The sequence below is a fragment of the Lepeophtheirus salmonis genome, chromosome 2, assembly GCF_016086655.4.
Source record: "Lepeophtheirus salmonis chromosome 2, UVic_Lsal_1.4, whole genome shotgun sequence".
Lineage (NCBI taxonomy): Eukaryota > Metazoa > Arthropoda > Copepoda > Siphonostomatoida > Caligidae > Lepeophtheirus > Lepeophtheirus salmonis.
In genome coordinates this window covers 12,428,623-12,500,711 of record NC_052132.2, presented here as the reverse complement: position 1 = coordinate 12,500,711, position 72,089 = coordinate 12,428,623, and positions in this window count along the sequence as shown.

Here is a 72,089-nt window from a genome sequence, read left to right as displayed (position 1 = left end):
GCTCCCAATTCAGTAATACGGTAAGTCTAAGTCCCTTTCTCCTATCATTCTCCTAAAATCCCATCCCTAATTATGTTTAATCCATAATCACTCTATTTAGGCCTTCATTAAAAAAAAACCTCCTAATAAAAAGCTATGAATAATGAAAGACTAAATATCTGATTTATATACTACCTGATCCCTTTGATAAACAATGATATTTGAATTAAATCAAAGTGATATCGACTGAAGATAAAAAAAAACTGATTTGATTTGTACAATTAATTTTTAATTTATTCAAAAGTAGGATAAATAGAGAAAAATATCTTATTGTTGCTCTAATATATAGTTAATTATCATTTGGGTAAAACACGAAAATAATATTGAATAACAAAGTAATAACATATTTTTAATATATTTGAAGGGCATATCTTCTGTATTAATCAAACAAAGTTTCACTCTTGTGTATTCATAATAACATCAAATCTTGCAACGAAGTTAGACTCTTGTGTATTTATAATAACATCAACTCTTGTTTCCTTCAATCTAAAAGGTCCCATTGCGGAAATTAGGACATATCATTAAGTGACTATAAGATACCATTTGAGTATTCAGTGAGTTAATAAAAGATGACTGAATTGAGTATTTTTGTAAAAATTTTTGGTAATTTATTGTCGTGAAAAAGTCATTGAAAGGAAGTGCAAGGAACTCAACGGAGTCCCTAATAAACTAAAAAATTCCAGAGATTGTACCAAGCCAGATGTTTTAAGCCCCGACAGAAATTCGTTTATGAACTGCTAAGGTTAATCCCATTGTTCGAGATACAATCAAGATACACTTTTAAATACCCCTCAAAACAAAATGAATGAGTCGTTGGAATGTTCTGGCCACATTTGTAAGCCCAAATCTCATTCACAATACTCATACAATTCAAATGGCATAATGATAACTGTTCTACTGATGGAGTCTTCAGTTATTGGTATTTGATGGTAAGTTATTTACGACTCCATTTTACTAAAAAAATTATTTCCTCATAGGTTGGCCACGAAATCCGTTAATTGTGGAAGAGGATATTGATCTTTACCTGTCAATTTATTTAATTGACGATAATCACCGCACATTGGTGAGTCTCCTATGGCTACATAGGTACTACATGAATCGATGATGAAAAATTTGAAGAATATGGACGAATGATTCCCTTCTACAGAAGTCAATCAATTTTGTTTTAATAAAATCGAGTTTCACACCCTCCAGCATTCGGTATTTTGTAAAGCAGGGAGGGCCCTTAGCCTTGATTAAAATGCATTTTCTTGTTGAACAGGTCAATATTAATCTTGTAGAAATAAAGAATATATGCCTCTAAAATAGTGTGGCCTCTGGATAGACAATAAATTACTATTGGAAAGTTCCAAGATTTTCTATTTGTACCGTGGAAGAAAAAAAGGGTCCTCGACAGTAAAAATGGAATTTTATATGATTTCCTTCGCTGCTATACACATATATTCTATACTCTTAGTCGTAAGTGTTGATTGTGCTTTCAAATATCAGTAATGTTCCTTAGGAGCATTCCTTATTAGTGCCTCTTTAGTCAAACTTTCACGTAAATTCTTTAATATTCCTCATCTAGAAGACGTTCAGCCTCATCTTCGACCTCTATGATTTAGGGCCCGGAAATAATAACCATCATGTCGACCTTTTCCTTTGTTTTTTATGATATCGACCATCCATATCAGACGACATCAGGCGACATCCACATCAGACTGATATGGATGTTGTCACACTCTTTTTAAGTGAGGGTCTCCTCAATAGTAGGACAAATATTGAAAACATCCCCTTACAATGCTGACACCACAAGGCAGTATTTAACTTTCGTATGACAAATTCCTGTCAACTCAAAATGATGTTTAATCCTCTGAAACCAGTTCTAAACATTAGGACATAACTGAAGAAAGCAGAGTTCAGCGACAGCCATTGCTAAATTTACATCTTCTGTTTTGATCTACCTTGTTTTGTTTATGAGAGACACAGGTGGTAAAGTTTGCTTCCGGGGCATTTTTCAAATTAAGTCGGGGTCACCAAAATAAAGTATTTGAAGTTCAACTATCTAGTGGTTTTATTCCAGATTAATAATAATAACAAGAAGAAGAAAATGTTGAAGGGATCAACTTCATCAAATCAAACTTCAACATAGTGCTCCCTGATTCAAATATCAAGGCAGTATCAAAGAAAAAAAATTAGTATAATATACAAGGAGCACTATAAAACATAAATAAAGTCATACAAGAGTTTAGCTCAACTAATATTAGAAAAGAAAGAACGAAAAGAAGTTACTTTATATACTGGGTCGTTTAGATAAATCCAGACCATCTTTAACTCCATCCTGATCAATAAGGAAAGCAAGCATATGTGAACACATCCGAAGGGGAGGCTTTGTCCCAATACTTTATGATGGATCCCATCAAAGAGTCGATGCTCTTGTGTTAATTGGTAGAGGCCTTATTCTCTAACTCCCCCTAAAATAATTAATCCATGGGATTCACATCGGGGGAGTTAATGGGCAGGTCTGTGGTCCCAAAATGGGACCTTTTTTCTTTTTACTATTTTGGAGAAGGTGAAGTTTCGATTACCTTTTGGAACTTCAAATTGTTCATCAATTTCCTTCAGTAGGAAGCCTGGGGGACTTCATTTTGTCGGTATGAATATATCTTTAGTAGAGGTGGCAGGACTTCATCCTCAGGTCAGCATTAATGGCCTTGGACAATGTTGCACGGCTTACTTGGCAATTTTTGTTCAGAACGTTAATCAGAGTACCAGGCATGCCTTCACAGACTATTTTAAATAAACGAGGAATCTGGGAGTGCGTTTTTATCAGATGATGGAGTTCTCCGGGTCTCTTCCAATGTAAAGACTTTTGTTTTGCAATGTCCCGCGCAAGCCAAATCAATGATGGTGTTCCTCCGGGTCTCTTCCAATGTAAAGACTTGTTTTGAATTAAAAGTTGCGCAGCTAACTTAAAGTTAAAGCTCAACCTCTCTTTTAAAAATTGAAATAACCAAGTTTAATTGCTTTCCTTTTTTTTGAGGATGTACTTGAAAATGGTTTGGATTTATCTGAACAGCCCTGTAAAATTAAAAAAAATGATTGTGACTTTTGATGAGGTCTAAAAATCAGCTAAAGTACTCCCTGGTTCATCAAATCATTAATCTATTTTTTTCTCTATCTGTTATTATTATAGTACTCATGAACAATGGTGTGTAATACCGAGGATTTCTTGGTGTGTGTACGTTCATTAAGGCCAAATAACTCCAGGCAATACCAATTACTGATACTAGTATAAGATATAGGGTTTTCCAATAAGATGTGTTATTTTGAATTGGCTGCTATTTTGGTATTTGTCACTTTTGAAGCCCTAATTTATTCACATTTGACAGGTAATAACAACGCCAGTAATCAAAATGGAACGATACACGCATCAAAAACGCATTGAAATTATTAAAACTCACTATAAAAATAGGGAAACCCAGGCAGAGACGGTTTGTACAACTAAAAGACTTTTGGATCGTTGTGAAGCACCTTATCAGACCGCAATACAGAAATTGGTGGAAAAATTAGAGCTGATGGGACATGGACGGGCTATGTGAAGATTAAAACCAGTGCACATCACTCAAGAACAACAGAGAATATTGCTGCTGTAGTCAAAAGTGATGAAGTGTGAAAGGATTGCGCTAAATAGTAGAGATGATGAATGATTTTTTTATGGCCGGAATTGGATAGTATTCATCTGGACAAAGTTTACTTTCAACAAGATGGTGCTACGTGCCATACAAGCAACGAAACCATCTTTCTTTTACAGGAAAGGTCTCCAGACAGTGTTATCTCTAGAAGAGGTGATCACAATAGGCCACCGAGATCTTGTGATTTAATACCTTGCAACTTTTTCTTTTGGGGCCACGTGAAAGATAAGGTCTACGCCAACAGCCCAGCGTCGATTCAGGATCTCAAAAATGGAGTTCGTGAATCTATTAATGGCATACAACAGCCACTTTGCAATTTGGTGATGGAAAATTTCCTAAAAAGGATACGGTACTAAAAGCGTTGCTGTGGCGGTCATTTGTCTGATATTTTTTTCCATGATTGATGGCATATCTTTTTATTTACATTGAAATAGACATCCGAAATTGTATATCAAAATATACCAATTTTCTTTGAATATCAAAATAACACCTTCTATTGGAAAAACCTTTTAAACAAGACAATTAAGCAATGAAATTTGTATAGACAGCAAGGGTTAAGTCCATCTATTTATTGGAACCATTTTGACACACAACAGATTACTATTTTCCATAATATTAATTAGAAAGTGTTCTAATTCCTTTGAAACCTATTTGTTTATTCCCCTGAAATGGACAACATCAAAATTGTGAAGTAACATGAAAACGCTCTATCGGTTTTGTAAGATATCACAGGCACAGAGTTGTCTACAATTTCTATAGTTGCCTTTTTTGCTCCTTTCAGCAAAAAAAAATGACATATTTCATCATGGCAATATTATCATAAACTTATAAAAACGTCTCAAAGCATTCAAATTCACGCCATATAGACATTAAAAAAATTAATATATATTTTGTTAAATCCTGTTAATGTAAAAAAGTAATTTGCAACAACACACATTTTACAAATACACTACATTATCAAACGCACACAAGTTGTTACTGCTGAGTTGAAGGGTGGAAATAACCTTTTTTTTTTTTTTCAATTTATATCTGGCTGTCAAGATATAATCAAACACAGTTGTGTTACAATTATATAGAAAGAATAATTTGATGAGTCAACAGATGCATATATATATAAAGAGCGGGGATCAAATTGTCGCTCAAATATTTTTCTACAAAAAACAACACAAAATATACATTTTTTAACTTTTTTATTGAAAATCAAAACTATGACGTGCATATAGGTTTAAAGTAGCCATTCATTTGATATAATCACCGTTGGCATCAATAACGGCCTCAATACAGCCTCTGATCCGGCCGCAGGCTCTTCTGACCATCTCATTGTCCATGTTGCCGAATATCTCCTTGACGGAGTCCATCAGGCTGGCCTTGGTACTATGGGGATGTCTGTTGGTATGTGTCTCGACATAGCCCCAGACAAAATAGTCCAAAGAATTAAGGTCGGGAGAGTTAGGAGGCCACAAATCCTTGGTTACGACGTCATAACAGTTCTCGGTTAACCACTGCAAGGAGATTTTGGACACATGGCAGGGTGCTGAGTCCTGTTGCCACACCCAGGGCCTGTCTTTGGCCACCCCTTGGCCTTTATGGACCTGGTAGGGTCATCCTCAACCATCTTCTTCACCTTGTCGACAAAGTCGGCGTCCCTGACCTTCCTGTCGGCGCCCTCCTCCTTGGGTGCCCTCCTTATGGTGGCATTAACATCCCAGGTGTCCTCTAGCTTCTTACGGATACGCTGAACAGTCCGTAAATTCACTCCTAAGGTTGAAGCAATCGTTGAATTGGAGATTTCACCTCCATTATTAACCAATGCCATGACTACAGCGGACCTTGAAAGCTCCTCGTTCCACTTATAGCTCTTTATCTCCTCATATGATGACGGCATGATGCTAACTGAACTACATATTGTCAGCTGACAAGAATAGCTTTCCTATTTGGTAACCAGTTTTTTATTTGATAATGTCGTCTTCAAGTTATCAAGGTTTAAAGTAGGCGACAATCTGATCCCCGCTCCCTGTATATATATATATATGTATTAAATGAAAATATATGGGTGTATTTGGGTGAGGGGGGGGTTGTCCGGGAATCATGCCTACGCTACAATTTTTCATGTATCTTCTCAAGGCTACAGAAACTGTTCTGATAACTTAGTCTATAAGACCATGCCAACCTTTAAATAGCATATTTCTAAAAACCCTTTTTAGACTAACAAACGACTATTTCATACAGAACAAAAAATAAAGAAAGTAAAATTTTAAAAATTATACTTACTGCATGTTGGTATGTATTATTGCACACTTTCTAAAGGAAATTTTAAGATTTAGAGAAGAAAAAGGAGAAGAGAGAATAAGACCATTGATTTTTGATGAAATATGAGCGCCAAAGATAGTTTAGCTTGAATATTTTTCTTCTTTAAACCTTATACTCTCTGTTAAACATGTAGCGACTATAATTCTTAATATTTACCAGTCCTAGTTTCTCAATGTCTCGGGCAATGCCAGGCAAACCAATTCTAATTATTATCATGCTTGTTGATCTGAGTTTTTTCTGATCGGTGATCAATTGCGATAAGGTGATATTATATCCTTGATCGAAGTATTGCAATTGGTCTAGATCTTTATGTTTCTATTTCGCAACAGAAATAGCAAAAACAAAATTACAATCCGATCAATTGGTACAAAATTATATATATTAGCTAATCTCCCTAAATTAAATGTACCCTTTCTTACTGAGGAGACTTAAGCAAAAACAAAAACGTGCCTTCTTGAGTCTTAATCTCAAAACTACAGAGCTGAAATATAAATGACTAATGTAGATATTTTATTATTCACCCGTAAGCTATATTTTATTTTTTTAACACATATATAGTTATATTATTTTTTTATTAAAATACCATAAAAAAATACATTTGAAAAACGTATTAAAATCGATTTTTTAAGTTAAAAAGATTTTTACATATATAAGTTTAAAGAAACTGTTGCTGATTGCAAATGGTCTTAATAGTTATATAGCTACGTCCAAGTGAATTTATTATCACAATTTTCTTCCTTACCACTCACAAACCAGGTTGTTATTATGTAGGAAGGTAAGTTACCAAAGGGGGAGTTTGATATTTCTGGAAGAAGGAAAAGCAGAGACAATAAACCCTATAGTGGTTAGTTCACATTTAGAGTTACAGTCCTACCTAGGATTAAAAAATAGAAAACCCATGAAAATACTAGAGGTCCCTTCATAATGCAGTTTCAAATACTGTGGATTTTGCATCATGTTGTATTTGTAAACATTTGTTCCAGAGTCTGTTGTAATGGTTGTTTTCGTATCTTTGTAAAGAACCAACAGTGTGTAAATATTATTTCCTAATATCCACACTATTACTCGTAATTGCAAATAATATTGATTAACTGTTAAAAAGTTGTTATTGATATTAAATCATAAACAAAAGTAATTCCTTTTAAAAGCTACATCCAGGTGTTAATAGAGTATTCAAACAATCATTCTAGGTATATATATAATATTGACATACATAAATATAAATAAAGCTTTATTTCTTTGTGTTATTTGCTTTCCTAATCATGTTAAGATATTATTGTATGGTATAATATCATTCAAACACTGGAATAAATAAGTGTTGAATGGAATGGGATATCATAATTACCTTATTTAGTAATGGGATATATATTTTTTTATTGAGTGTGCTACAAATGCAGGAGTGATACTAATGGGCACTGATGCTAATCGGATGCGCTTGGGGGATGTTCAAAATAAAAAAAATAAAAATCAATATAATATTATGAACAATTTGAAGAATGTTTTGGTGGAGAGGCGAATAGCATCATGATGTTTCATTAGATCAGCTACAATAAGCAATGACAAAGGAGGAGGGGAGAAATAACTCGTAATAACTAGAATGGGTACTGAGTAGAGTGTAAAAACCCCTGCTTAAAATCAATGGTAGTTAGTATATCAAATTGTTCTAAAGTTAAAGTCGATAATTCATTTTTACGTATCTATTTTCATCAACAGTAAGGTTTTTACTTATAATTATTGGTGTATAAAAATAAATACATTATGGGATAATTATGTTTGCATAAAAACAAAATTCGACATTAAGGTTAAAAATTAATTCCCTTCTAAAGATCTAAAATTAAAAAAATAATCAAACTATCACAAACTAATAAACAAAATCTTCTTATACTCACTACAAGAAACTAAAAGCCGACTAAGAAATGGATAAAGAAACTTTTTCGGAAAGGTATAAGACATGAAAAAAAGGTATTACAAATAAGAATGATAAAAACCACACAATCATTTTACAACAGGTATCATACACTCAGACTAAATAAAAAATTTAATATTTTCTATAGTGTCTCATGATACTACTTAAAGTCTTGAAATGTCTGGGACATACTTATGGATAAAATTTCACTGAATTTGTAGCAAACCCCAAACTTTTTCGGATCATCTGTACAGTTATGATTGAAAACATGGCCAGGAAGATGAACAAGTCTTCATCAGTGGTGTCTAGGGCTCTAAAGAAGGCAGGATATAAGTCTTTGCGGCCTCTGTTGACAGAACAGCAGATAAAAGTCCGTGTTCGCATGCAAAAAGATTCTGAAGCACCTCAAGAGAACCTGTAGACTCATTTTGATCTTTTTTTCTGATGAGAAGACTTTTACTGTTAACCCTGTCTTCAACAGGTAGAATGATCCTGTAGTGATATTTGGGGCTGTAACATAGGAGAACCGATATTTATCCAGCACTGATATTTATCCATAACCAAACATCCTGCTTCAGTGATGAAGTTAGGCCTGGTTGCATCCAATAGAAAGGACATAAATCCAATGTGGTTTCCTTAAGGATACCAGCTGAAGGCTGGAGAGTATGTCAAAATTCTGGACACCAAAGGTTTCCTATGTTTGAAAATTCTCCCAGGCTGTTTTAACAATATGGAGCACCTACCTACACCGCAATTAAAACCCAAGAGTAGCTCCAGTCAAACATGCATTTCAAGGCAAAAAAAAATATTGCCACAGCAGAGCCTAGACCTCAACTTCTATACTATTCAATCTGTCACAAGGGAAGTCTACGGCCTGTAGGAGACACCACAGCAGCACCTCCGCCCTGAATACCTCTGTCAAAAATCTCTGGGCGTCCATCAGCGTAGAGTACATTTAGAGAGTCTGCAGCAGCTTCTGTCCCCCAGCTGGAGCTCACCATCAATTCTGAGGGCGATAAATTGACTAACACATATTCTTTGAGTTTCAATTATTAATTAATAGCTTATAAGCTAATTCATCCATGATCGTGCCATGGACTTCAATACTTTGTGTTTTAAAATTGTTAAGTAATAACCGTGGGCCGGTATATTATAATTATATTATACATGTTTCAAACAATTTGCACCAAAGGTAGGGGAAAATCCTTCTTTTAGATAAACATGTTAAGACCACGAAAATCCATTAATAAATGAATAAAGCTGACAATAAGGTTGGATTATATAAAATATACACGTCATACATTCTCTATCTATCCCAAAATTGAAGACAACGAGAGCGGATGGTTGAAACACAATTATTACAGCCTTTTAAGAATAAAAAAATGTCATTGCAATGAGAAAAGCATATGATTGGATTAAGAGGAGAGGGATCGTGACTTTTTTGAGAAATTCAGATAATCTGCACTTTGGAGGATCATGAAACAAGGTTCTTCTATTTTCTAGTGAGTTCTTAGGTGTTGTTCTAAAACACTTTTGCGGAATAACCACCTATTACCATAAAAATTCAAGTTTTGGAGAAAGCCCACCGCCTTAATTAATTGATCAAGATCATATATTGTGATGTGCTCGCTTTGACCTTCACTTGTGCTTCCCTCCCTCTTCCTCGGGAGTAAATTTCGTTCAATCTTGTGTGCTTATATATTATGCGTATTTAGTAATTCTATGATTAAACCAGCTGGTGTCTTTGTGATAATTAACCATCTTCCTATTACCGCGAGTATTTTGTATCCTAACGAATTTGAAAGATTCTATTATCAAATCAATTTTTAGTAAGATATATATAATTATCTTTTGTTAACACTGATTGTTATATCCCGAACGAAAGAGTAATAAATGTTTTTGTTTTGTTTTTCAAGTATTAACGACTATTACAGTTCTAAATGAATTTAATAAGGAGTTATTTTTGTATAATTTTTTATTTTTTTTAAATGGGTTTAAATATTTCAGCCATTGTCGTCAGCAGTCTTCATTACCCTGCAACAGGATTCACCAAAATACGGCCGTTGGCCGTATTCGGCCCTTGACATCAGTTCATCTGGCACGCCGACGGTAATAGAAGACAAAACTTTGTGATAAAATTTAAATTTGAATATGTTGTTGGGGAAACTAAAAGATATTGGTTGTTATGTGCTTTACATATACTATTTTTTATGCGTAATATCCTTAAACAACTATAGAATATCTTTGTCTTGTTCTATGCATTTTAAGAAATATATATTCAGTGCACATGTAGCACCAGCAGGAGCAGCTTCATTCATTTTCTCCGTGTCCGTTCGGGTATCCCACAATTATGTACCTTCCCTTTCTAGATCCCGTTTCCTTCATTCTTCATTATGGCTCTTAAAAAAGAGAAGTGGACACCAAGTGTCATGTTTTAAATTAAAAGTGGGGAACGTTACACTCTGAAAACTATGAGTCCATAAAATGTAGGTTAGAAACTTAAAGAAACTTCTTTACGATAAAGTTTGCTGAAAATGATTATTACAAGTTACAAAACATAATGATTATGCGGACTTCGCTCGTGATTCTTTCATTTATCAGGCCCGCAATAAAAATCAGTTTGGTCACACCTGCCCTACATGATCTAAAAATAACTTATAACGAAATGAAAAAGTTATTCATACTTCTAATTTTTATGACAACAAAAGATTGACAAGAAATAATATGATATGAAGCACCTTGCCCTTACTTAGTAAGCAATTGATAAACTAAAAATTTCAAATACAAATGGGAAATATATTTATTTCACTAATGATATACTCCTATATATTTAATCAATGATCTAATGGGAAATATGATTTGAAATAACTAAAATATATAATTAATGAATTTCAGTACTTTAAAGCAAAAAAAAAACATCTAGCTTGATACGTAAATCATTAATAAGGTTTTCAGGGATATATATGCAATTCATCTAAAAAAAAAAATCAAAAGCTAAAGAACATATAAAAAATTTTCTAATTATTATTACTTCATTACAGATTTTCGTTATGTTTTTAGTTACGCCTCTTTATTTGAAGAAACTTAGTGAGACAGCTAAAAAGATCGAAATGTAAGGGGATGATGTCCAGTACAAGTTTATAAATTTTTACCTATCAGAAATATCTTCGATTCTGGTATCCTGCAGAGAAGATTCTCTGGAGGTCTTAAAAAAGTCTTCACGGCCTTTTGAGGAGGATATAAACTGCATATGTATGTCAATTACATTGCCCAACAGCAAAAATGGTACAAAACAGTATATGTTCAACTTAGTACAATTTGATCCCCTAATTCCAAATATGGCATTATTTTTTTTCTCATGGCCTAGTGGCCTTCAGAAAAAGGCCATACATTTTTTCTTATTTTTGCCTATTTATAATGTTCAAAGTTTGTTATTAGAGTTTTAACAATTATGCTTAGCTTGTTTACCTTTTTGATTCTAATATATCAAACCTGTAACAAAATGGTAAAAATTTTACCAACAAACTTATATAGCTAAGAGTAGGTTGTTATTTATTTATTATTATATGAAGCAATAACCCAGATCTAGTAACATAAATAAACTAGAAACAACGGCATTTTTATGGAATCCAGAAAACACAACTCAACGCGGATTTGTGGTATTTTTTTGATATTATATTTAGCTTTATATTTTATTCCTTAAATCCTCCTTCACAAAACATAACAGCCTCGATACGCTGGAGAGCAAATTAGTTGCTCATGCCAATGAATACCGTGATGAATCAATTTTGTAGGGAGTCCAAAAGGAGATACCAAAGGTATCTCCAGTCTTATCGGCTCTGACACGGGTACGGTGGTGAAGGCACACCCTTTGTCTCCTTTTTTCTTGTCCCAACATTATTACAGTAAGAGCATTGGATAATTATAAAACTTGTTTATCATTGTATCATCGGTCGTTTGGTTATGTAATTAAACATTACAAATAAAAATAACGGGATTAAAATTGTAATGCAATGCTACTCTAAGTTTATAGGTCCCCACTCTGTACATTATCTCAATCAAAGGTTAATCAAAACTTGAAATTTTGTTTTATAGTGTGAATTCTCTTTGTGAAAAAAAATTTGCTGAATGAATAAATCTTGAAAGGTCTTATAAATCGTAATGATTTAAAAAAATTGTTTAATAAAAAAAAAAAACTTTTTAGGTGACAAAACCAGACGTATTGGGTTATGAAGTCCATTTCCATGTTTTTGGTTAAAAACAATCAAGGATTATAGAATTAGGACCCAAAACATAAATTACAAAATACGAGAATTTTTATGAAATCAAGAAAGGACAACTCAAAACTAATTTGTGAACTGTTTATATACAATATTTAACTATATTTTAATTCAATATGTCTTCCTTCAAAAACAATAATAGTGTTGACATCTTGGTGAATAGATTGGCATCTCTTAACGATAAAATCAATATCCATGACATACCACACGTTCATAATTGAAGCTCGTAGTGAAACTAAATTTGGATGAGTAGGTCGGCATATTTACTTCTCCAAGACACTCTAAAGATTTAAAGCAGCAAGGCCAGAAGTCTGTTAAAGATTTGAGGTCAGAGCTGGAAAGGGCAACAAAACAATTTGTGAAATGAAAGGCCAGAAGTAAAAATATGACAATCCATAGAATAAAAGTATTACAATATAAACTCATGAGAGCTAAATATATTTAAAATATCAGAATGTAATAACTAATTGATGAAATCAAATATCACACAAACAGGGGGAGCGTTAACAGGATTACTTTGGCTTATTTTTTGGAAAAATTATAATATTTTTTACTCTGCTCCATAAATTGTTTGAATGAACATTTTTCAAAAGAAAATAAATTCTTAAAAAAAAAAAAATTCAAAACAAAAAATATTCTAGTACAAAGCAAATTTCTTCTTTTGGGGGATTGGGGGGCCTCATATCGAAAATGGCGTCATCGATTAATTTTAGAGGCATTATTTGACATTAAAAATAAATGTCGGGTGTGTTTACAAACAAAATTCTTCTTGGGGGGCCTAGTTTGGAATGGAACCTTTTTAAAAGCAGGAGAGTATCTACAAGAATTATAATTGGCTTATTTACAGGGCAAATTCCCATATGGAAGCGAATAAAGAACATGGAAACGGTGGAAGAGGCATCATTCAAACTATGTGGCGATACAAAAGAGACTCTTATTCATTTATGGCCAGAGAGGGATGGCTTGGAGAGTATAAGGGGGGGGGATATGGAGAACTCGAGTGAATAAAAAAGATATCTTACTCTTCATTGAAGACGTTAAGAAGGTTGGTTATTTTTATGATGTTTTTTTTTTAAATCGGTGCTATTCATTTAAAAGAACATTTAAGTGGCTTGCTTTGGTTTTATAAATTATTGTTGTAACAAATGTGATTTTATTAGATGAAAATATATCACAGTCTTAAGGGTATATTTTACATGGGTTGCTACATTTAATTGGGGGTTTTGGGGCTTTTAGGGGTAGGTGGCTGTCCCGTGTAGGTACCATTAAGACGTGTATTGTAAAAAAATGGTAGGATGGAAAATTTGGGCTTTTATGGCTTGGAAAAGGGATGTTCAGGAGGAGATCTTTCGAACTCAGGCCTAGACCCAATCCACTTCTAGAACAGTAGTTTGTCCTGTTATTCCTTCCTTTCTCTATCTCTCTCTCCACAATTAATTATAAACTCTCAAGATAATTTATGATGAAAAATGAAATATTGTAACGATTTTTATGATATAAAATACCAATTTTGTATGTATATCTATATATACACACAACTATAGTTATAAGATTTATTGTCCTAGAGTAATTTATTGAGAATTCATATTTAGTTTTATTATACGCAGAAGAAAATAATTAGATAAATAAAAAATTATTATCACGAAGAGAGGGAATATCCAAGAAAGATGCAAGTAACCCTACAGGTTCATTTGTTCATTTTGTAGTTCAATTAATGGTCAGTTATTGTTTGAGAAGTTGATTGATGCACTTATATAAAATAAAATACAATGCGGTACATTAAAATCTAAACACTTTGAATATTAAACTTGAACAAGATTTTTTTTTTCTTTAATCACAGAATTATTTAACTCTCTTTACATTATTTTCATGTATCTATACATTCCAAAAAACATATAGCAACTTCATTACAAAGTAATATAAATCAATTAATATGATAAAAGTGACAATCATCTTTTATGCAAGGTTCAAACAAAAAAATAAGCATAGGTAAATGAAAAAATATAATAACATCTAAACAAAAAACTAATGAATAATTAAATTTAAAACAAAACTATAACATAATTCTATTTTTATCATATGGAATGTCTACAGTCCTTTGTGGGATCTTAAGAAGAGTATGTCCATACCTGTAGGTATGCAAGAGTTCTTAATTCTTGCTACGTAAAGAATAAATAGTACTGAAGTGATTAAGTATTATATTTTGAAGTGAAATCTATGTGTAGGCGGTGACATTACAAGCCAATTCCCAATCTTAACTGCTCATTTTTAGTTTTTCCTGAAAACTTAGTGGGCATATGTACAATGTTAACCACTTTTGGACAATCCCAAAACAGATGTCTTGAAGCTTCTAGACTGGACTTACAGAATGTGCATTCTCTCTATGTATATTCGTCTCTTGATTTATTTGTAAAAAAAAAAAGTTGATAGCCATCCTGCTGCAGAACAAGTCCATGAAAGGGTTGCAAAAGATTTTTTTTTGTGTTTTTCAATTCATCTTCCGACGGTTTACAAAAGTTCTTCTATTGAAGATAAGACTTTTGTTTTCCTCATGTTGACCACTAGACTACAGGGCTCAGATTCCACAGTTCCAAACACTGCTCTCAAATACAGAACTAACTTCGCAGAAGACAGCAGTAAACAGTTCAGTCATCTGCATAAAATGGATCCATAGTTGGCATTTCATTTTTAGAGATAGAACGTAGGGTTTTATGTAAATTGTCCAATGCTACAAGGAAAAGGGTTGAATACAAGGGATATCCTTACATACATCCCTGAGATATCCCAAAATAATCTTCCCTGCACAAATAGTTAAGCTTAGAATATAAGTATCTTAATATAGGTGTCACCATGTAAATCACTTTGTTGGAGAATCCTAATCTTTTTAGATGCGACACTAAATATTTATTGGAGGTGGAGTCGAAGGTCTTCTGAAAGTCCACGAGTATCACTGAAAAGTCCTTAAACATTATTTAATTTATTAATTAACTATAGAATTTCAGCAAAATTGATACTTACTTAAAATTGATAATTGTGTCTTAGCTATCCTAATTATTAATGAGGCCACCCTTCACCCTTTAATGCCTTTCAGGTAACAGCAGTGGGTCTGGCACCCACTGTAGATGTAGTCCTCTGTCATGACATCCAGTGCTCGCTGAAAGTGGCTTTGAAGAGCCTCAGTTTTTGGATGTTGGTCACTGCAGATCCCTGGACATCCTCCTAAAAAGTGTAGTCGAGGGGGTTGGCACAAAGGCTATAGGGGGCCAAAAGAGTCTTGCAACAAAGGAGAGGTGTTTCTTTTATTGATAGTGCCAAAAGTGGCCTCTCCACCCTCACAAGACTCTTCCCCCCCCCACTTTTTTGATAGCTCTCTGGATAGTCCGCTGTGAAACCTAGAGATCTTTCGATTGGGCCTCGTGGACTTAAACTCCTCCAGGTCCGGTTTGGCCTTTTTGAAAGAGCCCTTTTTCATCTGAAACGTTTTTGACTTACTGACGGGGTAGAAGGTTGTCTTGGGTACGCCCAACGGCTTGGAGTACGTGCATGGAAAGTCGTAGATCATGCAAGTGATATTTTTGTTTGTAACTAATTGCTTATGCTTTATAATAGCGAAATGTTAATTCATTTCAATCTTTCAAACTTCATTAATTATTGAATTAGTAAGAGCACAGATTTCAGTGGCCTGTTTTTTGGAATTGATAATCAGAAGAATGAATTTTCTTTTCCTTAGTAGGTGTTATTTTATTTTTTTTTACGTTTATTAATAATAATATAATATTAATAATCTGTAATAGTGATGAGTTGTTGCAAAAAAACAAAAAAATTCGTGTGGGCTCATAAAAGACGGAGAGTAACACTAAGGATTTGTAGCTAAGTTATAATTGAAAGTCCTTCTTGGACTCATAGTAGAATTGGGGATCGACATCCGAGTAATTCTTGCCAATATCCTTGTTTATTTCCTTCCCCTCCTCTTCCCCTTCCGCAGCCAATACCATTTTGATTTTCGTTTGTCGTTTTTTTTTTAAATGTCTGTTATTCACACTATTTTAATCACTACATGTAAAGCTAGAAACCTGCTGGTGAAGCCTCATTGCGCCCGATACAAATGGAGTAGAAGAACTGAGAAGTTATTACAATGCCATAATATATTTTCCAATGCCCATTTGATCCACCATTTTTTATATATTTATGGAAAAAAAGTATTTATTAGATTTAAAACATCAGGTCTGTGAAATTCATAAATTTTTCAAAAAAAAAAAATCTCTGAGAACAACTGGAGACTTTTGAAATTTTTTTTTTTTTAATTAAGATTTGATTTTTTTTTTTTTTTTCAAATAATTTTATTTTTTAGGAGCAACTGTGGATTTTGAAATATTTTTATGAATAACCTTCCATTTTTGTTTTGTTTTTGTAATCGTCTTATCACTACTTTCTAGTAATTTTCCAGTTATTCAACACAATTTGTAGAGGGTGGAATTCTGCTCTCACTTACAGGTTTCTAGTATTATATGACTGAGGCCTACAACGGAAACTACAAAGTTATAAAATTATAGCTATAATTTTATGTAATATACCTCATCAAAAACTAATATGAATAAAGTATTGATTATTTCCTTTAAAAAATTATCAAAATAACAAATCATATCTTGTTAAACCCCCAACCAAACTCATGTTATCAAGATTACTTTAAATAAGAGTTTTTTTGTTGTTGTTTTTTTTCAGCATTTTAAATTAATACAAGTATTTTTAGCATTTTAATTGATATTTACGACTGCAAAATGGATGGAATAGTTAGAAAAAAGATGCAAAATTTTCTTAGTTATATAATTTATTGCTGTTTGCCATACCCATGCACTATAATAAAATAATATAAACATGAAGCAATGAACACGACCACACAAATGGGAATATGTGCTACTCTGGCAGATCCTCAAACCTATTTGAAGCTAAGGTAAGGACTCAAAAATTATAATCCTCAAGTCTGTCTAGCCTCAGTTCTAAAAGCTTGACAATTTTGTACTTGGCGCCATTCAAAAGAGCTGACAAAAAGCTACTATTTGATGCTGTTTTTTTGTTTTTTTTTTGCAAAAACTTATGCTTGGAACACCGATGTCACCTTGATTGATAGCCCAATATAATTTTAGCCGGACAGTTGGTAGCAAAAGCATACAGAAGGATAACTAACATAGGATATTTTTCTTCAAATGCTTGCTTTCCCTTTTCTTAGACGAAATTAAATAGCTTGACTTGATAATAATTGAGTATATGATTTTTCGATCGTCAGGGCAATCTTGTCGAATGCCTGAAATAAAGCAACTTATACATTGGAAAATTGTTCAATATTTTCCATTTCTTTTACAAAGCATTAAGGTAAAACATTATGTCTAGACTTTGCTCATCCCTATAACAGACGTTGACATTTTTGAAAGGGAAAAAGAGAGGGCGAGGAAAAGACGAGAGCGATACATATGAAACTACTGAATTAAGATTTTTGTAACTATCAGCTGTTTTTTATGAGACTTTGATAAATTAAACCTATAAAAACGATAACTTTTTAGGGAAAATATAATAACTATATTTAAATTTATATACATATATTATTATACATTTTTAAAACAATTTACACCAAAGATAGGCTAGAATGATTACTCCAAAGGGAGAATTTAACAGCACAACAACTTATTCCATAATGAACAAAAAAGGGGGGAAACAGCACACGCAACAACTGTTTTTTTTTCTTTTCTAATTTTTGAACTTAGTTATTCCCTTACAAAAATATAAACTCCACTTATAAAATCAACTACGTTAATACCTAATAACAATTTTTTGTTTGTTCTTTTTTTGGTTTTTTTAAATTAAAGTCATTGTCCAATTCTATAAACCAATTTTTTTGTCTGTGTATTTGAAAATTGGACAAAATCCAAGATTTTAATTAACTAGTAAACCCCCAGCTTATGTTTAGAAATTGAGCTTTTTTAGAGATTCAAAGTATCTGACGGACTCTTTTTAATAAAAAAAAAAATTTTTTTTTCTCCATTTAACGCCTCTAAAATAAGATTTGTAATTTAAAAACAACAACACTTGATTTGAAAACATTTACAATGAGATATTTTGTTGCAACACTGGTACGTCATGGGTAGAGATTTTTTTCGGCTAATATGAGCACTAAAAATATCAAAATTTAGCTATTTGTATTCAAAGAAAAACACAGTGTTGTTTTTAGTGTTAGTTTTCTTTTATATTGTCCATAATTTATTGATAAATTTTGCTATATTACAAGGGTGATCCGAAAAGATTCCAACCTCCACATGAAGATAGTAGCACTCGTAAATAAAAGTTAGGCATATTCATGAAATTTTTCTGAATTATTACATTGAATTTTAGAATATAATCTCCGAGTAACTTTACTTAATTATCTCATCTCTGTAACCCGTAACGTCGGTAATTTGGCTTTCAGAAAAAGTTACAAGGACACTATGTTCAAAAATAAATTCTTTTTTTTTTCTACAAAAACACACACATCAACTCAATTAGTAGTTGGAAGAAATTTGAAGTTGGCGAGATCTTCAGGAGTCTTTTTAGACGGATGCGTCTAATCATTGCGGTCACTGACTTTACGTCCAACCTTTTGCATAAATGGAAGGCAAGGATTTTGGTGAATTAATGAAGTTATTTCTCCTTTAAGTATTTTCAAAGTACAAAGGGTATTTGTGCTGTGGCAACCTGTACAAATCCATCAAATGTCCACTATTTTTGTTTCCCAATGCAAGATTTGAGGCTCCATCATGTGTAAGAGTTAGGACAAAGTCAATATAAAAAAATGCACGGGTTTGTGAAAGACACTTTACTCCTGAAGTTTTTGAAAGAAATCTCCAGTGGAACTCTTAAAATTGAAATGTAAGAAAAAATTAAAAAAGGAGGCAAAGCCATCGAGCATTATTCTAGGGAGTAAATGCATTCTTGCTGAAATAAAATGTGACAGAGATCGATGTAGAAAAAAAAGTGAAAGAAAGGTTTTGGTGGAAGAAATATTAAAATCAAGATTGTTTTGTGAATATTTTCTCTCGAATTCGTGCTCTCATAGGAAGTAAGGAGTACTCATCTCCGGTCGAGGCCCTAAGAAGATTAAAAGTTATCGAGATTTGCAAAAATCATAACTTAATCCTGAGAAACCCAGCAATTGAGGAAGATGTTATTGAAAATGATCAAACAGCTTTGAGACAGGAGATCCAAATTGTAACAAAATCTTTGAATTATGGCTTCTCTGATGTGTAAAATTAATCAGCCTAGTGAATCATATCAAGAACTATTCGATGTAATTGAATGTTAGGAAGTTTGGGATAATTCTGAAAATTGAAAGACTTTTGGCATTCACAAAGTCATCAATATAAATTAATGGTTCTTGCGCGATTGTTTCAAAAGCTTCCAGACTTCAATATGATTACTCAGACAAGGGGTTTTAATAGGATTTTTAGCCAAAAAAATCAAAACTCTTTATCCACATGTTAGACAGAAAACAAGAGAAAAAGTACCTAACGCGCAACCATCTAGTTTTTGGACTATCCTCGTTTCTGGGGAGGCCTTACCATTCCTTCTGATCTTGCCAACAATTACAATTTTAATAATTTCACAGTATTCATCAGGACGGCAAAACGTTTTGAATAGGCTGTCTGATCCGCTTGTTGAACTTCATCCTAGTTGGCCGAAGAAATTGAGTGTCTCTTTTATGTAAACTAGGATCAAAATATGAGTCAAATACCTATTTATCAACTAAAATATGCAAATGTGAATTTGAGAATATTGAAAGAAATTGGCCAATTTACAAATTAGTAATTACAAATATATTTAGTTTATGAATAGTACCAAAAATATGAGTGAAGATTTGGTTATAAATATTATTGATTATTTATATTTATTTTTAAAATTATGTTCGGACCTATTTTTCATTAAAAACAACTTATTTTTTTAAAATAATTTTACTACCGTAATCGTCGAAGGGTAAAAATTTGCACTAATAGTATTGTCTGATGAGTAAATATAATACCATATTATATATTAATACAATTTGTTTTATCGAATTTCCTCATGAATTGGCTACTCACCAAAATAGACAGTACAATTGCAAAAAAATGAAAAGAAATCTCTTATCCACACACCTTATAAAGTCACCTTGTTTTGAACATTGGACAATGTGGTTTTTACTTCCAGTAAAAAAAAATCATGTTGCACCAAGCTATTCTTTAAACTAAAGAATAGTTATAGAGACTGAATGCAATGGTACTAAAGTTCCAAACCTAATTACGGACCGATAAAACACAACTCATACCCCATTTAAAACCATGTTTGTGCACCTTTCAGCCATTAATTTAAAAGATATTCTATTAAAACTACAAAGGTATTCCAAGTTATTATGATTAAGAAACGTTTAGTTGTTAATTTGCTCCCCCCCTAGGCCTAAGATCCGTGACTAATAGACTGAGAGTTGCAAAAATGAATTTAACTTTATATCCAATATTATTCTAACAATTAAATTTTAAATCTAAAATTAGATCTAACAAAGGCGATTTTTTAAAAATTGAAATGTAAAGTCTATTCTATAACTTCTGCTAAGATATAAAACGCAAGAAGAAAAAATAAAAAAGGTATTATCATCTATGTAAAGACCTTCATTTTACTCGATTTTTAGTAGTTATATACATTTTTATTAATTATAATCAAGATGAAGAACAGAATAATTCATTTTTCAAATGTTGAAATGTTTGTATCAATTTGTTATTTTCTATTATTTTCATATATAAAGTTCTTTCATGCCGAAATATGGCATGTATACTCTAAAAACTTGATTTTTTTAAAAAGGCTTAGAATACCAAATTGATATCCGTTGAAAGTTTTAATGGTCATATTGGTGTTTTATGGCTTAAATAACAATAATAAATGTGGGGTTCAGCCTACCAACCAAAATGCTTTTGCGGGGTGTTATTGAAGTTTGTGGTAGACTCAAAGCAGTAAAATGTGTTTAAAAAGATAATGAGGTAGCGAGATACATTTGAGGTAACAGAGGTGGAAGAAGTGAAAGTCCTTGTCGGACATTGGACTAATTCTTCTCTATGTTTTTGCTTCATATGGAGTAGGACTTGTATTTGTTCCATTTTTAATTGCTGCTTATAGCTATTCTAATGAAACGTCGTAAGAGCTTAACAGCTCTCCCCTTATGCGTTACAACAAATAATAGAGAAACAAAAGTCCCGTGATCAATATTTGTCCGATTATAATTGGTTATGCAATAACCTATTCTGTGCAAGAGTGGTGCCAAACTACTTTCGAGCACTTGAGGACATGTGTCCCCTTTCTTTCCCATGTATCAACCTAATGGACTTCTCCATATAGACCATTCTGGAAAAGGAAGTTCGTGTGACTTCCTACCACAGCGTTGACAACTTTAAGGGCGCCATAGTATCTGCATGGGACGACTTGTCCTATTAAACTATCCTTACAGCGTCCAAACACTTCCGTAGCGTCTGAGAGCTGTAGTTACCGCAAATTGTGGCCATGTGGAATGAACTGCCCCACATTTTGTAGAAAATTTTGCAATGATTGTAATGGTGTAAAAATATGTTTCGACAATTATATATTTGTATACTGTCTTGTCTGTTGAAGTTTTCCTAATACTTATGGGGGTCCCCCTTGATAAAGAATGCTCGACTATTTTTCTTATAATAATTGACTGGCCTCTCAAAAATGAAAATAGAAAGAAAAAAAACAATTCATTCTCAATCAACGTGTCTATCTAGAGATGTTAGAGTACCAAGTAATTCCCTGGATCCAGGAACAGCACTAGGAAGGGGCTTACTGATTGTAATGCTGTAAAAAGATATTAAGAGAAATAAATATTTTTGTACTTGGGCTGTTGAAGTTGTCCTTAAACTTATGTGCTACCCGGTATATTAAGAAAATTTGCATCCGAGTATTGCTCACCTTTGGGGGTTACTTAACAACCTCAAAAAATCGTAGCTAATAAACCACTAATGGATGGTTATTCCACGGAAATGATCAAAGAAAGTAAAGCATCAGGTGAAGCAAATATAGATTCTTTTTCCTTGACTAATTATTATTATTATAAAACTACGTCAATTTACAATAAGCCATAAAATAATATATATATATATATTGTCCTTAAATTTAAATGACAGTATATTATTCTACATTGTAAGTATGTATGTACTTTCTCAACACCTGGGACATGTAAAAAGTTTTGTAAGAGATATCATTTAAAATCATCCGTACATTTGGATGGATTTGTAAGCCCTGTATTCATCCTTACTACATTCTGTAGGGCTAGTCAAATATGTATATTATGAATAGTGATGGGACGATTAATCGGAATCGGAGAATCAGATGATTTTTCTAAAATCAGAATAGGTAACGGGATAATAATGTTACTTTTTCTATTCATATACTTTTAGATTATTATTTATAAGATATTTAACTATTTATTACTTTTCAAAGTTATGAAAAAAAAATATGAATTATATCCGACAGGTTACAAAATATAAACATGTGAATTTATTACTTGGGTCTTATAATTTAATTTTATATCGTAGTAAAATAATTTATTATTTTTAATACTCGAAAACGGAGAAAAAAACAAATTGAGCTCAAACTGAACTTGAACTAACGTGTTCTAAACACATGAAGCCAGTGAAGAAAGTGTTATTTTAGGGGAATAAGCTTTGATGTAAATTACTATAGAACAAAATAAATAAATTTATTGGTTTTCTTCAATTTAAATCAATGCTCTTTAAACATTTGAGTAAGTCAAAGAGATTCGTATACAGTAATCTTTTGAGAAATAAAATTTATGTGTTTTTCATTTTTTTTTTTTTTTTCATTGAGAGTTATATACATATATCTTATTCATGTAGAATTTGATTGCAGACTGATTTTATGTATGGTTGAATGTATTTACATACAAAAATAGAAAGGCTTATATTCAATACTTAAATATCTTTATAATTATGTGTATATGTACTACTATAAAGGCTCGAAATAAATTCTTAAATCCAATTTATGAGGTTATTCATGTTTTATTCATTCCCCCATTTTCTTTAGAGAAAGTTAATTAACATTAAAATTTCAAATTTTGTTGGTCATTTGATTGAGATAATGTAAAGGGTGATTCAAAACGAGCGGTTTTTAGATTGTAGAAATAAAGCACATAAAATATTATATTATGGTCAAAACTTTATTATGAACCGAAAAAACAATCCCCTTCATATGTTGGCCTTAACTGGCATTTAAATGGTCCATTCTTTTGCGCCAATTTTCGATGACCCATTCGAGCATTGTGACCGGAATCTCACAAATAACTCGCTCAATATTTGCTTCCAATGCTTCAATCGTCGCTGGTTTATCAACATAGACTTTTGCTTTTACGTAGCCCCAAACAAAAAAGTCCAAATGTGTGATTCACCGGGACAAAACGTGGAAATAATAGCTCACCAAAATGATGTCCCAATAGGTCCATTGTTACGCGCGCTGTGTGGCAAGTAGCACCGTCTCGTTGGAACAAATATCGTGGAGACCATGTGCTTCAATTTGAGGTACCAAAAAGTATGTTACCATGGTGCGATAACGTGTTGGCTACACTCTCGGCTACGCCCGCAATATTTTCTAAGCTGCAAGCTGTACGTGGCCTACCAGAAATCCTACGGGACATCCCAGCAAGTTGCTGCCCCTTCAAATTTTTCGATTATTCTTCGAATTGTGGATTCCGAAGATAGATTATGTGGACCATAAGTTGGGCGTAATTTGGGAAAAACTACTTTCACAAAACGCTGATTTTCATAGTACAATTGAACAATTTGTACACGTGTTTGTGGCGTATATCTTTCCATGAAGAATTGTTAAGCAATACTGAATAAAAATGACGTATGAATTTGACAGAACTCGCGCGCGCATATCAAAAAATCCCTAGTGGAAAAAAACCACTCGTTTTGCATCACCCTTTACAGACTTGAGACTCAAAACTTGTAGTAGCATAGAATTACGGTTTTATCTCCATTATTTTTAATTATGAAGTTTCATTACGCAACCAAACGACAGCTGGAAAAAAAAAAAATTTATCCTATATCTCTATGTGTGAAAATGTTGAAACAACAACAATAAAGGCATGACGGGTGCTTTTTCCTCCACACCCGTGTCAGTACAGAGAGGGCTGCAGATACTGTTGGCATTTCCATCCGGACTGCTTACAACATCCGGAAGTCCATTACAGACACACAGCAAAGAAAAAACAAAACTTATGCTGCAACAATATAACCGAACTCTAGCACGCCCTCCAGGTGACTCTTCTCTACCCCTGACCTCAACTCTTTGGAGTTTGGGGCTTCTTGGAAGAGAATGTCTGCCACACCACTTATGCAAGTTTAGATTCACTCCAAGCTGTAATCATGACAACGTAGTACATAATATACTCTGCCTTCATTGTCAAGAGCTGTCATACTGTTTCCCAGTGTGTCAGAAATTTACAACGATCCAGAAGAAAACCAAAAACTTAATAATGTTTTATTAGAAATATTATCCTGTAAAATGTCTTTGAAAACCCTTTACCAATCCATCTTGGCAAGAATGATTTAATATAGCCCCCTCCAGCCTCTATCACAGCCTCCCCGAGATGTCGGAACTTGGCGTTACCAAAATATAATCGGTGGTCACGTTGACCAATTGCTTTTTTGATACTGGCCTTAAGCTCCTCCACATTTCTGTGTGATGTCTTTCCAACCTTGTTCTCTAAGAACGTCCACGCACTGAAGTCGAGGGGATTGAGATTAGGACCAGAAAAGGGCTGGAACATTTTGTCTCTGAAGTCAGCATTGTGTTCCTTGCAGAAGTTATGTGTCTTCAAGAATATATGGAGGGGGCACCGTCTTGGGTCCACTCATAGTTGTTCTCAGGATAGTTAGCCGTCTGTCGGGGGAAGATTTTCTACCTCAGGACCTCATAGTATGTCTAAGCACCGATTTTATCATTGGGCTTGAAGAAGAAAGGACTCCATTTTCTACCCCATCAGAGGATACGACTCCTAAACACATTGTTTGGGCGGATGTTTTGTCACGAAATTATCCGGGACTTCTCAGATGATGCTGCTATAAATATGTCGTTCCTGCAGTTTAAAACCTGGTTGACTTTGAAGATTTTCTTGTCTGAGAAGATCTTCACAGTCCACGGATGACTCTTCAAGTAATTAAGAACATTTTTCCATCTCTTAAGAATTAAGGCCTTCCTCCTGTCAGTGAGGAGATACTTCGAGTCCTGAAAATGTCTTAAGGCCGAGGTAAGTATGAACTACCCTCCTGATGGTGATCTCGTCCACGTTGAACTCGTCAGCCAAGCGATGCATTGATGCTATTAGATCTTCCTCGATCTTGGCCTACAAGATGTTTCCTCTCACTTCAAACCATTTCCTCCACTTCATACCTTCTTTTTGACTGTTTTCCCATTCTCCTTGGCCACCTTGTCCTCATGGTTACGCTGACAATGTAGGAAATTATTTATGGATCAACATCCGTGTCGAGAAGATTTGAAACCCTTTGCCTCTTTTATTCCTGTTCACTAATTTTTTGTACGATTTTGATCAATTCTATAATGTAGAAGAAAAACAAAACATGTATCGGAATATTGCTTAAGATATCACCTAAAACCTTAGTTAAAGCAAAAAAATAATTTGAATTACAAGGAAAATTTCCATTTTGCACTTTGTAGTAATTAAAAGTATACCGAATAGGTTTTGTTTTACCTTTTCTTGATTCTACAAAAATAACGTTTTTCGTAATTTATTCAAGCTTTTTAGGTTCTACAATTTATAAGAGCATTCAAATTTGATCCATTTTGCCAATGCTAATTATCAGAGGTCAACAAAGTTTTCAAATTTGACTGAGATAATGTACAGAGTGGATACCCAAAACTTTAAGTAACATTTAATAACAGCTTTATAAACGTTATTTTTAATTCCTAGGCTTCATTACTCAACCAAGCGACAACTGAAACAAAATTAAACATTTTTAATTTTTATTCACCTTGGTGGTCATAGCAAGAAATTCATAACTTTTAATTAAAATGTTCGATAAGACTGCAGATACCGTTGGCATGTCCTTCTGGACTGCCTACAATATTAATTCATCACAGCATTCATTGTTATGAACAGCTTATTTGCTCACAAGCGTGTCGAGGCTGTTATAGTTTGTGAAGGAGGATTTAAGGAATAAAATATCACAAATTGGCGTTGGCTTGTGTTTTCTGGATTCAATAAAAATCACGTTGTTTATAATTTAGCTAGTTTTGGGTCTTCACTCTGTAATCCCTGATTGTTTGTACAATGGGAAACATGAAAATACGCCTTAAAACACAAAACTTCTGGTTTTGTCCCCCAAAAGATTGTTTTTTAGTAAACTATTTTTTTTTTCAATATCAATAAGATTTACTGTTATTTTTCTCCTTGCGACGTTTTCGCCTTGTAAGCCTTTTGTCTTCTGACATTTTCGCCTTCTGTAATTTAAATTTTTACCATTGTACTACAGCTTTGATAAATTAGAATCAAAAAGGAAAACAAGCTAAGTATAATTGTTCAAATTGTAATCCGTTGGAAAGAATGACAGAATTTATATTACTACGGTCCATTGAGAAGAATAATTGGCATTCATATGCAGTCCATTTCTTCATCAAAAGGCCATGAAAAATATTGAAAGCTCATTCTACATCAATGATTGTACTAGAGTTATAGATCCAGATGGGTTACTCGACCCAAGTTCATTAACGTCAAGGATTCTACTCTTCTCTTCTGCGGAATAAACTAGGATTAATTAGAATGTTGATAAACATAAGATATTTATTCATGAAGGTATTTCTTATTTTACATTTTGTTGAAATGTCTGTTTTGATGGGAAAAATACGTTAATATTGATAATAAATTACAGTTGCCAATTTCAGCGAAATTGAAAAATATTTAGTGGCCTCAAAGTTTTAAAAATTGTCAATTTTTACAAAAAAAAACAACAACTTATTTTTTCAATTATCCTATTACAGCTTTCTATATTCTAGATGTTATATATGGAGAAAAATATTTTTTATTTGAATTATAATGAAAATAATTTATATTAATATTTTTTGTTGGCTACAAATTTAACAAAATGTTTTTTCCCGACATTTACAAAGGTAATTTACTGTTATTTTTCGCCTTGAACAATTTAAATAAAAGAAAAAGCATAAAATATACTTTATAATACATAGGTACATGTTTGAAGATTTCAAAAAGTCATAGAAGAAAAATTTGAGCAAAAAATTATCCTTCCTTTTGAAGTCTAATAAATTCTTCATTTTTTATAACAAATATTATAATCTGTCGTAAAGTGAAGACATTTGTACAAATTTATAATAATAAAAAAAGAACACCTTAAAATATTAATACCTTCAAAATTAGGTATGGTTTGATGCTTGAAAAAATAAATATCTATATTCAATGATGAAAATCCAATGTAAAATAGGAATGTTAAAAAAATACTGAAAATCAAAATGGTAACCCTCACAATTCGAAGAATATTTTGAATGAGAGAAAGAATTGTGCCCCATGAAGTTTCATTAGATCAGCTACAATCAGCTGAGACAAGTGAGGAAGGAGAAAAGGTTTTAAACAAGGACATCTTCTAGAATTACTCCAATGTCGATCCCAAATTGTATTCTGAGTCCGACAAGGACTTACAATTATAACTCCACAACAAATCTTCAGGGTTACGCTCCGTCTTTTATGAGTACACACGAACGTTTAATAAGGTTTATTAAAGTAAAAGTAATCTGGAACACAGCATATCAATCAATGGGAAAAAATTTGTAAACTAGTTTAATATACAAGAGTATGAACAAAAATGGGACGATTGCATTGTGTACATGGGTTGATCGTATTGTGTACCACATGTGGCAAACAATAACTATTTCAAACTGAAAATGTATGTCACAGTAAATACACCGTTGGGTTTGGTCATTATGATAAATATCAAAAATACATTTGGACCTGTTTGGAAATGTACAGGGGGATCCAGATAAATAAAATATTGAGACATATCGTCATGGTAGCAGTTGTAACATCCCCAGGAGCTGAACATCGATTAGCTCACTGTTTTGTATCATTTATAAAAGTCTAGATACAAAAAGAAACTTGAAAAGGAAAGGAAATGTGTTTCATCAAGACAACACCAGATTGCATACATCTTATATGATATGCCACAAGCTCCGGGAGCTTGGATGGGAAGTTCTTATGTATTCCACTTACAGTACAGACATGTACTATGTGATCACCCCCTGTTCTTGTTTATGGCCAACGCACTCGGAGGTAAAAATTTGGCCTTAATAGAGGCTTATGAAAAGTAGGGATTCTACTAGAGGGGCATTATGAAGTTGGATTCTCGTTGGAAACAGGTTATCGAACAGAACAAGGAATACGTGGCTTAAATTTAGTCCAAGGAAGAAACTGAAAAGAGGAGAATCAAGCAGAATGGGAGATGTCTTATTTTGTCAAATATTAACGGCAAATAAAGTTTGTTATTGTTAAAATAGACATCTTAATGCTTGGGAAGCTAAACACCTCCTACAAATTACTCATGTTTAGATTGAAAAGGAAGTAACGAATGTCAAGAACGTTCAGTACGGCTTTGTTTTTTCAAAATGGCATTTGAAACTATGTCTTAAGTTAATAAATTTGTAACAACATTATTTTGCTTAAATGACGACACTGGCATAAATATGATGAAGATGAAAATATAATCAACGGATTTTATTTTAAGAGGGTTTATTTTCTAAATAAAAATCTAGTTTTATAAACCTATGTTTACATATTTAAACTCAAGGAAGCAATATCAATTAATTAAAAGTTTGGGAACATTTAAAAATATTCTTTTAAAAATCAATCTATTTTTTTTTTACTGTGAGCCATTATTACTTACAAACACTTTATTAAATAATAGTTATTTATTTGTCGAAGTCCCTTATTATTTAACTGGTTTATTTAATTGATAGTAATATTTTAGCACATTTCAAACGACTCCAAGGAAAGTCAAAAGCATTGGAATTGTCTTTGCTCACTCCAAGGGGCAATAATCGAAAATATAAAATAAACTGTACGTTTTGGGTTTAAGACCCTAGATTGCATCATCAAAATTATTTTAAAAGAAATAAAAACCACCCTACTGTATGTATAATGAATTTTATCATATTATGAATGAATGTTGAGGTAAAGACTTTTGAGCGATTTGATGTAGAATGACCAAATTATATTTATGGGAATATATACCGGGTTGATCTGATAATGTTTCATATTTCATTATTTTCAATCCGGAATGATATTGTTGCAAAATTACGGAGGAGGAGGACATATAGAAATCTTATCTCTGAACAAAGGAAGCTGAGACGGTTGGAAAGATTAAAGGATATTCTAAATTTTTCAAAGCCAACCAAAATTGGGGCAAAGCTTGGAAAAAAATTTCACCGTTGATGCCACTGTGAATAAGTAGAGCACCTGCTTTAACGTAATTCATAATATCTTCAGAGTGCGACATGCCCTCAGAACAAATCCAGTGGACAGCACAGGGGGAAGTTTGCCCTCGCATTTTTGTGGAGAGGAAGGACTGGCTCAATGCAGATACTTAAATCGCACTTCTGTATAAGTAAGTTCTACCTTAGGACAGTGAAAAGTTCGGGTACAACTTTGTCTTCAATCAAGACGGATTGCTCCTTTCCGAAAGACAGCTTTCCCTACTTTTGGGACGTCAACATGCAGACGCAACCCCCTTGGACTACTCTATGGAGGCGTATTGGAGAAGAGGGGGTGTGCTACTCCTCACAAGAGTGTCCAGTCTCTAGAGGCTTTCATCAAAAAGGAGTGGACCAAACACGAGTTTGACTACTTAGTTAAGGAGTGCAAAAGATTTAAGCCTCGTATTGAGCCGATTATTAGAGTGGAGGGCCTACATATTGAATAAAAGTTGTGCCAAGCATTATTTTCAGTTGATATTGTTAAATAAATGTCCTCACAAAACCTCACGATGAAATTGTACCCATGAAAAATTGAAAAAATTAAAATGTGTACAACTGTATAGAATAAGCCTTGTACTTATACGGGGATGGGAATTTAAATTCAGAAAATTGAAGGATAATGTATATTACAGTTTTATTCCAAAAAATAATTGATGAATTCACAAATATTTTGCAATCATACATGGTGGGGTACATTGTGAAGTCAATCAATCAAACAAACCACCTGTAACTTTAAACTAACCCCCCCTCCCCGAACCTGGTCCTGAACCTGGGACAGGCTTTGATAGGAACTCCTTGTCCATATTGGCCACTGTCCCAAGAATGAATGCCCTAAGGAGTCAACAGTGTTATGTGTACTTTTTACTGGACTCTTTCTTCACAAAGTAGTTCAAGGGGTTCAGATCTGGGTAGCTAAGAGGTCACATTTCCTTAGCCCAAAATATAAAGATCTTAAAAATGTTGATGTTTCGGCAATAAATCCGGTTCCAATAACCCGATTTGGACAAACTGCACCAATTTAAAATTGACATAGCGTGATTATCTATGAATGTACACACATAATGGTTTCACGGCGTTCGTATTTTACGCAGAAAGAAATGAAACACTGATATGTGGTGCTTAGTGATGAAAATCATGTGTATTTTGGGCCGTGACCAGAAGTTACACCCTGGTCAATTTCGCCCTGAAGAAGTTTCGCCCTCATATATATGTGTATTATAGCATAAATGGAACTTCCACATATAATTTAAGGTATTCCTTTACTTCAACTTGAAGTACATTGTAATTAATTATGAAATTATGGCATTTTAGTAATTAATATGAAATAATTGTTGTTTCTTATTACAATGAATTCGAACGGTTTTTTTACCAATTTACTTAAGCTGAGAGAAAAGAGGAAGAAAGAACACAAATGAATAATTTTGAACGAACATAGACCACCAGCCTATATAATATATAAGTAGGTGACATAGACATAGTAAGTTTTGCTACAGGGAGGACTTTAATTTTACATGAAGTTAGTCTTTTATTCAAGAAGTTGTTACAAATTTTACGGTGAGTATTTGTAATACTTAATTGCTTATTAATAACTTTTTGGCATGAAAATATTTAAATTAAATAGGATGAGACTTGCAACGACCATCATCAAAATCCCTTTGACTTATCCCTTGTAAGAAATATAAAATATTCAATTTCTAATATTTTGCAGCTAAATCAAAGTACCTTTTTTCAGCTTTTTTAGTCATCATATCACAAGACGGATTAAGATTAGGGTCGATTATAGCCTAAGATTCCAGTGGACATTGAATTACATAACAGAGACGTTTTTGAGTATGCCGCAAGGTAATTTATATAGTAATATATGGTCATGCTTGGGTAAAAAACTCTGACTAAGCATGTTTGACTTATTGTTTTTCAGATCATAACGCGAGTTCTATTTAAACGATTTTATAACTGGATCGTACAAACTAATAAAAACAAGCATTTAAAAATAAATCATTTTATTAATAAACAAAACTGCATTCGAGTAGAAAAAAGTAAATAAAAATCAATACATTTTCCTAATAGGAGTTCCATGTAAATGATATAATTAAATTTGAACACCTAACGATAGAACGAAAAGATGTGTTTGGATTAAACCCATACATGACGCATTTTATGAAAATGAATTAGTTCTGAACCAATTTTTAAAACTACATATTTTGATTGTCTGAAATAGGTGAAGAAAGAGGAGAGGAAGATTGATTGCGTTGTCTCAGGGAACCCACGTTCAGGTGAGCACTCTTGTTGAGAACTTTTATTCAAGCTGCAGATGTAGGAGTTGAGAAGCTCTACAATCCGAGCTTTATTTATGGCTTGACACGCCCCTCGCACCATGAAGACAACAGGACGTGCACAGATGCCAGTTATTTAGTCTTGTCTATGAGAAGCACATCCTTGGGATCCTACGGAACCCACCTGTCGTTCATGTGACACCTGGGCTTCCACGGAGATCTTGTCATCCTGAAAGAGAGACAGCCTGTTTGAGCGACAAGAAGAGCCCCAATGGCTTACTGGGCTAGTGCTTCTTAATAGCCTCAACTTTTCGGATGCAACAGCATCTTTTAAGCACTCTGGAAAAAAACTAACCCCAAAAATTATTTTTTTCACAAATGAATGCACATTTTTTTAATTTATTTTCAAAATAATAAAAATAAATTCTCGAATTTTGTGATGATTATAGTCTTTTCATGCTAAGAAACAATAAAACAATAGTTATATAATATTTCATGCTTATAAAATACATTTTTAAGCTCATAGATCAAAGATAACAAAAACGGTTAATTTTTTACATATTTTTACGTTTACGTTCGACCTAAGTAATTGCTTCCTCATATCAAATAAACAATCAGTAGTAAAGATAAAAAAAAATAAGCAATAAATCACACAATGGTTGAATTAACTAAAGTAGGTCACTGGCATAGGTCAAAAAATATAAATTTGAAGATTGCACGGTTGTTTTTTTCTTTTTTCTGTCTGAAAAGATTTTTATAATTGACCAAATGCTGTCTTCATTAATAGTGTCACTTTTTTTAATGAAAAAACTATATTTAGAAAAAGAAAAACGGTTGTTGCATGTGTTCTTTTTCTTTTTTAAGTCGCTGTAGTATTAACATTTCTCTCTGAAAAAAATATTCTCGCCTATCTTTCGTGTCAATTGTTTTAAAAATGAATAATAAAACACAATTACAATATTTTCATTGCACTGATGCTTTTTTTTAAATCTAAAAAGTCTTCCACCATATAACAGTTATTCATTTTCTTCCCTCCCCCTCCCTCCTCAAAAAACCAAAATATAATAGACTGCTTAGTTTAGTAATACTTATAGAGTAGGTAGATTTACATTTTTTTCTTATTTATTCATTATTTCTCGAATTATTGTTTTCTCACACCTCTAACAAAGAATCTATTGTTTGCCAAGTACCTTTTTAGTTTGTACAACGAAATTAGTTAAATGCCGAAAAAAAATTATCCCTACGTCTGGATTAAAATTAATGGAAGCCATGAAATTTGGAGTTACATACCGGACGACAACAATATATGATGTCAAATATGCCGATGTAAGTAATCTTACAGCCCCTATCCAGGGTTAAACGACACTTAATGTTCTCGTTCTACATCAAGAATATGAATTCATACAAACAACATTTGACACATAATGATTCTGTTAGCTTTAACACCGGCCTCTCAAAGATGCTAGTTTCCTGTTATATACCCTTTTTTTCACCGTGGAGACACCCAATTTCTCAAAGTTTATGAAAAAATATACCGATAGAAAAGTCCCTAGTAGAAAGACTTTATAAATAAATTAATGGAGGTTGTCAGCCAGGATATAATCTCCAAAATTAAATGGAAATTTGGGGATAAGGATATTTTTATAGCTGTTGATGAGACAAAAGATAACTGGCAAGGATCAATGACAGCTATATTGAAAGGTCCTTTGGATGGCCGTTTTTTGGGTCGTCCTTATCTAATCAACATGATAGATATAAAAGTTGCTAATGCCGTTAATGTTGCAAGTTTTCTGGTTCAGAGTATTCAACAAACTCTTGGGTTGGACTTTGATGAAAATAAGTTAAAAGTTTTCATCAAGGATGGAGCGTCCTACTGTAGAAAAGCAGGAGTAGACCTCAAAAGAAGCTATGCCCAATTGAAACATATTATTTTTTTAGCTTATGGACTCCATAATGTGGCTGAATTTGCACGTAAGGAATTCCTAAAAACAAATGAGCTTGTATCGCTTGTCGTTACTAATTTGTTTCGCTTTATGTCTATAGCTACTATTAAAATTTCTAATTCATATTTTTTGGTAAAATTAATCGTTTTTTAGTTGGGTTTTTTATTTTACTCATACTTCTTGAACTTCAAATCACAAATATACGTTATAATACTTTAATTTATAAATTTACAAGTAATTTACAGTAGTAAAGGTTACAGGTTAAGTGATGATCATAAGTTTTTGACTACTCAATGTATGACATATCATATTAGCAACTTTTATTAACATTTGTTCATAAATCTATAATATAAAATTTGGAAGTTTTGTCAGGATTTTCACTAAGTGAATCAGGTATTCCTGAATTTGAAAATTTCGACTACTTTTTATATTCACTCTTCTAGTGTAATATGAAATATAGAAGATCCTCATTTTTATACCAGCACCACGTGATATTCTAACCATAACTTTAATCCATAGTATCATATGTCTCGTTCCCCCTTTTTACGCATACTCACTTGATGCACACATCCTTCGTAGTACCAAAAGTCTCGCTCCAGACTTCTACTCGCACTCATTTTCTTCTACGAAAATTACTTTTTTAGTCATCATTATTATTTTATTTTGGAAAAAATAAGGATAAAATAATCATTAGAGTCACTAGAATCAAAGACAAAGAGTTGTTGTGAAGTTATAATTTTAAGTCCTTGTTGGACTCAGAGCAGAATCAGAGATTGACATTGGAGTCATTCATGCCAATATCATTACTATATACTAAGGGGCATTAGTGTCCTTCATCTCATCGCTACTTGCAGCGAATTTAATGGAACGTCATGATAAATTGTCGGGATTACCATATTCATTTTTTTAACATACCGGCGTTTCATATTTTTTTGAATCTTTGGTAATCATTGTCCTAGTACAATCCATCACTTGCTTCGTTACTCCTAGGCCATATTTTATTATTTTTCTTCATAAGCGCATAAAGGCACACTGTATTTAGTTGTGAGTAGTCAACTTTTACATAATTTTTTTGAAATTGTGACTTACTTCAATTTGAACTTCACTCTTCACTGTATATAAATCGATTGTCAATCTCCATCTTTTTGTTCTCTATAAAACTTATTTTTCCAATTTAAGTTTTCATAGTTTTATTAATGGAACAAATCTGTAGACGGACATATAGTAAAAATAGGGCATGTTCTAAAAATAGGACATGTCTCTAGAAATATATGTAATACATACATATATATATTAAAAATCAATTCCCAAATGGTAAAGATAAATGCATCTCTTTATATTTTGGTTCAATGATCATTGATCGTATCATATTCATTTAAAGTTATGATATGGAAACGATAAACTTTATCTCGTGGCACTATGGCTCAAATGAAATTTGTAAAATGAGGCAATAAACTTTTAATGTCTTCCAAAAGAGGCCATATAAAAGTACAAAATGTTGTTTTTTTTCATTATTGTGAGGCCAGGCTCTTATGCCAATAGTATATGAAAAATAGAGCATTCATTATACAGGGGGATCCATAAGTCTTATGACAAATTTAACAGCCAAGAAAATACGCAAATATTTATTTCTCAAAACATCTTTTTTACACCATTACAATCAGCGTAGAATTGGTCTTCATAATGAGTGCCAATTTATTGAACATGTCTATCATTTCCGGTAACTACAGCTCTCAGACGCTTCGAAACTGTTATACAAGCTGTACAGATGGTCTCCTCCAGCAAGTTGTCTCATCTGGACACTGTGATTGCGTACAAGTTGTTGAGGCCGCGGTAAGAAGTGCCATTAATTTTACTCTCCAGAATACAAGAGTTGCCAGAGCGTAGGAAAACAATAGCAGTTAGCTGAAAAGGTAATCTAATAAAGATATTAAATTTTTACTTTAATTATGGCAGGCCCTCTTTTAATTAACATCAGCTATATGGAGAAGTCAATTACATTGAGATCTGAGAGGAAGAAGGCCACATGTCTTTGCTCCAAAAATGCTCGAAAGTAGTTTGGCACCACTATTGCACAGACATTGCAGCATGTGAAGGTGCTTTATCCTGCTGGAAGCAGTCAAACCCTTCTCAGGGCATTTTCTGGATTCAGTGAAGTACTTGTCCAAATAGACACGTTGATTGACCTTCATAGCCCTCGAGAATGAAGATCAAGGGAATCTCTCAGGAGGTGACGCCTGCCCAGACCATACCAAGGGTGGCTTTTGGCCCCTGAACATGTTGTTTTTGCTCAAGGGGATGTTCGCGATGCTCCACCCCAGCACAAAATCGTTGTGGGTAGTGTTAGACAGTTGCACAGTGAAGATCTTCTAGTCCAGTGGTTCTTAAATGAGGGTACTCCTTACTTAGATTTAATATATATATATAAGCATATATAAGCATGGCGAAGAGAAAGAGAGAGAGAGGAAAGCCCAGATGTACAGAAAAAGAGATATGGGGGGAAAATCATGTAACCCACACAACATAAGATTTAGTGCTACCAAATTACTGTCCAAGAAACCGTTTACGCTCGGTGACTAGCTGCGAATTCCAGAAGCTGTTGTGCTGGCTGAGACAATGCTGGAAAAAGAACAAGGGGGAAATTCAAGCCTGTGCAGCTTTCAAGTGACTTCGTTTACCAGAGAGTAGAAAAGATGGGAACAGGTATTGTCCATCAAGTTGTAGCAAAACTAAGTAAAAGCAAAGCTTTAGCTCTTCTGCTGGATGAGTCCACAGATATCAGTGGAAACGCACAACTTGTTGCTTTTGTCAGATACGTCGATATTGATGAAATTTATGAACAGATACTTTTCTGAAAAACTTTGGATGGGTAAACAACAAGAACAATGACAATCCGTACAGAAGGACTCATCGCAAGTATTAAAAAGGGAAATCCCGACGTAAACTGGACTCAGCGTGTGATACAGAGAGAGGCATTGGGGTCTAAGAAAATGAGGCCTGAGCTACATGGTGTCTTAAATGACACTTCCAAAGTGATAAACTTTATCAAGTCGAAGCCACTTAATGCACACCTTTTTAGCCGCCTTTGGGGAAATATGTTAGCTGAGCACCTGCTCCTCCATAGAGAAGTGTGCTGGCGCTATCGAAGAAAATACTCACAGCTTGCTGGAGTTACAACCAGAAGTAACCACTTTTCTAACAGATCACAAATCCTCCCATGCCACCTTATCCTAGGACACAGACTAGCTGGCAATGCTGTTCTACCTGGTAGATTTATTTAGCAAACCGAACAAACTAAATACATCTCTGCAGGGTAATGACACCAGTATTTTAAACCTGTAATACAAGATGAGATGCTTCCTGAAGCGGGCAAAGCTATTGAGAGGGGTATATGCAATGGGAAATTTCACCTTCTATCCTAATGTAGACGATTTTCTCTATAGTGCAGAATTGAACAGAGCTTAAGTCAACACAATCATAGTAGTATATTTGACTAATTTGATTCAAGATGTCCGATCTTACTTTTCTGATTTAGAGAATAAATCTGCTCAGCTGGAGTTGACCCATTTCTCTTGTTTGTGGCAAACAGAAGCAAGCTACCTTTCAATGATTAAGAAGAAATCTTGCAAGTGTCATCTGATCGTAGCCTTCAGTTGAAGTTTGCCAAATCCAGTTTTGTGTGTGTGTAATGCAGGAGTAGCCTGACCTAGGCAAAAAGCTAATATCTTTGGCCACTAAATATTTATGTGAGACCTCCTTCTCTGCCATTACTGCGGTAAAGACAAACAGAGAAACAGACTAAGTCTGGAGAAGAGCCTAATTGCAACAGTTCCTTCCCTACCACCAAGACTGAACAAGATCTTTAGTAAATTACAAGCACATGTTTCTGACGAGAAAATGCAATTTCTATTCATTTACAAATTTAATAAAACAGACAGTCTTAATATAATGTTATTCGTTTTTTTACTAAATTTACTTTGTGTTGGTTAGGGATACTTGATTGAAAAATATTTTACAAGTTGTATATCACTAAATTGAGGATTTTTATAATCACCTTCGTCCGGTTCAGCCTCTTGGTCATTTGGGCTTTGCTGGGAAGCTGCTGCTTATGTATACGGTACGGCTTCATCCTCAGGTTCTCCCTAACCACGTTGTGGAAATCATATACAACAAATGTAATTAAGCAATATACACCCGTCTATGATAAATATTAAGTTGAAGTTGTAGTCCTAAGACGTACGGGTCACCCTGTAGATGCATTTAAAAGAAAAAAAATAACATTATAGAGAGATTCATTGTTATGCATTTCATATCAATCAAAAGGAGACCTTGCAATAAGGAAAAATTATAAAGATATATTAAAAAAATAAATATGTAAAAAGAAGATTGCATTTTTCTTGTAATTACAAACTGAGCTGGATTTATATATTTTCCGAAATATGAATATGCAATCATCACTAGTGCTTCAAACGTGAAAAGTAACACCAAGTATTTGTTGCTGAGTTAAAAGTCATTGTTGGACTTGGAATTGAAGATTGACATCGTAGTAATTCCTGACTATATTATTGCTAGATGCGGAGTGGGAGCTATTTCCTTTATCTCATTGCAACTTGCAGCTAGTCCAATGGAACGTCATGGCAGCTAATCTGCATTCCTCCCAAACATTATTCCAATTGTCAGGATGACCATGTTTTTTTTGCTTTTTAACATATTAGTAATTCCAATGAATTCTTATATAAGGAAGGGAAGCTTCAGCAAAAACAAGAGAAGGGAAATATGTATGTTACATGTTTTTGTGAACTGAGTGGAAAGATCCTTGAATATTGTCAACGTGCATTAGAAATCAATAATCATTGGAACTGGAATGATCCATATCGAAAGAACTTCTGATAGAGATCAGGCCCAGTACCTGGACCGATCTGACACAGTGAAGTCGTTTGTAAGTCGTTAGATAGATTCTATGCACTAATATTAATATTAGGCTATCCCTCACACTCCTTTTTGAGACCTGAATTTCAAGGACCACCTGTCATTATGATGACTCATCCTAGACTCGATACCACTTAAGTGACTCAGGGGAGTCCTTTAGATACTAGGATAACTCTACTTCAATTGTGTGCTACGAGAACTCATTAACTTGGCGCCATGTGGACTCTTCTTGGACTTGAGTGAGGTTATAAAAATTTATCCTGGACTCCACGATACCTATTGCCATGAGGACTCCTTTTGGACTAATTTTTATCATAAGTCATCCTATACTCAGCAACATAATTATTTGTCCTGATCAATGAAGAGTTACCTACCCTTGCTGTAGTTTTTACTCAAATAACTAAATAAATACACTTTTTGCTTCAGATTCGAAATACATTTTTTATTAGAACAAATTAATTTTTATTGTGCTTAAACATTAACAAACAATACAAGTTGTTTTGGAGCATGGAAGGTATTCTGATAATGAAGGATTCTTGCTTACTCGCTGTTTAGTTTTTTTAACTCTTTTTGAATCTTTTGATTTATTATATTGATATGTAATTCATTTCATGTTCTCATGAATTTTATCGTTTACCTCAGAGATGCAATTTTAAGGGGGTTTCCTTGTTCAAAATTGACAAGATCTACAATATTGGAAAATTTCCCTTCTATTAATTTTCCTCTGAAGTTGGAGCATACCAAATGAGTTCGGTACGAGAAGTTGTTAAAAAAAGTTCTTCATGACATAAACTGAGTCAAAAAGTAAATAGATTTTAAATTTTGGACTGTAAGTACTGAAAATTTAGAGCCTAAGATTTCCATGACAAAGCTCAGAGGAGTACGTTTTTTGATTTATTTTGTGGGAATCGTAAATTGTGGTACGAACTTTGAATCCAATTTGGAAAAATACTTGGGTTATTTGATAAAAAACAATTTTTTTAAAGTTTTAAAGTCAATGATGTGTTTCAGTAGTTGAAATGGAAGTTCCTTGTTCCTGTACCTGAAAAATTGAAATATTTTTGATGAATTAAAATACTTTTAACATTAAAATTATAAAACTTATTTTATATTATACACATTCTAATTGATAAGTCTAAACTAACTTTGGTACAAAATTTGATGAAAAATCAATTTAAAAATGAAATTTGAGTTAAGGAAATATCAATGGAGTCATAGTGCTCATAAACCCCATCGAGTATGCGAGCTTTTAAATTTAGTTCTGATATGAAGAAATAGTATCGGCCATGTCGAATGCATGCATTTTATTCATAATATTTTCTTTTAAGATCTAAGTCGAAGAAAAAGATGCCTTGCCCGTCACTATTTTGGCTGAGTTGGAAAAATAAGAGGGCATGTTTGAAAACTTGGTTGTTATATCATCATTGTTTAATATTTTTATAGATTCTTTACTTTGATATTTGTTCATATCCTCAGATGGAATTTTATAGTAGGAGGATAAAAATGCAGGTCATATATAGCAAAATACTTTGAAGGCTCCTAATTGATATAAGAGAGAGTTTTGATACAAAGACTTAGTCGTTCCTAATACTTTTGAAAAATATGGCAACATATTTTGGCGGGAGGATGATCCATCTTCTCAGACTTAGTTAGCCTGTATCTACTACGGCATCCAGGGGCGAAGCAAAGTTTTCCCATTACTTGGATGAACTTTTACATAACCAGCGTAGTCAAACTTCTTCCGTAAAGTGAAAATGAGTCCTACTTGGTAGCTTGTTTTGAAAGTTTGCGAGTCTTCCCTTCCTTATCTAAGAATCCACCAAGAAGATCGCCGAACAGTTCAAGTGCAACTACAAAATCGTTTATAGCGTTAAAAAGCAGCCCATGGAATCTGGTTTGAACCTTAGCGACGCAGTAGAAGTGGAAAAAACAAAAAGTGGATCTGTACAGGTACAAGAAGGCCGCGATCCCCAACCCCAACTCCACCATCACATCCATTGGAGAAGATCTCGAGGTGGCAAGGTCGACTGCATCTCTCCCCACAAAAAAAAATAGGCTGCAAAACCCTCAGAAGAGTTGAAAGTCACGGTATTGTCGTAAAAACAGCGCGACAAAAAACTCTGAACGTGAGGAAGCGAAATCCATCCAACATCGTTGTATTTTTATATGAGAAGACTTTCATGGTGGATCCGGTGGTTAACTGGCTAAATGACCGGTATTGACATTCCCCTCTCGTACCCCTGGATGATTCCACCAGGTACGTGACCACCAAAAAGCAAGCTGCGTTTGGTGATGATGATGGGCCTCGTCGTATCCAACGGAAAAAATATGAAACCAATCTTGTTCCCCACCGGATATTGCCTTAAAACTGACAATTAGCTCGACATCTTCAAGAAAAAGGTAAACCTGTGCCTCCGAAAAATTGTCCAGGGAGGGGTCCGTCGTATTTCGCCAGGATAGGGCCCCCGTGAACACCGACGAAGCCAACCTAAACTTCCTCGACAAGAATCTCCCCAAGAACATTGCATGCTAGGCTAAGGACCTTTGCCCACCCCTACAGTTCTGACTTTCCCCCACTGGACTCTAGCATCTAGGAGCCTATTGAGGCCAAAAGTTCGCTACCCTAATTTCAACTCCCTCATGCCGCTTTGGACAAGGCCTGTGCCTCAATGTCTACCAAGTACCTTCGGAAAATCTGCACCACCTTCCGACCTCGCCTTGAGTGCTGCGTCACTGTTGAGGGTGGCTATATTGATTAAAAATGGTGATAATAAGAATATAAATCTAATCCATATCCTATATTTATATGTATGACACGTATATATAAGTAAATAAACATACAAGTGCCAAATGTTGAAAAAAAAAATCCACGACCAAGTATAAAGCAAAAAAAATATATTGGGATTTTCTCCTTTTCTTGATTTTTATTCCAGAGTATTTTTATGTTGACGCACAAAAAATTTACTAGCTTCAGTTCCAAAAGTCTGATTTTGTAATTAGTGCCATTCGAAAGAACTGACAAAAAGCTACAATTTGATGTTTGTTTTGTTTTTGCGCGATCAAAAATATCTGAGCAATCAAGCAAAGTGAAAGAGGATGTGCGATCTTCTTCGTGAACAAATCGATCTTCGACAAGAAGATCTTTGCAGTGGACGCTATTCTGAATAGGAGAAATGATAGCTTCTTGGCTGAATAAAAAGCTCAGTTCGGGGGAACCTTCAGGACCAAACATCTAGCTCAGGCCATGGTCCTCTGTGGCAGCAAGATGCCTCCCTCTTCTTCAAGGTCAACGAGAAAGTCATCTTGGGCGTCTACTGTAAGGTCCTCAGGTACCATATCTTGACATGGTGGAAGAGCATATTCCTCAAGGACAACTATGTGTTGACCCAAGGCGGAACCCCGGTACCAACGTCCAAGAAGGTGCAGTATTTCTGCATGGACAACATGGCTACCTTCTGGCAGGCTCACTTTTAGTCTTCGTCCTCTTCTGAATATCAATGACTTTAAGGTCGTGATCACGGAGGAGTTGAGCAACTTTACTTCATCAAGCCCAGCTGTGCTTCTGCTCATCCCTGTGTTGGAACCATTATTCAGAAAAGAGGGGACATATTGAAAAAATAGTGTTGAAAATTGTTAAATTACCAACTTTGACCAAAAGTTTCCCATAAAAATGAGACAAAAAAAACGAACATTCGAGTGATAATTAGTCACATATCTAGGATCAATTGAAAGGATAATAAAAAAACTAATAAATGCTTATTTTTTTTAATTGATTAAGAGTTGATGTACACTTAAATGCTTTTTGTTTCAAATACATATGATTAACAGAAGGTATCCTTGTATAGCAAAATCTATGAGGAGCTAATCAAAATCAAAAAGAACAAGCAAACCCTATGATACAACTCTCCTCATGGTGGTTTAAAGAGAATGAAGTAGGACAGTGCGTCAAAGTCCCAATTCTAATTATGGACCATGGAAAAACACATCCCTGCAACGCCTTGGCCGTTGTGATTCAGATAACGGATGTTATAGTTTAGGAACTATAAATGGTATCTTAATCACAGCTCTACATAAGAAAACAGTTTTGGCCTTGCAAGGAGTCATTATTTATTGTTTTTGAAGTTCCCAAAGAGAAGGAAGTTACATTGCAACAGACCGTATGAATTTTGTCGATTGAAATGGACAAGGTTTTAAGCAGTGTAACTGCCCATACTCCACGTGCTGCCAGACAAATAAGTACATTTACAAAAAGGGGCACCTTTGTAATAGTAAATGCCATAACAGCTCATCATGTTGGGACAAGTAGTATATTTGATTAGGTTCAGACTATATATATATACGTCAAAAATTTTGAGTAAAATGAAACACCATGTTCAAAAGGAGATTTTTTTTTTTTTTTTGTAGTGGTCCCCTGTTTGGTATACATGTTATTGTTAAAAAGTACCTGAACCATTCGGTCACAGAGGAGCTGCATGTGGATCATTTACCACCACCAAAGTTTCACATACCTTTACGAAGCCCTCCCAGTATAGGACCAAAAATATTTCAAACCTTTGAGTTGTGTAGAATAACGAGGGTTCTTGATGCTCATTGAAGTAGAAACAGTGGTTTTGACTAAGATTTTGAACTAGCAGTTCGCTTGCACAACCCTGTGAACCCAGGTGTATTATAGAATATTAGAAGGAAGCAGCATCACAACATCTTGTGGGCATACAGTCCACTTGCATAACCCGTGGATCGGGATTTATTATAGTATATTAGAAGGGTTCTTGGTACTCAAGATAGAGGCGGCGATGGACTTTGATCCCCCTTAGGTCCAAACAGTCTACCTGCATAACCTGTTGGGCGATGTGTACTTTACAAAATAAAATGGGATCTCTATTGGCAATTTCTTATTATACGATAGAAAAACAAGGAAAGGTGTAAGCGAAATAATTTCATGGGTCTAAATTCCATGACTCCGTATACCATTACTTTTAAAAACAAGCATATTTCTTATAATAAATACTTATAACTGTGTTAAAAACATGGAACTACAGAAGAGTAAAATCCAAAAACTAAAACTCAAATTCTACAGCCTAAAAACTTCAAGCAAGAACTTAAAAGTAGTTATGAAACTTCATAAAGATATTTTTTTCATTAACAAGCTTTTAGTTATTTAACTATTTGGAACATAAGACCTTCAGAGTCAGGAAATATCTATCTTCACACTGTAGCAACCTTTCAAACTCACTATTACTTACTTATTGGAAAATTCCCTAAAAAATGTTTCCGTGGAAGCTTTCTAAAAAAAATCGTCAATTAGCTATCCTTAGGGTTATAGTAGTATCGTTGTATGATTTTCCAGAATAAAGGATGACAAACCATCAGCGAACAAAAAGAATTCTAGGTAGTTTAGCGTGGAATATTCGAAAAAGGGATTTGTATCAGCACCTCTAAATCAACACCAACCTAAGTGAAGCCATGAAACCATGATGACTTTTGGAACATTTGAGAACAATACCCTCTGATAAAGCAGACAAAATATAAACTATTTAAAGTCGTTTCCAGAAAATTTCAAAAACAAAAAACTATTTAAAATATGTGACGTCACGGTGTGTGTGTGCTTCATACAACATATTATTGCTGATTCCCTAGATACATTAAGCCTCAAACGAATGGGGACGAGCTTATTATAACTGCAATAAGAGACGTTCTGGACATAGTTGTACATAAATCACCGTACTAAATTATGAAATCTAAGCCTCCCTGTAAAAACAATAATATGAAAGTTGAGGAACCGACAGTTCAACATCAATTTTTTTTCCTTTTAATATTATGATTTCCTTTTTTAAAAAAGTGTGCAAAAATACATAGCAACTTACATACTTAAAATTTAACGGTATTTATTTTTTGTTTTATATGAAGTAGAAGAGTCCCAAGTTAATTTAAATTTCTTCATGGCCTGGGTAACGCGGGGCAACCCTACTTTCTTAGTTATTGAAATGCAAATATTATTTTAATATTTCGTTATGTACGTAAAATATTATGGGATTTTTTTTTCTTATTTTATAAATGTGTAACAAAATCAATTTAACTTAAATGTAAATTTCAGTGTACAAGGGTTTTGTTGCACATGTACAAAAACTCTCTGTTTTGTTTCAAATATTATACAAATGTACATAAGAGAGCTCAAATCCATATACTTTTGTTTACCAAATACAGGGAAATAGATCAAATCGGTGCTCGCATACGCCTATGATATTGTTATAATGACGTGTTGTTTTTTGTTTGTTTTTTGTGCCACTAGAAACGTTGTTGTATCAACAAACTTTAGGGAAGTTTTGGGCATAATGGCGACAGCTACTCCAGATATAAATATAACTGAATTGACAGAGATTGAATGGTTTTGCACCGTGACGATGACTTTTCGTTGACAACAACAGGAAGATTTCAAATTGAAAGGGCCTCAAATGCGACTGGCATCCCAATCCAGAACGCTTGGGGTCTTTTTGGGTTTTTTAGACTCAGCACCTTCTCATGTCTCAGTCTTATGTAATTATTCAGGACTTTTAGTTTTATTTTTCCATCTGTATATTTATCACATATACGCTTTAAAAAGCTTCCGAGTGTTCTTTTGCAATGCATCTATTCCTCGTCAACACTTGAGGAGCTGGGATCAACATCGAAACGGTTGGGCTTAAGGTATTTATCCATTTTAAGATTAGTTGAATAAATTGTTCTAACCGAATTTAGACTTTATTCAACTATATCTACAACCTGTAATGATTTAATAATAGTAATAATAACCACAAATAAACGTAATTAATATAAATATATACAAACTCCATTTCATATCTAACAAATGGTCCCCCCTGGCTTACTACTCTTCATTTACCTAAGTAACATCATATTTGTATATTATAAATAACAAACGGAACAATTACAATATTTATCACAGTAAACGATGGATTATTTTGGCTGGAGCAATGTGGAATCTAAAGTAAGTCGAGCACTTTTTGCAATCAATGAATCTCGGATTGCCTCCAGCAAGGAAACAATGACCAACATGCCAAGGAACTCCCTCGTCAACGCATGCTCCTCTTTCCAGGTCCTGAACCAGGACGTGATTGATGCTCGAGGCAGATACATCAAATGAGCTCTTTGTTAATATTCAAATGTACAATTCAAGCCAATTTTCAAGTAAATCTGCCAATAAATGAGGTCTCAGTAACAATTTAAAGAATTTTGAAAAATGCAGCAATTTTTTTCAATACAATTGAGCATAAGCGTATATTTAAAAAAATATATTCTAGCTTTTTTTATAGCAAAAATAGATAACACGAGAGAGTATTTATATTATTAGAGTTTTAAAAATTGCACCTAAAACGATTGTGGGACTTTTTTGTTTTTCTAACCTGAGCAGTGTTTTTAGTTTCCAAAGCTGTTATTCATTATTCTTTCATTCTTGAGGAGGGAACATCCAATATAAAGTGCATGTGTCGATGAATTACGGAGAAAGTCCTTGTTGGACACAGAGTATGATTAGGACTGTGCGTGAGGAGAGGGCTGGAGTGAGACAAATGTTACTAGTCCTTAATTTTTTTTGCTTTTAAATTGGATACCTATTATGGTATGATTTTGCTGGAAATAATATGACTTGCTTCTGCCTTAGAAATAAGTATCTTTTATATATATATATAATATTCGAAGAGGAGTGCTGATATAAAAGTAATATAATTTTTTTAGGTATTTAACAAATAATATTAATTATATTGCACAACGGTAAGTAGCAAACTATAGATTCTTTTTTAGAGGGAGATGTTATCACAACAAAGATTAGGCAAATAATGAACAAGAAAAAAGAGCACACACAACAATCTCAAAACAACTTTTTGCCGAACTGTAAGCATGATTGAGGATTGACGTCGCAGTCATTCCTGTCTACAAATGTCCTCGGCAGATAATTAGTGGGATTTGTCTAGGTGTTGTTTCCTTTTTCACCCTCCCATAGCTGCTTGCAACCAGTCTAACCAAATGTCAGAACAGCTAAGCTGCTCGTATTCCAAACATTCTATAAATAGTCGTTGTTAACACGTTAATTTTAGGGGGGTGTTTTTTTATTTTCATTTCAATGACGACCGTTCATATTTCCTACAACTCAATGTATATTGTATATGTATCTATTCAAATACATGAAAATATAAATTCTTCCCACTCTGACCGTTCAACCACCTACAAATGCACTTTTTTTAATTTTAAAAATAATTAAGATTCAGACTTATTTTCGACATGAATAAAAAAGAAAACTATAAAAAAATGTCGATGTAAATTATCGACAAAATGTAATGTTTTTTTTGTATAGTGCTTTGAACTCAAGAAAATCGTTGGTAAGTACATGATATAATGTACATGAAGAAATAATTTATTTAGTTCTAAAAATGTGCCTGTTGATTACTTATTATGTTAATTTTCATACTATTATACAATAAATCATTTCTTGGCTGCATAAAGAAATAAAACCGTTCATTTAAGGAAATGTGTATTATCTTTCGGGGCATATAAATTTATCATTTTAAAAGATGGCAACTGAAGAATTTATAATTAAAGACAGCTTTCTTTTAAGACTATTTATTCTTCAGTGCTTGACATAAATAAAAAAGTTTATGTTGAAGGTTTGTTGAAAATAGAGTTAATAAAATCAGTAGGAATAAAAGTTCAACTTTATTTCCCTGTGTCCAGATATTTAAGGTTGACTTACCAAAAATACCTAGACATGGCAAATGGTTTTAATGTCAGCAATCAGGGTTGAAGGGTCCGTTAGCAACTCTCGGATAGCTCGTATCTTTAAAAACAAAACTCTTATATTACTTTCAATTTATACTCATAATCCAGATCGTACCTCAAAAAACTCGTGTGTTGGGACAATTATAATACTGCTGTACTTTATTTATATAAAATATTATGGCCATTTTTTTAAATTTTATAAATATGTAATAAAATCAATTTAACTTAAATGTATCTTCCATTTTGTATATGTGCAAAAACTATCTCTTTAATTTCAAATATTATACAAAGTCACCTAAGAGAGCTCAAATCCATATACTCTTACTTACCATGAACAGGGAAATAGTGCGCCTGCGGCTTTGTTATGATGCAGTTGTCTGATAACTTCTCTTTTTGTGCCACCAGAGACTTTGTTGTATCAACAGACTTCAGTGAAGTTTTGGGCTTCATGGTCACAGCTTCTCCAGATATAAAGGAGATTGAATTTACAATCATGGAATGGTGGTGTACCGTGATGATTATTTTTGTCCATAGCAATATGGATATTTCAAACTGGGAGGTCTCAAGTGTGACGGTCGTCTCAATCCAGATCGCTTGGTGTCTTGTTGGGCCTGCCAGCTATACTATGGGCCTTGTTATTTCTCAGAAATGTCGCTAAAGTGGTTGAGTGAGCACAGCTATAACTTCATGGCGAAAGAAATATGGCTCCCCATTAGTCGGGATTTGGATTATATTGTCTAGAATTGCGTTGAATCTAAAACAAATCGAATATTTCATGCCATCAAGGACTATCTTATCACCTTCATCAAGGAAACAATGAACAACATACCAAGGAACTACTTCGTCAACGCCTGCTTCTACTTCCAAGCCTGGATACAAGCCATGATTGATTCTGGAGGTAAATACATCAAATGAACTCTTTCTCAACATTCATTTGTACAATTCAAACAAATTTTTTAAACAAATCTGCCCAAAAAGTGTGGCCTCAATGACAAATTAAAGATTTTTTACAAATGCACCGATTTGATCTTAACACCCTGTAGATTAATTATTAGGAATTCATTTATTATTTATATGATTTATTATCTAGCATGGATATAACAAATTACACAAAGTATATCATTAATTAAGAACTATAAATTTAATTGTGAATTTATAAAATACATATTAAATATCTTAGAATTTAAAAAAATAATTATGTGTTAGTATTTTTTTAATAAAGTTCAATATATATTTTTATGATGATGATAACGAAATTGTTCAAGAACCTGACTTCATTTTTTGAAATCCTTCTCAATCAAATTGTTGAAGAAACAATAGATTACATCACACAAAAGTCGTTTGAATTTAATATTTGGGATGCACGTAAGTACCTAGGAGTATTAGAGTGCTTCATTTGACCTCCTAAAGCAGAATTTATGTCAAATTCTAATTTTGTAAGAAGTTGGTGTTATTTTCACATTTTAAGAAATCAAAATGTCACCCATCCCTTTGATGAAAATCAAGACAGATACTGTGTAAAATCTGCCCAGTCAGATTTTTTTTTTAGATTTTATATGAAGAGAGCCTGAGTATTGATGAGCATATGTGCACATTTTTCTCAACACAATTTGTTTGCTGATTTCATATCTTATTTTTATTTTTGTCGCATGTAGAGTTTATCCAAATAGACCACTGATGTCATGGCAGTATCGGAGAGAACCGCCAATTGAAAGTAATGCAGTTAATTCAAAGTTCCACTTTCGATAATATCTAACGTGAGCAATAAACAACGTGTTCGAGTATATTGTTCTCCTTTAGTCTTGAGGCAAGAAGTTACGATGGTTCTTTACATGGGCACAAGTTTCTAACATTATCATTCACCTGTTCTCGGCTAAGGAATTAAGGCTACCATTGTAAGTGTAATCTGTATTTGCAAATGGTCTGGAACCACAAGTTGCACCTTCAGGACTATCCATATCATCAACGATAGACTCTAGGACTGTCAACTTCAACATTTTTAATCAATGAGTGGCCCACTATCACCAATAATGGTAAAATGCATACACAAATTACAGGAATATGGTCTAATTTGCGCGTGCCAGTGAGTATCCCACAGCGTGCCAGCAGTGGCACGCGTGCCATAGGTTGCTAACCCCTGCTCTAAACAATCAAGGAGGGGGGTTGAAATGGGCAATGAATCATCATGTTTTAATGGTGTACGTGCTGACTCTATGCTTGGATATCCAATCAGGTGTTTTTTCTTGACAGAAACCCCCATTAAGTTCACACTACACCAATAACTCTCATCATAAGATTTTTTTGGCTCCCTCCATATTATGGGTACAGCAAATTGCATGGTAGATTTATTTTTGTTAAGTCAAGCCCTTAATCCATTTGCACAATCCGAACATTTGTGATGTGGCACCCATGTTTTACCTTGGTTGCCATTTAGTATAACATGTACATTTTCTTTATGTCGGATGTAAAACCTGTCGCTAGGTTTTAGTTGTGAACTGGTTACATACGCATCAGAACTTGTCTGGATGCTATTCACAATGTCGAGCCATATTGACTGACCTGAGCACGATGATACAAATTTTGAAACTCATAGATTGATTTTTTATTTTTTATTGTAAAAAATATCATTTCATTATATGGAGGATTTATTATATATTTATTGATTCACAACAAATAAATAAACAAACTCTTAAAAAAGAAAATAACAATGAGTTGTTCTCATTTCTGACTGGGGAAACTCATATATCTACAGTTCAAAGGTTTGATCAGTCGAAAAAGAAGAAAATATACATGAAAAGTTGGAATGTCACTTTGCCTAATTACTTGCATATGTGAGGTCTGGATTTGATGGACAACTTGATTGGTTGAAATACAAACCAAATATTAAAAATTGCATGCGTCTCTTGAACTATCATATTGCTGATACTGATTTAGTGATGTCTTGGTTTTTTTATTAAAATGTTCATGGCCATCTGAAAAGACTGACATATTTCTGTCAAAATGTAGTTGAAACTTTTTGTAAAATGTTGTGTCGTGCTGCTTCAAAACGAGGAAGACCTTCTGCTGACATTGAGCTAATGTTAGAAGCAAAGAGTTCCAAATTATTTTGGTCCAGTGAAAGAAGTGAGAAGAGACATGTATCCAAATGGCCGGAAGGTCATTTGATTATTCATGCGCATTTTAATAAACTTTGTTTCCATGAGGATCATAATTGGTTTCTTACATTTCATTAAAATAGTTATAAAAAATATATTCTCATATTATAAACATAATAAAGTGTTTTCTGTTCTAGCAGGAAACTATTTTTTTTTTCATGCTCTGATTCTGCGACTTAAGACAATTAATATATTTTTGTTTATATTATAAATACTTTATTAAAATTATTATTAAGGCTCATAAACACTTATATTGTATAAGACAAAATATGTAAGTAGAAGAAATTAAGTTATAAGTAACATGATTAACATTTTAGTTTAAAATTATTCCCATCCTGAAGAGCCTTTCAGTAACTGCTGATTCACAGGAATAAAAAAATTTGGGGTGATTAATGAAACAGGGTATATTACTTGTCATATAATATGACAAGTAAAACAAGAATAAATTCCCTTCAGAGTGCTCAAATATTATGCATATATTTTCGGGTAGTATCGTACCAAATCAGCTCCATATTGGTATTCATAACCAGATAAGTCTTGCATATCACTCCTAAAACTTATAAAGTTTGGTCTTTGATAGCATCGTTCAACTTTATTTCTTCCTTTTTTAGTCAGATAGGGATAAGGATAGGGCGAAAAGGACTGTTCCTAAGACCTAACTAAGCTGGACTGAATAAATAGAGAATCACGTAAAAAAAATTCATGAGTCCGCTACAAAAAACGGAGAGTAATACTGATCCTTTGTTGGAAAGTTATCTTCAATATTAGTAAAGTAATGTTTTTATGTTTATCAGCGACGAATAGCTCTGAGCCATAGCGAGTACTACCGCTAGTTATAACTAAGTCAAAATTCTGTGAGTCCCAATCTTTTACTTCCATTGTTTAAATAGATAATGTTTTTTATGGAATGATTTTCCCCCTTAAAAAGTAGGAGAAAGCCGTAGAGAGGTTAAGAATAAGGACCTTCGTTCAAAGTTTCATTATTCAAACTCCCAATGGACTCCAAAGTAGAGGAAGATATGAAGTTTTATTAATTTTATCAACTATTTATTTTTATATATGGGATATCTAGTCTCAGAGCACAAAAATGTTTCTTTTCCAAATAGCAAACAAAAAGTTTTTGTCTTCTTCTACATAGTCATGTTCATGTCTAATAGGTTCTAGGCTTTATTGTCTATAAAGAGATCATCAAAAAGTTATATTAATAGTTCATTTATATACTTTAACGGCAGTAGAAAAAGTAATGAGACCCCTTTTAAAATGATTTTCAATAGGTTGGATTGAAGGACCTTAGGCAGAGATTGGACACACAAGGCAAGGAAAGTAGGATTTTGTGGTTCTCAATTCTGGTTGGCTTAAAATTAGAAACTGCTACATGTTCCTCCAATCAAGCAGCTATTTTAAACTAGCTGTCTCCCCCCTAGTCAAAAGAGAAGAATAAGGGCGACTACGTCACAACAATAACACGATTCTATAGGTCGATGTTAGGAACATAGTCTTCCTTGCTTTTTGATTGAATTGTTTATTTCTTCCTTGACCGCTATTTCCCTAGATTCCTTAAATCATACAGCTGAAGCTATTATTGAAAAGCTTAGCTTCTAAGTCTTTGATTGGTGTGCATATTGCAAACAATCAGTTCATATACGTAATAATGGAGAGAAGAAGAGCCGTCATTGTCAACTTAATCTGTGTCGGAGGACAGATCTGACATCATGAAGGACCTCAACGTCAGCACAGCAACCGCCTGACAGGTCAGAAATATTTTAGCTATTGGAGAGGACGTTAAGGACAACTCTAAGAGTGAAAATGCAAACAAAGTAAATCTTGGATGGATACGAAAAGTTTTTGAGGTGGGCCCAACTATGAAGATCTCGGATTATGCCAATGAGAAGCGGTTGCATCGGTCTACAGTCCATCAAGGCATCAAAAAGAATGAGAAGAATTGAGAAGTCGCTTCTATCCCAAAGTCAGCCCAAAACTCCGTCAGCAGCGACGTTAATGACTTTAGAACAATCTAAAACACAACAAGGACCGGATAATTTTTTTCTCTGATGAGAAGACCTTCATCGTTGACCCATGTACAACAAGCAGAATTATTGCGAGTTATGATTCAGCAAGGAGGCCGACTACAGTATCAAAACAGTAACCAAAACGAAGCATCCCGCAACTGTGATGATGTTGGGGGGCGCTCGTGGAGCCAAACTGTGAATATAATATCTCCAATTTGTTTCCTTGCTGGATATTGATTATCTGCAGCCGACTACCTAATGTTATATAGATCACCAAGGCCATGAAGAATTCCAAAACGACCAATGATATTGTTCAGCAGGATGAAGTTTTGGACTATACTGCGAAAAATGTACAAGAGTGGATAGATGACAACACGAAGTTCTAGTCAAATTATTTTTACACCCCACCCACTCAGAGCCCAGATTTGAATCTACTGGATAACTCCATCTGCTGGGAAATTGATAAAGAATTCCTTCAATACCCAACCCCCAAATATATATGCCCTGAATAATTCTGTCAACCAGCAGTGGAGGATTATTAGGAATAACAACGCCATCAATGTGTGTAAGGGGTTCCAGAGGCGATTGGAGGCAGTCATTGAGGCTGATGACGGCCAAATTCACATATAATTTGATTATTAGATTAGTCATAATTATAAATAATTTTTTTACGTACAACATCATCCTGATCAATTACAAGTATTTCAATAATTATTATAAGCTAAGTCTTAATTTTTTTTTCTTCAACCGGTAACCTCTTAATCCAATATAATGTATATTTGTATTTATCAATATTATGTTGTTTAAATTTGAATTACATATATTCAATAAATCTCAAATCAATTTGAGAAGTAATGGGGGGGGGGGTTACAGTATTGGGTAAATCTATATAATATGGTTTTATTCATTTCTTATAGTTAGTTAATAAAAAATGTTAGTACTTTGCAACGAAAAAAACTGCCTCGTTTATTTTAAGTACCAAAAAAATACATTTTATTAGAAAAGTTTATTATTAAGAGAAAAAAACAGGCTTAGCTTTTAATTAGAAGATGTAAAAATTAATTAGGTGAATTATGCATTTCATATTTAAATATTTAAGACATGTTTACAGTATGAGATGATATACTTTGAACAAGAGAAATATTTAAGAGCAAATTTAATTCGAGAAGATTTATTTTTTAATATATATGTATTTGTAATTAGAACTATTAACTATACCTTGAATCCACCGGTTTTACATGTCAAAAGGACAGTTTGAACTGTTTTATTTTTATTCAATATTATAACTCAGCAAGGGATATAAATATAATAACACATACAATATTTTTTCAAGTTGGCTTTATGCACAGTGTTGAATAATATTTCATTAAGCTATAATCGTTATTCTTTTTTTCTTTCGTAGATAACATCTAAGCATGATGAGACTACGCGTGAGTGTGTTCATGAAAGATGATTAATAAGGTAGATGATTTATTGATGAAAATTATGTGTATTTTGGGCATTTAAAAAAAAAGAAACATAATATCAGCATGGTAACATCCGATGTCGATCCTCAATTCTACTCTGAGTCCAACAAGCCCTTACAATTACCAAGTGCTCCATTAAAATCTGAGCACTTACTAATTCAATGATTAATAAAGGTTGAGTGAACAAAATTAATTCATATTTCAATATACTAAAGCATGAGCAAATAGTTACAAAACGAAACAAATCTGAGCTCCTAAGCTAACGTATAAGTATAGAAAGGGAAACTCGAACGTGATCAACGAATTTCTAGTTGGACGTCTCCTTGACAGCCGTCTACGCTGTCAGCAAGTCCGAAACGTTGGAGAGGAAGAAGGTCTCTGCCACAAAAAAGTTCTTAACTAGACCCAGAGGATTTAAAGAAAACAGCCGGGCCAATCTTTTCAAGTCCATGAGGCCCAATGCAAAAGATATTGAGGTTTCACACCAGACTGCTAGTAATGGGGAAGCCCTCAAGTGTCCATCATCCATACACTGATGACCTCAAAGCCACTTTCAGCCAGAACTGGGACACCATGACAGAGTACTTCATCTGCAATGGGTGCAATGTCTTCCGCCGACACCTGGACGCCATCTTTGTCCCTAAAGGCGACTAAATTAATTAATAAGTAAGAGAGCTCAAACACACATCTACTTATAATATTAACTTTGTTGAAATCTTATTGTTAATTAATAAATTATAAGTACCACTCCTTGTTGTTCTTACAGTGTAGAATTGAAGATCAAAATTGGAGTAATTCCTGACTATTTTACAGAGAGGGATTTGTTGGGTAGGAAGTATTTGCTTATTTGGTCCAGTTTAGGCTTAAGTCCGGTCCTATCAGTCCTTGGGACAGGTCCTTAAGACCGTCAGTCCATTAGACTGTTTGTACTTGAACTTATTAAAAAGGCAAGAAATTAAGTTTAGTAAATTTATCAAGTCCGAAGTTTATAGGACTGATATGCAGGACTGAACTGGATCAGACCGAGATTGAAGTGGATGAGACTGTAATTTTCAGTCCTAAAAAAGAACTGACACATCTTTAGTTATAGGTGGATTTGTTATCCACCTTTCATTTGTGCTTATCTTATCCTCTTGATTTAATTATCACGCTATTTTTCGAGTTGATTATAAATATAAACCAACTTGTTCTAGGGAGTCTGCCCAGAACCACCTTGTATACATAATCATAGCAATATAGTGTAGTATATTAAATTAGTACAATCAATCTTAAATTCTGGTAACAAAAACATAGTAATGCTATGCATATACTTTTTCCAATATAAGTAACAAAAAGGGATGTAATAAAGTAGGTCAGTTACTTGCTTGGTAATGATTTAAAACTTGAGTAAAGTAAATACAAAATTAATCATTTTTTTCACCGCATAATTGTAGGGAGTGCTACATTAAAATCTGACCACTTTGAATTTTAAGCATGAACAAGATATAATTTATCAATTAACAATATAATGTAACATAATTAATACTATGAATAGATGTGTGTTTCAACTCTCTTAATAATTAATGTAGCCACCCTTAGCAGAAATTATGGCTTGCAGGCGGAGACGGAAGGCCTGGCACCCACTGCAGATTTAGTCATCTGTCATGGCGTCCAAGAGATGTATGACAGTGGCATTGAGTCCTTCAGTGTTTGATTGTTGGACATTGTACGCCTTCTCCTTGACATGCACCCAAAAGGTGTAGTCGAGAGGTTTTGTATCAGGGCTGTAGGGGCCAAAAGTGTAAAAAAAGATTCCAAAATAACTTAAAAGAGTCTTGCAACGGAGGAAATTGATTTCTAGTTGGAGGTCTCCTGGATGTCAAAAGTGGCCTCTCGATGCTCACAAGGACACAGCAAGGGGTCGAACCCTTGCTGTGTCCTGCGAGTCCAACAGGAGTCCCATCCCCCCCCCCCTTTGGGAACCACTGAATTAAACAATTCCAAGCTCCACCAAAAAATAACCCTTCCATCACTTACTATTGAAGTTATTTATTAAGGGGCGGATGGGGTTACATTATTCAAAAAAGGTGAACCCACAGGCAGTCTCTAAAAAAACAACCTGAGCACCATTTGTGATATTCATAACAATAAAGATTACTTCTGTAAAACGGAGTTGGATACTACTTTTCCTAAGATAGTACCACTGATAAGAATGGTGGAAGCCCTTGTCCCAGGACACTATAAGGTTACACTTGAGCCTTCAGATTGCCCAATAGCAACTTTACCTCTGTTCAAAGACGTATTTAAAATCGTAGCCATTTTTACGGGACTATTATAACGAACTTACCAAACCTTCTCATACAAAAAAAAAGATAAAAGAAAAATGTGACATCAGTCCCCTCGTTATCAATGTACTTTAATCCACGTATGTTGTGTTCTCTCCTCTGGTTTTATAGCTAGCTAAATTTATGTGTATTTATGGGGCTACTATTTAATTATATTGATTTGCTTTATTGTTAGAACATTTTAATCCTTCAATTATGATGGAAATACGTTTCAAAATTTGCAAATAAAGGACTTACCAAATCTTCTGATACAGAAAATGAAAAAAAACTTGTTGTTAGTTCCTTGGTTTTCTGGGTAATTTATTGCACGAATGGCGTGTTCCTTCCTTTCTTTTAACAATTTCTACTTAATCAAGGTTAGAACATCAGGTAATGGGTTGCTATCATTTGATGAATCTTAGCGACTACTGGGCATAGCAGACAGATTTTTACAAAACATGCAACCAACAATGCTTCATGGAAGTCAAATATCAGTCGTACACGTATTATTGTATAACTTTGTATTTCTATTAGCCTTGTACTTAACTTCATTTATATGTATTCTGTCTAATATTTAATTATATTGATATACAAGAACATTTTAATTCTTAAATAATATTTTACTAAGAAGTTAAGAAGAAAAAAAAATATATTACAATAAAGAACATTATAATTGAGAATATACGTGTAGGAACAGATTATTTGATTATTTATCCTAAATATGTAAATAAATTATTTTGTTTTTAATGCGATCCGAAAATTTAAAAAATGGTTTCCCAGGAAATGAGAAATTCTATTATCTACATATATAATGAGGTTTATGCGTGTCCCTTGCAAAAAGATGAGGTTAAGAAGAAGATCAAGGATGGGTAAAGTCTGGAGATAAAGTCAGGGAGGGGAAGCCAGAACAAAGTGAGGACTGAAAAGCTTTTGGAGCAATTGGGGAACACCATCGAGTACAATTCAACAAGGACAATGCAAAAAAAATCAAAGGAGTTAAGAGTCTCGGAGGTCACAGTGCGCAGAGCGGTGGGAACACTGGATTTAACTCATATGTCAGAAGAAAACGTTAGCTTCTAACTGAATCAACCCAAATCCAAGAGTGGTTATGGCCATCCAACTTTTTGCCCCCCCATTATCCCCTGACTATTCTCCCCTAGATTATGGAATCTGGTGTATGTGGAAAGTAGAGTCTGTGACCAAACACCACCCTTCTGTCAATGCCCTTAAAGCTGATGTTAATGAGCAATTGGCTCCAATGCTGGACGACTATTTTGCGAGGATCAGTGGTACAATTTAGACCATATTTAAGGCATGAAGCTTCAGTAATGTCCTTTTGAGGTTAGGTAATACGTATCAAGTACAAAACACATACACATGAAAAAGCCAACATCTTTTTTTTAGAACAACACTCCTTTAGGGTAAGTTGAGAGGATAGCCACCCCCTCCCCTAAAGCCACAAAATCCTAATATTAATATCATGAACTCCTTCTCTGGTGGAGGCACGCCACTACCTACATAATAATCACTGATAAACTACATCCAACAAAGGAGCGTTGTTTGCAAGGTGGTAGAACTATTATTGGATATTGGTAAGCAATATGAAATTGGGAATGCTTAAGAAAATTTTATTTCTAAATTATTATTTTAATATTTACTAAAATGGAAAGAATAGTAAAAATCACAAGGCAACAGAGGCTATAAATGACAAATTATGATCTTATTGTAAGTTAATTTTTTTCACATGACCATTTGATGTTGAGTACATGATATCCATTTATCTCTAATATATTATTGATTTCTTCCCTATACTGATGGGTTTTTTTTATTAGAAAGCTATAACTAATATTAAGATAATGGTGTATATCACACTTCTAAAGAAAATAGAAAAATATTCATAATTGATTAGATGCAGTTGTTCAAAGTTACAAGGCAACTAATAGTAATAGTAAAGTCCCCAGGCGTTTGTCGGAGTATTAACTCTATCTCTTGCTATGTACGCTCTCGAAAGCTTCCATACTAGATCTTTCCTAATTTTAAATACTTCATCACATAGTTTGACTGAGAATAGGACGTACCTCATTAGATGAAAAAAATTTGGAAGGGTGTTTATGTTCCATGCTAAAATTGCCTCGTATCTAGATAGAAGTGATCCTATAAATCATGATACTTCTTTAGAGCATATTCATTATTTTATTTCCTTTCTTGCTTCTAGTATCATGGTTGGACAAAGCAACATCAATTCCAAGTAGAGAGGTTGACGTAACGAACGCAAAGTTACCAAGGTGTGGCCTCAGGAATTCTTCACAGTTCGATAAAATTTCTGTCTTTTCAAGATTAATCGTAAGTACCGACTTCCTCCGGAAAATCTGGAGCACCTCCATAGAAGAATTAATAGATTTTAGTAAGTCATTTTTACAGCCTGTAAGAAATACAGTAAGGTCGCCTGCATACAGCAAATATTTTTACAATATGTTTTTCATTTTTAAACGTTCAATACTTGAATCATTCATAAGTATCTCGTATTTTCTGTTCATTAATATGATGAAGAGGGATGGTGAATCAATCTTTGATGAAGCATTTCGCAGAATTGCTGACACCATTTTTACGAAACCAATAGGGAAGCCATACCTAAAAAGTTGTTTTATTATGAACTGCTGAGACAATGTGTCAAAGGCTTTTTCGAAATCGACCAGAAGTACTGTGTATTTTGTTTTAGTGCGTACGTAATAATCCATAGCGTCCTGAAGCGACCGGGGAATGTACTTTAGACGCCGAGACTTCATGAAGCCTTTCTGTGCTGGGGATATAATATGAGGGAGGATCTTTACCATCCTCTGGTTAAGTATCCCCGTAAGAATCTTATAAGATGTCTTGAGTAGTAAAATTGGGCGATAATTTTTAACATCATCACCACTTCTATTTTTTTTAAGAATCAGTGTTATAGATCCGGAGCTTGTAAAATCTGGGACGCAACCTTTAAGAGAAATGTCCTTAAAAACTTGTTCAGAGATTAGCGCCAGTTTCTCGTCGAAAATATTTAAAACTCGAAGGGTAATCCTGATGGTCCTGGAGACTTGAAATTTTTGTTGTAGCCCCGGATGAACTTTAAAATTTCTTGTCTATTAATAGGTGAGTCTAAGTTTTCGAATATAATTTCATTTGTTGTGACCCTGGTATAGTTGTTGGAATCGTTAAAAAAGAAATAACTTTGATTGGTTGAAATAAATTATATAAAAAAGGAATAAAACACGTTGGTACCCTTGCATCTTCTAAACAACTTTTCCTCAGTATTGTACTAATCATCATCAAAGCAACATCCCCTTACTGCTCTCTCATGTGCATCATCATTACACTGAAGAAAACGTGACTTTTCTCATGGGTTTCTAACAAGGGAGGTACTGATGTGTGGAATTATGATTTGGAAAATATAAGTATATCTTGCCGTTTTTGCGGTTTCTCGTGCCCATCTCATTCTTTATGCCAAGTAATCTGCCACTCCAAAACCTCCCATTACATCAACAACTAAAAGTCTTCAAGAAAAAAAGATTCAAGGAGACGAAGAATATTAAAGGGTTCATCATTCAATTTGGACATAGCACAGTTATTTGTGTCGTGTAACATCCCTTTAATGTTCTGGATCATCCCAATTTCTCCAAGTTTATTGAAAAATATACTGGAAAAACTTCTCCAGGTCGATGGGTTAACAACTTGGTTAGGGAAGTATGTCAAGGTATTTTGAAGAGAATAAAAGAAGAGGTGGAAGAAAAGGATATTTTCGTTGCACTAGATGAGACAAGAGATCGTTAAGGGAGGCAAGAACGGCAAGTTTGATTGGCCTTTGGACAGACATTTCTGTTGGAGACCCTACCTTATTGACTTGATTGATATTGAGATTGCAAACAATGTAAAGAATATCGTCATAAGCTCAGTTTATAAGTTATTGGAAGAAGATTTTGTCCCGTGTAGACTTAAAGTTTTCATCACTGATGCTGCCTCGTATTGTCTCAAAGTAGGAGAAGATCTTCGAAAAAAAATCCCAGAATTGATTCACATTAAATGTATTGCTCATGGATTACATAGAGTTGCAGATATGGTTCAACAACAGTTTCCTCGAACGAACGAACTTATTTACAATGTGAAGAAGATGTTTTTGAATTCTGGAAGAGAGTATTTACTACTTCGTACGAAATTCCCCTCCCTCCATCACCAATTATAACAAGATAGGGAACTTAGTTAAACGCAGTGGAGTACTACTACCGTTACTTTGACGTCTTCAGAGAATATTTAAACAGCCGTGATGAAGATTTGACAGCAACCAGAAGAGCACAAGAAGTAATTAATAATGATTCCTTAAGAGAAGAAGTCGTATTTATACAAGAAAATTTTCGTGAAATACCTTTGGCAATAACTGCGCCTGAGAAAAGATTGCCTCTTCTCACCAGCCTAACCATAGTAGAAAGTTTAACTTAAAATTTGAAGGAAAACCCATTCAAGACCAAGTTAAAAGAAGTGCTTCAATAGAATCCTGGCTACACAAAACTAAAGCAACTCTCAACAAGTGAAAACCTTGTATACAAAAATACTACAATTGCCAATTGTGATGCTGAGAGAGTCTTTAGTATGATGAATATCATCAATACGAAAAGGAGGTCCAAACTAAGTACTAAGAAATTGAGGGAATTATTGATCACCAAATGGAATGAATGTTTTGTTATCATTTAATTGTCAACGCGAAAATATTAACAATATTTTTTAAATAATTTGTTACATTATTACTTCATTTTATTCTTTAGATTTTGTGCCAAAGTTATCTATTCATCATTTGGTGGTCACTAAGAAGTTATAAGTACACTTCCTGTAATGATGGGTTTGATTTTCTCTAACTAACAAAATATACAACAATCACTCTTCCGTCATGTATAAATAAATAAATAATTTAAGCTAAAGATATATACTAAACGATACTCTTTTAATTGGGTTGGAATCGATATTTACTTTGGACTCTTGATCCGGTAACAGATACAATTGCACCACTCTCATATGTATCTCCTACAGCATTGACTTCTTCAATATATATAGAATCCACATGACTGTACTTGCGTTATCACCCTTTCATACTAAATCATTTAGACTATTTTATTATTCTTTGTCGTTTCTTCTATTCTCCTTTAATATATACTTCACATATTTTATTTGCATCATAAAATAATTTTAATTGTGCTTCTCTATACTTTCGGACTCCGGTCAATTTTGTAGACGTCGTACTTGAATGTTCTTTCAAATAGAAGTTATATATTTGTATCTCAGGTCTAATGATGATTTGATCCACCTTGTATATTTATATTCGTAACCAAAGTTTTATATTATGACAATTAATATTTAATACTATTTGTATCATACAATAAATTATAACTAACATTAAGACATTTTCTTGATAATATTATTTTGATTAAATAGTACCAAGTAAGGCTATATTTTGGTGAAGAAAAGTTTTTATATGTAGTAACCTTTCAGATAAGTTGTAATGTTTAAAAAATCATAATTGATATATCTTTATAAGTATGTTCAAAATTACCCATCGGCCATCAAGTATGACTTATGAATAAAGGTTTGTTTATGTCCGAAAGAAACAGAGGAACCAGATAGTTGAAGTTGTATTTCCGGGCGCGCTTGCTCGAGTGTTCTCTAAATACTGAAATGACGTTTTCCCTTTTATATTTAATTCAACTAGTTCATAATTGATTAGATGCAGTTGTTCAAAGTTACAAGGTAACAATAGTAATAGTCCATCGTATTATATTCATAAACTTAAATATATGTTCACCTTCTTTTTATTTTTCATACCTAGTCCCAGGTCCAGTTTAAAAGGAGCAAATCCTACATTTTGAGTTAGATTCCTCGTAATCTTATCTTAAAATACAAGTACGGGCCAGGGTTTTCCATACATTTGTTACATCATTAAAATGGGCCTACTTACTTCTATGAAATTATAAAAATCGTGAAGGACTCACGTTTATCATCCATTACCTTGGTGGTTTGTCAGTCTAGACCTGCTTCTATATCTCTGAAAAAAATTTGATAGAAAATATACTTGTCTTCAATCCTCTTTAAAGGAGGAGGGGAAGAGATTAAAAAAGGTGGACTTTTTTTTAAAAAGAAAAATAAGTAGTCTTTGAATTGTTCTTTTATAAAATCATAAGTTATTCGCATTGATATATAAACAAGTAAAAATTTATAAAATATACAAATAAACGATTAATGTTTTTTGTACATATACGGTAGAAAATATGTAAATTGCTATTATTCTTCCTGAATTATAAACATATCACAATCATACTACGAGACATAATTTAGTAAGTTGATATGTTTTTATTGAATTAATATTAGAAGAAGTAAAGAACTAAAAAAAATGATAAACAAAGTATTGTATAAGGCAGCGTCAATACTGACTCAAATAACATTAACTAACATTTGGAATGTGAAAATGGTCAAAATCCTCGTAACTATACGCCATTTTAAAAATAAGATATGTTGGTAAGCTGCATGATATACATAGATGCTGTTATTAATTATTTCTCACTTTTTGAAGATTCAAACGCATTAGCGAGCAAGGATTACTAGCGTTTATTTAATGGTTTTTAACAGTAGATATGTCGTTTATCAAAGTTTCATACATATACTTTTCTTTTTGATTTACACCCACGAGGATTTTCGCATCCTTTACTATCATAACACCCTAAAAGTATAATGTTCAATATACGTAAATAAAATTTTAGAAATATTTTAGTGTTTGTAACATGGCAAAAGAGATCATAAAAATCATCAAAAATGTTTATTTATATTGTTTTAGAACACAAATTTCCTTATTTTTTTTTTTTTTATAATGTGAAATGGAATAAAGACCATGCGGAAAAGGAACAAAAGAGCCTGTCTAATGTAGATAATAGCTCCACAAAAATCAATAAGTAAATTGGATTCATTTTCCTCATAAGAAACAGTACAAAAAGGCTCCTAATTGGATATTTGTAATGTGAGAAACAAATACTTAATTGGTTGAGGGAAAAGTACCCTCATATTTCTCACTCTTTTTTTAATTAGATATATCTTGTTCATTATTGGTCACATCGTATCATAGAGTAAAGTATTGCAAAGATGTGAGAGTATAATAAAAACGCTTTATGAACAGTATTGCGCTTGGACCGGTGAGTTGTGAATTATCGTGCGTCGAGTATGGAGGTTCCAATGGAAGAAATTTGACAAATTTTACAATCTGAAAGCGAAAAACAGGTCAAAAGCGACCAAGAAAATTTGCGATGTATATATTCGCTCTATGCTCTTTCCGTTCGTGTTAGACAAAAGTGGTTCGAGTAATTTTGTTATGTAGTGGAGGTCAATAATGTAGCACGCACATGTCGATAAGATCATGTAAAATTTAACGATAGACAGTGATGTTAGCAATCCTAGTATCACTCACTCAGGAGCAGAATATCCCCATTTTTATTTTTATTTTGTTCCTTATTAATGTTATCAAACCTTGATTGGTTGAACCCCAAATTAGTTATAATTAAACTGTGGCAATTCTTTACAATTAAATGAAGAACTGTTCCAAATGTAGGATGAATTGTACATAAGGTAATTCATAAGTCACGTAGTTTTTGTTTGTTTTTTTAATTATTTTTACACCCACCCCATTTGAACAAAACGACAAAAATGGGTTTAAAAAAAATATATATATTCTATATATAAACTGAATCTTGTTTCATTTCGAAAGAATTTCATCTCATGACGGGTTTTTCGTCAACGAACATTTATCTATTTCTAAAAATACATGTTCTAATTAGAATTTTTTTTCTCCTATTCCCCATGACGTAATTTATGCTTAGTGATGAACATCTGCTTTATTTTGTAGCTCGCCCGTTTTTGCTGTTTGTTTTTTTTGTTTTGTTTTTAGTTGGCAAACTGAAGAGTCAACTTTCTTTTCCCTTGCTGTTGTCATTATTATTTAATTCCTGGGGAGTGAGCGTCCTAATCTACTATATACAACATATCATTGATACAAGAGTAGGTATGTCCAGCGTTGCCCAAGACATTTAGAAATTAAAATTAATTTAGAACTATTCTGCTTAGTATATTAGTACTATATAACACAAAATAAAGATTTTAACATTTTAGAATGATTCTTGCTCCATGTTTTGCATCCTTTTTTTAGGAGTTAAAGCAGATTTGACCGGCATTGCCCTGAACAATTAAAACTAATTGTGAACTATTCTGCTTTTTTTTAAAGAAGATTATAAGGTTCGCTGAAGAAAAAATATTTAAATTAAACTATCGTTTGCTTATCTTTTAAAATTCCCTTGTCTTACTCACTTTTCTTTTTTTTCTTCTCTAGAGCTTAAATTATCTCCTTTTAAAGAAAAGTATACCAATATACAGCGAGAATAATTCATAACATTTTACGTTCTTTATTTTTTGTTTTATAAAAAATAATCAATTGATATTAAAATTTTTTTTTTAGAAAAAGACTATTTTAAGTCCACTATAGCCTAAAAGGCCAAAAAATTGTCACCACAACCATTTCTTGAGACTTAAAACTTTCCTGAGAAAATTGAGCAAAATCTAGTCATTTGTTTGGGCGTGATTCTCAGAAAAACGCACAGACATGTGCATTAAATATATAGATATACGAGCCGGATTGAACATTTGGGTTTGTTCATAAAAGAATTTGTTGAGAGGTTTTAATTGTAAGTCCTTGGTTTACTCAGAGTAGAATTGAGGATCTACATGGGGGTAATTCTTGCCAATGACCTTGTTTATTTCTATCCATCTTATCCCCCTCACAGCTGTTTGTAGCTAATCTAATTGATTTTCGGTTTCTTTTTGGTGACATGCCCAAAATGCTCCCGATTAGTGTCACTGGTTATCGCATCCTGGCATATTAGTATACATATTGTCCACATTATTTGTTAATGTCTACCATATGAATTCGTGCCAAACTTTCTTTGTATTTTTAGAAGAAAAGTTGAGAGATACAAAGAAGATTGCTATGCTTTGGATTGATTAAATATAAGCATTAACTTACGAGTTTATTTGGCACATTTTGTTATAATATATCATAAGCATGTACAATATAATAAAGTAGTAACATTTGTGGGAGACACAAACTTTGAAATATTGAAGCTGGGGAATGAAAAAGTTTCTAAAGTAATGGACTTTTTTTATAAAGGCAACTTATGTCTTATACATATGTCAACTTCAGTGTTGTATAACTATTTGAGCAAGTTGTCTTTTGTGGGAATATCTACGAGAACAAAGGCATCGTTTTCTAATGATAAAATAAAGCAATATCACTACAATTTCATATATGCTTAAAAATTTGTTCTTAATGAGGTCCATGAATAAAAGTTTGTTGTCAAATTTGTGGGAAAAAAAAAGTTTTTTTCTGAATTATTTGACGCTGTTACCAACGAGAATTTACGATAATACCAAAAAAAATTGTCGTCTTGTCTAAAAAAAAGTTCTGTCAAAATCGTCATAAAGACTCTTCTCCATAGAAAAATCCAAGTCCAAACCAAATTCTTAATTAAATATATCGTATTATGAAATGAATCATTATTCAGTAAATATATAAATATATTGGTGTAAGAGCTCAGAGCACTTTGACTTTCTACGGGGTGGTCCATTGAAATATGAACGCTTATTAATTCTTTTTTTCAAGGGGGGTGGAAGGGGTAATTAAACCGTTTAAGAAATTTAATCGAAGCAAACCCTCCACACTAGGGGGTATCATATGAATAAAAAAGTGAGATACGTCATTCCTCTTTTCTCGAAAGTTGCATATTGATAAAAGTAACTCTTGCTAATAAATGAAATTTTCTGAGACCCCTCCCCCTTTTTGTTTGACTGCTTCCGTATGAACCAAAGCTTTTTTCGTATAAAGATAATTAAAAATAAGTATGGAAAAACATTATTATATACATCAAAATATTAAAAATGTTACTTTCTTACCCTTGCTTCTATGGTGCAACACTGGTTTCTCCCTTCCCATTCACATCAATGTTTTATATTAATTACGCATGCAAAAGTAGATTTTTAGATGAAATAATACTTTCTTTTTTTTTATTCCTTTTAATTGATTAATAATTTTCAAGAATATATCAACTTTTTAAGAACACAATGATTTTTCACCATAAACTCATACAACAGCATTTATACTACATATTGATTATTCGTTTTAAATTTTCTAAATATTTTTTTGATTCCAGAGTCGACAAAATATATCCATGCCTTTGATTATACCCGTAAACTTTAGTAGAAGCTTCAGAAACCAGGTGTGCAGCTCTTTCTACGGACTTGGAATGACAAGGAAAATTATTAAATTGTAAAGTTTCCCTATCAGCTTTTTTAATATCTTCAAAGTGCCAATATTGACCAATCTATCCTATTTTAAAAAAATGATCGTACTAAAGGTTTATTAAATAAGGAACTTTAAATTGTTTCTGTGAGTCGTATGTCATTTTTGAAGTTAAAACTTTTTAGAACCAGTATTTTCTACCATTGGAATCGCTATCAGCCAAACCAGTTATTAATATATTTTCATGACGTGCAAAAAAACTATTTCTTCTAAGAATTTTTTGGATAATCGGAACGAGATCCTTGTCTATAAATGTGAATAAAATTATTGCATGTGGAAAATGCCTAGCACATTCACTACCTGTTGGATTAAATTTTATCTTAAACCACATCGGAGCATAGAAGTTTAAAACAAATCTTACAATTTTCAAGTTTATTATGTAGATATGTAAAATCTTAAAATTGTATTGCTTTAGTAAGCCACCTTGCTTCATGTAAGGTTCCAGATTACTTGTGGGGTAAATAATAATTTTATAAAAAATTTCCAGATTGAATATCTAAATCGATTTCATAAAGGTATTGTTGATCTGAACTTAAATTTTTCGGTAAATCTGTAGAAATTAAAATTACTTTTCCTTGAATGGGATTGTTCTCAACTATTGCTCTTTTTGATACATCATTGTAGATAGCCTTTCCTATTGGTCCCTCATAAGTTCTTGGTCCTTTCTGTGGTCCATCTAAGTATTTAAAAATTTCTTTGAAGGGTAATTCGTTCATATGTAGAAGGTATATGAACCATGGTACTGGTCTTCCAATCAAGAGCTCTAAACTTCTAATGATTCCAGACAAAGTCCCAACATTTGTATTGCAACCATCTCATACAGCTGCAATTAATTACTCCAAGCTTTCATGTTCTTCTATTACTTAAAGTATTCATCAAGATTGATCTTCAGCTCTTCCACTTTTCGGTGAAACATGGTCAATGTATACATATGGTCAGGCTCTTAAAAGGTAAACTGTCAAGACTGGCTTTGAAATAATACAATACAACAACTATTATTTGTTTTCGAACTTTGATCTTTTTCAAATTTTCATAATCAGTCTACCCTTAATAATAACGAAATTTTCTTCTTTTTCAGTACAGAATACATTTCTTGGTCTTTGAACGGCTTCTGTTTCTTTTTGAAACTCTTCTATATATTTAATTTATTTTTGTTGCATCAATCCTTGAATCGATGCCGATGCATTGAACTTGTAAGGAACTATCTTAGGAGGATTCCTCTTAATTTTTTTTTACTTTCTGTCTTTTTCTTCTTATTTTTTGTCTATCCAGGGTCACTGGTATCAATAATGATTTCTTGCTCCTGGAACCTTCTTCTTTCGATCTCCTTTCGTTTTGTTCCATTTCTCTTCTTCCATTAGTTTTTAAACAAAAATGGTCGCAGCCCTGTCAATGGGTCCTAACATCCCAGTTCTATTTTTCTAATTAATGTAGGCTTGCCACTCTTTTTCTTCTTCTTTTTTTAATGACATTGTCAGGAACATATATCAAAAAGCTTATCACATTCTTCTAAGAACTTTTCCATCTTATCATTTTCTCTGGTAGCACCATCCTTTGAGAATCGATTAACGGTAGAATCTAGACATTTTATTTTTTTAAACACACTAGATTTGTTGATTGTCGGGAGACTGAAGCTTTCCACAAAGGAAATGACCAATTTCGATGTTTGACTGTATGCATCAGATCTCATCCATTTTCGTGAATAACTCTCATCAAGCTTTTGCTTCACTTTTAACAAACACTTAAGCACATGTATGGAAGACGGAAGAAGGACCGGATACAGGTCTGGGGGTTGGTCAAAAAATAAAATGATATGTTAAATTTCTTATAAGCATGATTTGAATGAAAAATAACGGATTACTGAAATGGACATAACTTTACAAAGAGTAAACTTATCGTAAAATGTATTCATTTAAGTGCATTCAACATAATAATTACCAGAAATAGTGACAAGACAAAGCTAATATTGTGTACTTCAGACATGTTCAAGTAAATTTCTTTTTTATGCGAAATTTATTTATAAAAATGAAGAGAGGAGGGGAACAAAATTACTCCATAAAAGCCAGGGTAATAAAATAATTTTAAAAAATATAAAATATAAATATTTTGATATGAGTAACAATGTTTATTTTTTCTTTATACGAAAAGAATTTTTTTTTATTTATACGAAAACATTTAAGCAAAAACAGGGGGGAAGGTCGAAAATTTCATTTATTTGCAAGAGTTCCTTTTCTCAATATGCAACTTTCGAGAAAAGAGAAATGACGTATATTATTTACCTTTTTATTCATATACTTTACCCGGAGCGAACTCACGGGGAGGGAACCGTTAGGCCAATATTTAATACATACTTTGATAATTAGCCAGAGACACGTATTATATACTTGGTCTATTCAATCATTGATGATGATGAGTCATTGAAATTAATTCACATTTCGTTATATTAAAGCATAAACAGTCAGTTACAAAACAAAAAACACATAAGCTCTCTACCTTACGTACTGGTCGAGAAAATGACACTTGAACGTGAGTGGCGAACTTTCATTCGCACAATCCAAGGAGTTTGGCGTCTCCAGGACTATCGTCTTCGCTGGTATGCAAGTCCGAAACGTTGGAGAGGAAAAAGGGCTCTGTCAAAAATGCCAAACTGAACCCCAGGAGGAGTTAAATAAAACAGTCCAGGCCAATTCTATAAAGTCCATGAGGGACCATGCAAGAGATCTTGGGGTTTCACAGCGTACTGTCAAAAGAGATAAAAAAAAAGTGGTTGGAAAAAGCCTTGTGAGGGTGGGAAAAGCCTTGTGAGCGAGGAAAAAGCCTTTTGGGGGTGGAAAAATCACTTTTGATACCAACATTGAAGGAAACCCATCTCCTTTGTTGCAAGACTCTTTTGAATGAGCCGTTTGAGTTCTTTTGTACTCTTTTTTACACTTTTGTCCCCTCCACTATAGCCCTGATACAAACCCCTTTACGACACCTTTTTAAGAAGAATGTTGAGGGGAAAGCCTCTAAAGTTTAATGGATTGTTTAATGAACTACCCCGTCGAATATAATTGAAAAGTTACATATGAGTAATTCCCGTCTATTTCTTTGCTAGATACAGAGTGAGATTTTGGATTATTTTCTTCATTAAACAGCTCATAGTAGCTAATTTAACTATATGTCATGACAGTTAAATTACTCTACTCCAAATGTTTCTTCAGATTGTCAGGGTTACCGCGTTAATAATATTTACCGCGTTATTCTCTGTTTTCTTTTTAACAAACCCTCATGTCATATTTTTACAACTCTAGAAATACAAATGTTTGTTTGCCAACCATTTACTTTTCAATTTATGGGAAGAGTGAAGAAAGCAAATCCAATTATCCACTAAATACTTGAACAAAATAAAATTGTACTCCAAATGGGTAGAAAATTATTTCAGGAAAGTATGAAAACTGAAAACGTTATTCCTTTCCAAACAAAACCTTTAAAAAAGGAAAAATATCTATTATTTTTTTTAAATTAAAGACCATTAACTATTAATTTGTTAATTATTAACCTTTCAAAATCTAATTATGTTTGCTTAAAAAAACAAAAAAAAAACAGAGGTGTTATTCGTTTCCAACCAAGCCACTTTAAAAAAGGTAGCTAATTACTTTTTCTCACGATTGAAAGAACTCACATCAAATGTGAAGGACCTCTTAGTGCTCTTCTTGTATAATATTTATCATAGAAGGACTCTAATAAAGTTAGTTGAAGTAAGATAACCAACCTGTGTAGACTTCTTCATTGGTGACCCCAACATTTGAACACAATGCCAATCACTAGGTCAAAGGAACTTACTTCAGAGCTTTCTACTGTGGAGGAGGCAAATGCTTCAAATCCTCCAACGCGGCCCATTCCAGATGTATAGCGTCGGTAAAATCTCGAACCGAGGTATGCCTTCCTCAGTTTGATGAAGTAGAAGTCGTAGAAATCTGGTTCGCTAGAGTTGATTCAATCTTCAGGACATAACAGGATTGTAAAAGACGAAGAGAAGACAAATATAATTATTGTGGCGTTACCCTGCCTTATCCTCAGAAACAATCCCATCAGAAGATTTGTGGGGTTCTTACGAGGAGATCAAGAATTGCTTTATTAAGAAGTACGGCACTTCTCCCCAAGAACGGATTTGGAGTGTCCTGGATCTAATCATAAGAAACAGTTTTCATAAGTTTTATTAATCCTAAATTTAATTTGGAGATTGTTTTCAAGATAAAAATGACTCCGAACGATAATAATCCCAAATTACTATAATCCCAGATATTTCAGAATTCAGATGACTGTGAGTGATAAACTGAGATTCGATAACACAAAAGCAAGGTGGGATTTTTTTTGATGAAACAGAGAAACGTATTATAAGTTTTTTACTTCAATGAAAAACCAAAGATGATTTTTAAAGAGTCAAATACAATATTATACCACTAAAAAACTGTCTAATAATTTATTAATATGATTCATATTTGTTTAAATTTTTACATGAACATATTATTTACAAGTTCAGTCAATTTGATCGTACGATATTTGAACCTTAAATCGAATTTTGATATCTTCGATATAATCAATTTCAGTTGGTGAGGCATGTTCTTAACAAACTAATCATCTTCTTATTTTCGTTACTCTCGCAACGTGAATAATTATACACTCTTTTTTATAAATGATTTTAACTTCATGACGTCTCAGTATATTTTATGATCTGTATTACCAAAGAACCGATTTTTATCAAATTCAGTTAACCTTAAAACCGCGGCTCCTAAGGACTTATATCAAGTGATACATTTATTATACTTTCGCAATATTGAGAAAAAGTATCCAGGCTTGCTTTTATGTGATTGCCACACATATGTCTATGAAATATTGGCTGTTTATATATTAAATATAATATAAATAAATAAATGAAGCATTTTTTGTTTTTCTTGATACTTGTGAGTGTCAAAAGAGTGGAACATCTATCATTCTAGATTTCTTTTTTAAATCATTTTTGATTAGTTGTTTTTTACACTTGATCATAAGGAGTCAAA